The following is a 72,089-nucleotide window of genomic DNA, read 5'->3' on the forward strand; positions in this document are numbered from 1 at the left end:
ATCCATAAAAGATAAGATATAACAGGCATACATGAACCTAATCATGTATAAAAAAAATAATAAGTAATAGACATGCATGAACCTAATCATGTATAAAAAAAATAATAAGTAATAGACATGCATGTGTAAACAAAACAGAGAACTTAGTGTTTCATGATTGGAGAATAACAAATGACACGCAAAAATATGCAATAGGTTTTGAATTTTTGTCAACATGACAATACTTGAATTTTTAAATCTGAAAAATAAACAGTGTATCATTTTCTATGTTTTAATTTATCCATATCATAGCTTTTGTCAAGTAATCTGTAACATTCTTTTTTTGTTTTTTTGGTAAGTAAGCTTTTATTACCACCAAAACAGAAAAGACATAACAAAGCTTAGACTTAACCAAGAGGAAACATTCAATCACTTGCCCAAGTTTTTCAATCTCTAAACAAGAGGATACAATGCAAGGTGTTTCTAATGTAAACAAATTAGTTCTCATGACATTATATATTAAACTTGAAGCCATCAACCAGAATTAACCAGAAAGCTTTGGCTCTGTGCAATCAAGACTGACAACCATGAGTTTAAAAAACAGCCACTACATTATGTCATAGCTGTTACATAAAGGGATTTTGGAGCTCCATAACAAAAAAAGTCAAAGCTGCACGCAACTGCAGATTACAAGCCATTACATCACTGTTATGGTACGATATTCAATTTTACCTCTGTTAAGACATTAAAAATGTTTAAAAGTAAAACTCTAAACTGAAAATCTCTTATTCTTCCTTAAACATTAACACTCAAATTATTCTTTTATTTTAAATTATTTTCCTCTTTTTAAATTCTTCATTTTCATATTCTTTAATTGAAAATCCTATTTTCATTAATCTATATTACTAACTTATTGATTTAAAATAAAAACTATGAATTTTAAATGGTAATCTACTAATTCAAAAAATTAAGAGTCATATACGTCATTTGTTTTACGTGTAAACTCATGAATCAATGAGGTAATACATATAGCATACCTTATATTAGCCACTAGTGTTGTCATATTACTTGTATTACCATTGTAACAACAAATATTGACTTTCAATTACTATATTTTTATGAATTATCTAATCTATTCTACTAGCATTTCTAAATACTCTAGATAGTGCAATTCCCTACTAGACGAAATTCTCCACTTTTTAAGCCTTAAAACCAACCTAAAATTCAATAACATCTAGAAAACATGTTCTTAGGTGCACAACATTGATTAAAACCATTACAAACATTCAAATTTTGATAAATTGGATCATAACATACTTATCAATAAGTTTTTTGGTGTTAAAAATGCGCTTGAAAAAATCTCATGCGTTTAGTGTTCCTACATTAACAAGTAGTTCACATCTAACTTCAATTTTTCTTGGTAAATAATAATTGAAAATAAAAAACAAAATGAAAGTCCAAGCGTTGCAATAACTAATCACTAGTCTGCAGAGTGCACCTTTCAATTTCATCTGAGACACCAGCTCATAGAAAGATCATACATATATTCAAGACAGAAGTAAAACCCCAAAACCAGAAACAATTCCACTTAATTATTTAATTATTTCTGAATAAAGTGTAATGTCCACCACAGATTCACAATGGTCCATAGAATGACAGACGTAGACAATACCTAAAGAATGCAGCCACCGAAATATCCAAGCTTTTGACAACAACAGAAGCATTCATCTCGCCACATATTGAAATAACACAAGACGTAGTGTGAAACAAGCATTCAGGAGAATCATGGAAAAAAAGAATGGAGGGATAGTATCTATGCATTTCATATCAAGCCAATGCGCTCAAAGATTAAATAAAAACTTACTACCAAATCAAAAAGAGACCTATACCTAGAACAAAACTGAAGCAATCACAATCACATACTCAAACGACAGATTTCAGGTCAAAATTACAACATCCAAGTACAAATCAAATCAAAGTAACATAACAAATCATTACCGCTTTGCGGAGTTTCTTGATCAAGGCCATGGGCTTCCTCTTCAGACCTCTCTGAAACCTAAATTATCCAAACACAAAAAATAAAAAATAAAAAATGAATCAAAGCAACTACCAATGCAACAAAAAATATATATATATAACACAAAACATACATACATACAAATGTAAATCACCTTCTGCGAGCTCGAGCGGTAAAGAGCTTAACAAGCTCATCTGTGGACATATCGAGCAAAGCGTCCAAATCGACGCCCCTGAAACTGAACTTCTTGAATGTCCTCTTCTTCGGTTGTCCTGTTGCTATCTCCATTTCAACATCCGCCTAACAAACACATGCACCAATACAACATAGAGTTATACGTATACAGACACGTGATACTCTTAACACAGATTCAGATCACACAGAACACAGATTCAGATCACAGATTCAGACCAAAACAAACACACAGAACACAGATTCAGATCTGTTGGTCCAACAAACACACAGATTAAGATTCGATCAAGGCAAGAGAGAGAGACAGAGATTGAGAGAGATAGAAGCTTACCCGTGAGTAGATCGGTGCGATGAGAGAGTGAGACGATCGGTGTGATGCGATTCAGACCAAAACAAACACACAGAACACAGATTCAGATCTGTTGGTCCAACAAACACACAGAACACAGATTCAGATTCGATCGAGGCAAGAGAGAGAGACAGAGATTGAGAGATAGAAGCTTACCCGTGAGTAGATCGGTGCGACGAGAGAGTGAGAGAGACGGTGATGAGATGAGATGAGACTGAGAGAGAGTGAGGTATAGACAGCAATTAGGGTTTTTTCTTTTGTTTGTCATAGATGAGGTGAGTGAGATGGTGAGAGATGGACGGTTAGATTTAAAAGTGGGGGAACAAAAAAATAAAAAAAAAAAGTAGGAATAATATTAGATTTAAAATAATTTTTATAGTTGGTGAATTCTTTTTTTTTATTTGGTAAAGTTAAAATTTATTTGTTTTATATTTATTTTAATGAATAAAAAATTATTATTATTTTTTTATTTGGTAAAAGTAGGAATAATATTTTCCATTAAAATAAAATTAATTTTTTGTGGTCAATGAAAAAGAGAGAAGATAGATGAGAGAAGAGATAAATGAATGAGAGACACAGAGAGAGAGAGAGAGAGAGTCAAATAGACAGAGAGAGAGAGAAGAGTGATGAATAAGAGAGAGAAAGAAAAGAGAGAGAAGAATATGAAAAAATGGGTGAAAAGATATAGACAAAGAGAGAGACAGAGAGAGAGAAAAAAAAAGAGCGAAAATAGATAAATAAGAGAGAGAGAGAGACAGAAAGAGATGAGCGAGAGAGCGAGAGAGAAAAAAATAAGAGAGAGAGAAGAGAGACAGAGAGAGAAGATATATGAAAGAGATAGAGAGAAGAGAGATGGACGAGAGACATAGAGAAAAAGAGAGAGATAGACAGACATAGAGAAAAAGAGAGAGAGATAGACAGATAGAGAAGACGACTTTTCTAAATTTTTGCTGATATTTCTTCACCATACGCTCCATCCTCACCTACCTAAGAGACGACGGGTGTCGGAGGGAAAGTCGGAGGGAGGGAAGAGAGGGTAGTCGAAGTTGAGAGAAGAAAGAGAGAACCAGAGGTTTCGCCATTTGTGAGAGAGACAGGTGGTTCGAATGGCATCAAGAGTGGGGAGAAATGAGAGGATGAAAATGAGGATGAGGTCCGGGAAGTCATTTAGGTTAGGAACGGTGGTGGAGTCACCGGTTGTCTCCGCCGTCGCCGTCTATCTCAAGAGAGGGGGGTAAGAACAGAGAGAGACAAAGTGGTCGCTAAAAGTGCATTTTCTTGTAGTGGAGAGCTCAGTAAATAGAGAAGCGATGAGGGAGAGAGTGAGTAATGTGAACACAATGGGGGAGAGAGACAAACAGACAGACAGACACATAGAGAGAAAGAGAGAGAAACAAAAGAGTGAGAGACAAACAAACAGACACAGAGAGAGAAAGAAAGAGAGAAAAGTGATAAGTGAGAGAGAGATAGAGAGAGAAAGAGATATAGAGAGAAAGAGATATAGAGAGACAGAGAGACAAAGAGAGAAAGAGATAGAGAGAGACATATAGAAAAATAGAGAAAAACAAGAGATGGGAGAGACATATAGAAAGAAAGCGAAAAGAGATGAACGAGAGAGAGAATAGAAAAATAGAGAGATAGAGAGAAGAGAGATGAGCAAGAGAAACAGAGAGAGAAAAAAGAGATGAGCGAGAGAGACAGAGAGAGAAAAGAGATGAGAGAGATAGAGAGAAGAGAGATGAGCGAGAGAGACATAGAAAGAAGACAAATGAGAGAGATAGAAAGAAGAAAGACGAACGAAAGACACACAGACAGACAGACAAACAGACAGAGAAAGAAGAGTGATGAGTGAAAGAGAGAAAGAGAAGAGTGGTGGTAGTTAAATGGCATTTGCAGTAGTGGTAAATGTGGTAGAGAAGATGGGTGGTGAGAAAGAGAGATGAGTGAGAGACGAATAGAGAAAAGAGATAGAGAGACAGAGAAAGAGACAGAATGATGAGCAAGAAAGAGACAAAGTGGTCGCTAAAAATGCATTTTCTTGTAGTGGATCGATAAATCGAAAGGGAGCTCAATAAATAAAGAAGACAGATAATTCAAAACTCTTTTCAAAACTTAATTCAAATCAATTTTTTAAATATTTTAAAAATATTTTAATTTTGTGAGAGACAGATAAAGAAGAGAGATAGAGAGAGAGAGACAGAGATAGAGTGATGAGCGAGAGAGAGAGAGATAGACAAAGTGGTTGCTAAAAGTGTATTTTCTTATAGTGGATCGATAAATCGAGAAGGAGCTCGATAAATAGAGAAGATGGGAGTAAGAGAGTGAACAAGGCGAACATAGTGAGGGAAAAATAGACAAATAGACAAGTAGACAGAGAGAGAGTGAGAGAAGAGTGATGAGTGAGAGAGAGACAGGAAGAGAGAGATAGACAGAAAAAGAGATAGAGAGAGAGAGATGGAGAGATAGAAAAAGAGAGAGAAACAAGAGATAAGCGAGAGATAGACAAAAAGAAAGAAATAGAGCGAAAAGAGATGAGCGAGAGAGAGACACAGAAAATTAAACTTTCTTGTTTTCCGTGTTATATTGTTTTTACTGAATTTTTTAAATATTTTAAGTATTTTTTAAAATTTTTAGACACACCTAACATAGATACACCTAAAAATTAAAAAAATTGTAAAAAAAATCTTTTAAAAATTCACTAAATACTAAAAATACAATAATTCAATACATTTTTTTGTATTTTTATGTATTTATTAATTTTTAAAAATATTTTTTCATAATTTTTTTATTTTGTAGATACATCTAAGTAAGGTACATCTAAAAAAAATATTTAAAATTTTAAAAATATTCACTAAAAAAAAACACGAAAGTCACTTTTTGCGACGGCAGAAAATGCCATCTCAAAAAAGCAGAGTATTTGCGACGGCATCATTTGCCGTCTCAAAAAAGCAGAGCATTTGCGACGGCACTATTTGCCGTCTCAAAAAATGAGAGTATTTGCGACGGTATTTAGTGCCGTCGCAAATACTCTGCTTTTTTGAGACGGCATTTTCTGCCGTCGCAAAAAGTGACTTTTTGAGACGGCAAGTGTGCCGTCGCAAATAGTTCCGTCTCATATACCCAGTTTTCTTGTAGTGATGTGTCATGGAAATTGCTTGGAAAGAATGGATTGATGGAAAGTCAAAAATTAGAGAAAGAGAAAGTGAACCGTCCATTGTGACATGGCTTGATTGGAGTAGATTCAAATTGCGTCTTCGGATAGATTTTGACGATTTTTCGATTCCTCTTTCAACCTCATTTAATAACATGGGTTGGAGTAGATTCAAATTGCGTGGGATAGATTTTGATGATTTTTTTTTTTTTAATTCCCTTTTCAACCTCATTTAATTCCATCATCCTCATCATCATCTTAGTTTTTTGAGTTCTTATTTCGAATGAATTATAATGAAAGATTGATTTTTAATTATCGTTTATTTGATTGAAAATGTTTAGTTGATGTGCACTAGTGATTTGTTATGGTAAAATTTTAATTTAGAAAATATTTTTTACTTTTAAATCTAAAATACATATATATATATATATATATATCTATATTATTATAAAATCAACAATCATGATAGTGTAATCAAAATCGGGTCACGCTATAACTATTTGTAATAATTTTTGACGCTAGTCTAATTGTTTCGCTCACGCACAATGTGCCAACACTCTGAATATACATATATATATATATATCTCAAATAAATTTATTTTTTGTTGATTAATGAAAAAATATTTTTAATTTTTCGTTTTACATCTTACTAAACGTCAAAAAATACAAAAGCAAATACAACTTAAGCATGAATTTGATCTTCACTCTCCCATGGTAAGGCTAAATTCTTGAATAAATGTGAGTGAAAATGGAAGATGGCCCCTAATTTTTAGAGATCAAGGTTTGTTTGAGCATTTCATAATGCTCTCCATGTGTATGATTTAATTGCTCAAAGACAACAATTTGTTCATTCTGACTTTTCATTGTATTGTGTATTAAATCATATTTTTGAAGTATACATTAATTGCTACTACATTTTGAGAAAACCATTTTTTATATTATTATTATTTTTTTCTATATTGAGATTGATTGTTTTGAGCTTTATGCAAAGTAAGTTACTACTATTATCATTATGATTATTATTATGGGAAACTTCACTTTATCTCCTGTGGTTTGGGCCAGATACATTTGAAAATCATCACGTAATATTTTCGTCCAAGATAACAGAATGTGAGAGCCATGCGCCTCTATAGAGAGTAAGTCAATTTTTAAGACGAAAATACCCTTTTTACATATTCAAATTTACCAAAGATGCCATTATTTTTCCCCTCCCTTTATTTTTATTGTTTCTCTCTCTACTCTTGCAATTAAATAATAGCACTTATATATATACATAGAAATTAAATAATTTTCATTAAAATCTATCTTAATGTCGATAGCAGCGCATCTCTTCACATATATGCATATATATATACACACACATTTTTTTATGATTGAAGTATGGGATTTGTAACCAAAATGAGTGCAGCAAATGTGTGTATATATATACAAACAGTGAGTTGGGAATTGTATATCTATACTAAGGATTGTAACTTTTCAATTTTTTTTTTTTTTTTGGGGGGGTCTATTTAGATCTTTGGTTCTCATAAGAATTGGGGGTTTTTGGTCTGTTTAGATCTCATATAAACAGTGAATTAGGATTTTTTATCTGTTTAGATATTTAATTGGGTAAACTTCACTTTACCTCCTATGGTTTTGGTTATTTACGGATTATCCCCCTGACATTTGAATATCACCATATAACCCCGCTGTGGTTGAAGGACTAAAACGCACACTATCTTCTGTTAACAGAAGTTGTAAATTGACAATTATACCCTCATCTTCATTTTGTTCTTCTTTCTCTCTCAATTTCAGAGGAAACCCAGTTCTCTCTCTCTCTCCCCATCTTCATCTTCTTCTTTTCTCTCTCTCCATCTTCATCAGCAACTTGTGACTCTAATCTTCTATTTTTTTTTTGTCAATAATAATCATCTTTGAATCAACATAGAAAACATGAAAGAAATCAAAAGCCTAATTTTTTATCCAAAAATAGATTTGAATAAATCAAGAATAGATAGCTCTGAAGTGGCTGGGGTTATAGATGAAGTTCTCCACTTTGTTGGAGATCGACATGCCATACAGGAGGAATTTCAATTCTCTTCAATAAAAATAAAAATAAAAATAAAAATATATTTAAAATGAGTTTGGATTTGTATATGTATATATATGGGAGGAATTTCAGTTTTCTTCAATTAAAAAAAAATTAAAATTAAAATGGGTTTGGATTTGTATATGTATACAAATATATATATATATATATATATGGAAGGAATTTCAGTTCTCTTCAATAAAAAAAAAAATAAAATGGGTTTGGATTTGTTTGTTTGTTCAAAGATGTGTTTGTTCAATTGATCAGAGATATGTTTGTTCATCCTGTGAGAGAGGATGGATATGGGTGGTGGTTTGAAGAGAGGAGAGGAGAGAGAGAGAGAGAGAGAGAGAGAGAGAGAGAGAGAGAGAGAAGAGATGAAGAAAAAGAAGGTTAAAAATAGAATGGCATCTTTTGTAAATTTGATGAGGTAGAAAGGGTATTTTCGTCATAAAAACGGACTCACTCTCTATAGAGGCGCGTGACTTTTACATTCTGTTATCTTAGACAGAAAAGCTAACTGTGCGTTTTAGTTCATCAACCACAGGGGGGTTATGTGGTGATTTCCGAATGTCAGGAGATAAGCCGCACCCAGCCCAAACCACAATGGGTAAAGTGAAGTTTGCCCTATTTAATTTTATGATAGTCGGTTTGATTTCTTTGTTCAATTTTTGTTTATGGTTGGTGGGTTTGATTACCTTTCTTCTTACTCCTAATTGTTTGTCTCCTTCTCTCCTTCATTGGCCATTGTTGCAAGTTCTATTAAAAGAGAGGATAAAGCTGAAAAGAAGAAGAAAAAGAAAGGTGTGGAGAGAGAACCAATAGAAAAATGAAAGATTTTTTTTTAAGACATAACACAGATATATATATATATATGGCAATCTTCGATTATATATATATATATATATATGTGTGTGTGTGTGTGTGTGTGTGTATCTGTGTATACACACATATATATGTATATTTGTGTAAAATATAATTTTGGTGATGTTTGATGATGAAGAAAGGTGTGGGTTTTGCCAGAAATTGAGGCGAAGTGAGGGACTGCCTGAGGAGAAGAAGAAGGGTGTGGGTTTTGTCAGAAATGGAGACTGCCGGTGTTTCTCAGCTCAGATTGGGAAACATTATAATAAAAAAATAATTAAAAAAAATAGAAGAAGAAGTTGAGGATATAACTGTCAATTTACATCTTCTGTTAACAAAAGTTAGTGTGTATTTCAATCCACAAACTATATGGTTATGTGGTGATTTCTAAATGTTAGGAATAATCAACACCCGACCTAAACTACAAGGGGGTAAAGTGAAATTGTCCCTTATTATTACTAGCATAGCACATGTATAAATAAATAATCAAAAATTAATTTTTAAAATTAAATAATATTCTAAAAAATTTATCTACAATATTTAGCAAAAATGATTTAGAATTAATTAAGTTTTATTCATTTTTTTATCACAGTTACATATAAGAGATTTTTTTTATATTATTATTCTTGTGTCATTAATTATGTGCTCTAAGTTCTTAATGAAAAAATATATGTCATAATTTAACTAGTAAAAATTAAAAAATAAATCACAAAAATTATATTTATGATAAAATATAAATACTTTTCGTCTTATGAGTTTCGTAAATTTGATTTATCATATGATAGTGGTAAATTATATTTGTCAATATAGTAATTCTTTTATGTTTTGTGAAGTCTAAAAATTATAATTTGCTTTATGTTATAAGATTTACGTAAAAATAAATTAGGATTCACTTGTGATATTAAATTTGGGCTTAACATTAGATTTACATCAACTTGTCATTCACCTAATTATTAAAATTTATCTTGTTCTGTTCCCAACTAATATGAATCATTTGACTTATCTATTTATTAAATTAGTAAATAAATATTTGTAAATAATTTTTTTATAATAAAAATAAGAAATATGGACTTATTTTATGCATACTTATTATAAAGTTTGAACTGTAGTTTTTTTTTAATAAAAAAAATTATATATTTATGTTTAAAACAATTAAATGAATAGTTATATATATTTATGTATAAAAAAAATTATTTAAGATAAAGCCACCCAACATTGTAGGTCATATTCTAGTTCTAATAAGTTTAAATTTTATATTTAAATTATATCATAGTTTATCAGTTCGTGACTGATATGAGTTAATTTGCGAGTTCTAATATTAGATTAAACACTAAAAAGTAACCAAGAAAATTTAGTTCAAGTCTTTTTTTTTTTTGCCAATAATTCTTGATTTAAGCCTAGTCCTTAGAAAATCATCTAGTTCATGTCCAATCCATGAATTAGTAGACCTACCTATTTATTTAATTTTTTATTAATAAATATATATTTTTTAAAAATTTATAACAAAAATAGGAAATATGTACATATTTGTTTGGTATATTTATTAACAATTTCAAAATTAATTAAGAAATTATGTACTTATTCTTAAAATGATAAATTACATTGGTAATTCCTATATTTTAACTCTTGTGTTAATTTTGTCATTGCAATTTTAATTTGCTCAATTTTGACCATAAATTTATAATTTTGTCTCAATTTGGTCCAATTGTTATAATTGCTAGTTTTTTTTTTTATTATTTTAGTTAAAATACACACATGAATAGCATCTATTATACTTTTATAGATAAAATTACAAATTTGTTTAATTTTATAAGTTAATCTCAACTAGCTCAATAACTATTTTCTTTTAAAAATCTTAACTGACATTATTAATTGGACCAAATTAATACAAAATTTAAAATTAGGGGTAAGAGTCAAACTAATTGAAATTACAGATACCAAATTGACACAAGAGACAAAATGTGGGGACTATCGATATAATTTACCTTTCTTAAAATATATCTAATATTGATTGTATCAATATTATGACATATTTATATCTGAAAAACTATTTAAGATCAGATCAGGCTAGAAACTGAATACAAAATTAATGGCTTATTAAAAATATTTAATAATTATAAATTTAAATTTGATCAATTTTCCATTTCAATTTTTTCATAGAATTAAGTTGTTTGATAATTTTAATTTATAGTTCCAATTTTTCCTTGTATTTTTTAAAAATATTTTAAAATTATATATAATTATAATTTCTTTTGAAATTTTCTTTTCAATCTCAAATTACTTTTAACTAATATATCACTTGTGCTATGCATGAGATAAAATAATATATTATTTAATAAAAATATGATAATTATATTTAATTTTTTATATTTTATAAAATAAAAATTAAATAAAAACTAGCCAATCGGGATATGCATAATTATATATAATAACATATTTAATAAAATTATGCATAGTTATATTATTTCAATCTTGAATCACCCGTGCTATGCATAATTTAATAATATATTATTTTATCCCGTACTATGCACGAGATATGCATAGTTATATTATTTCAATCTCAAATTAGTTATAACGAGTGATATGCATAGCATGGGTGATACGTTAATAATTATAAATTAATTTTTTGAACATTGTAAAAGGTAAATAAAGAAATATACTATCAATAATAATAATAACAAATATATTTTTATTTATTATGTGGCATCTCACCACTGCATTGATAATAGACATTAATAATAAAATTCATTACGATAATACAACAATAATATATCAAATGATAGTAACATGTGATCACAATAATTTTTAATAATTATACAAAAATATCCAAAATTATATATAAAAAAACAATATATGATCCATATTCAATTTTTATATGGTAAAATCCACACTTAAATCAATTCATTACCCAAACTATCTACTATTCTTTTGGCATTCACATTTTCAAAATCCACCAAACAATGTTCTGGCCAAACTCATCATAACCCTTATTGTTGCCATGTTCACCATCTCTGCTAACCATTATGCAATTCCGGTCTAGTTTTTTATTTTTGTAAATAAAAAAAGACAATGTTGTGGAAATAAAAATATACCGTTAGAGTTTTAAAGAGTTAAAAATGAAAAATAAAAAAAATGCGTGATTTTAGGTTTTCTTGTTCCATGTATGGGTGTTAAATTATTATTATTTTTTTAAATATCCATAAATTATGGAATAGTGTTCATTATTTAAAATTTTATTTATTAATGGGCAAGTCAATTAAATTTTTTTTAATTTTTTACAAATAAAAAACTTGAAAATTTTGTTTAAGAAATTTTAAAAATGGCCAAATCATAAAGAACAATATAAGACGCCTTATTCTATGATTAAAAAAAAAAACTCATAACTATATTATCAATTCACATATATCAAAAGAAATAATAACAACAATATCAAAATACACAAACATTCACAAAAAAAAAAAAAAAAAAAAAACTACAAATCAACTCCCAAAACAAATATAGTTAATAGATATATATTTATTATCAATTTAGCTGAAAAAAATACATTAGAAAAAAAAGGTCATATAGAGAAAAAAAAAATCACATGAAAATATAAATTTACAAAAAAAAAAAAAAAAAATCACAAACAAACAAACTTGAAATAAGTTTGGACTATTGGCAGAGAAAGAGAATAACCATTGCATCATTACATTTGGGAGGAAGGTGAGAGTGGGATGAAGGTGACTTACCATATTATTTTAAATTTTGAAATTCAAAATCATAGATAATTAGTGTGTTTATTTTTTTTTATTTGAATTGTTTTGATCAATGCTGTTTTTGGAAAGAGTGAGGGTAACCTATCATATTGTTTTGAATTTTAAAATTCAAAATTGTAGATAATTAGAACTTTTTTTGTTTTTGAATTTTTGACTTAAGGAACTAACCAATAGATTTTTTTTTTAAATTAACAAATTAATAAAATTAATTTGGTAGTTTGGAACTTCCACAATCATTGTTCTTAAAAAAACCATTTTCCTTATATATATATATATGGGTTTGGTTATGGCGTGCAACTTACACCTTACACCTTATACCTTACACTTACACCTTACACTTACACCTTTTGTAAAAAATTAAACCTTACACTTACACATTTTTTGAGGTTGCACACCATATGCAACTCACTTACACCTTACACCTTACACTTACACCTTATACTTATACTTACACCTTACACTTACACTTTTTGTGTAAGTGGCACATGGTGTGCACTTGCACACTTAAGAAAACTCCTATATATATATATATAGATTGGATCTCCTATTCCTTAAGGCCCCGTTTGTTTTGGAGTGTAAATGATGGAATTAGGATAGAGGTGAAGCTAATTAGTGTTGTATTTGTTTGTAGAATTAGAAAAGGGATTAGGATGAAGGAGGGGATTAAGATGGAGGTTGGAAAGGAGATTGGGATGGAAGAGGTGGAGATAATATTAAAAAAATAGTGAGGGGATTAGAATTTTTATTTTATTTTTTACATATTGGAAATTTTTTTTTGAACATTAATGTTTAACTTTTTGTATTTTTTATTTGTTTTATTATTTTATATAAAAATAATTTAACAATTCTTACACTAACAACTATCATCAAAATAAATATAATTTTATTCAATCCCCTAACTAACAATCTCCCCACTATAAAACTCCCCAATTCTACCTCCGCAACTGAGGAGCATCTCCAATGCACTAGGCATATAATACTTGTTAGTTAAAATGCCTAGTGTGATTCACTTTTTTTAATTCCAATGCACTAGGCATATGATTAGGCATTTTGGCTCAACTCATATTCACTAGTTACATATAGCTAGCCTTTAACGGTAGGCAAAATGTATTCAATCATTAGGATCATTTCCCTCCATCTTTGTTGTTGACATGGCATTCTATAAAATTAATAGTATTTGGATAAATAGGTAAAATAAAGAGCATGGTTGGAGTAAAAACATAAAACAGTTGATAGGAAAAATAAAATATATACTTTATAGTAATATTTAGATAGGTAAAATGCCTATTACCATTGGAGATGTTACAATTCAACCTTGACTTTCACATTATATGATTTTGACGTAAGGCAATCATTTAAGTTTCCAATCAATTTTGGCAGTAAGAGAATGCTATAAATATCTTAAAAGTAAAAATATATATGAAGAAAAACAAAATTAAACCATATTAGGTGGGGTCAAAGTAAAAAACTTAAAAATCTTAATTAAGAAGAGAGAGAGCTCTTTACTTAGGCAATACGTTTAATGAAAAGTCGTATAAAATTTAGTTTGTAAAAAAAAAAAAAAAAAAAAAAAAAAAAAAAAAAAAAAAAAAAAAAGATTACAGAGTGATTTGAAGTGATATGTTTAGATATAATAAAAATCATATCAATAATTCAAAAAATGGTGCCAAACCTTGTAAACTGCTTTTTTTTTTTTTTTAAATTATTGTTGTTAGCCCATCAGCAAAAATCATAGAGGGACTCTATTTGCATTTTAAAAATTAAATGTCTTATTCAATACATTTAGTTTTTTAATACTCTCTATTAAATTATTTAATATTATAATTTGTTTTTAATACATCTTTTGTTTTTTCACAATTACCTTATAACTCCGTTTGGGAAGATAGTTTTGAGGCTTTTTTTTGGCTAAAATGACAATAAAAAACAAAATAAGCTTTTTAGCTTACTAAGACAAAATATCACATCAAACCCATAATTATTATATTCTTTCTCTCATAAAAAAGTCAAAAAAGCCTAAAACCGTTTCCAAATTAGGCTTTTTAATCCTAAGTTAAAATAGTCAAAAAAAATTAAAAAATTAAAAAATCAACTCACTTTCCAAACGACACCTACGTGATTTGATGTGATACAATCATTTAAGTGAGACCAATTAATTTTGATAGTAAGAGAATGTTATAAATATCTTTAAGGATTTATTACAATTTTTTATTCTTAAATTATTGATTAAATTTATTAAAATTTTACAGTATATAAATTAAAACTTATTTAATTTTTAAAATATGTAATTCAAATTTATTATAAAAATAAAATATAACCTCATGAGTATTATTAGTTACAAAATTCTACCTAGGTAAAATTTTATTTCAAAAAAATGCTAAATTTTTATTATATATTTGTAAAGTCGGCGTCAATTCTTCTAATGAATTTCTTTTATAAAGGTAAGGATAATTATTTATAGTATTTTTTTTATTTATCTTTTACAATGATTACTTGTTTGTCTTTATTTAGCCTCCGTTTGGGAAGTGGGTTGGCTTTTTGGCTTTTTGGCTATTTTAGCCTGGGGCTAAAAAGCCTGGTTTGGGAAGGGCTTTTTGGCTTTTTTGGCTTTTTGGCTTTTTGGTGAGGTGTCATCTTGTTAAATGACGAAATTGCCCTTCTCTATTTTTTTTTTAATTTTTTTATTTGGGTTTGGATTTGGCAGATTTTCGGGTTTTTTTTTTTTTTTTTTTTCCAATTTTGGCTTTTTGTTGGGAATAAAATTTTTTTGTTTTTTTTTTGTGCTTTTTTTTTTTCAATTTTTTATTTTTGTTTAAATTTATTTATTTATTTATTTATTTTTGGATTTGGCATATTTTGGTTTTTTTTTTTTCAAATTTTTTTATGTTATCTTTTGATTTCGCGTATTTTGGTATTTTTTTTTTATTTTTGGGGGTTTGGATTTGGCTTTTTTCTTGTGTTTATTTATTTATTTTTTTTTATATTGGGTGTCGATCTGCCGACTTTTTAAATATGTCTTTTTTTTTTTTTATTGGTATACAATTACTTTTTTTTAATATATTTATGTGTTTCATTTATTTCTAATTTACGTCGCACATGACAATTTGTGTATTAGTTTTCTTTTTCATTTGAATTTATTTGTTTCACCTTTTTTTGTTTTTCCGAAAGCAAAATTCGTATGGATTGTTGGTTTTTAAAGTTATGCACGTCAGCAACTGCAAGGGGTTACATTCCCGTGGCAACTCATACATATTATACATGATAATATATTTGAATACAGTCTGTTCCACGTGTGTCATTACGGGACAACCATACGAAAATTATTTCGACTACTATATATTTCCTAACATTCCGTTATTACGCATGTAACATAATTTGTCACGTATGTGAAGGCGGACCAATGCCATATGGGGGTCCTCATCTCCAACCATTAAACCATCCTCGTCATGTTCAACTTCTGGTATGGCAGTTACTATTGTCATAGCCTCTTCCTCGTCACAGATTGGCTGAACAGTTGTTGGGTTACCTGTGTTTCGCCGTATGTCATTATGTAATGCCATTGACGCACCTACTAACTGAACTTGCACATTTGCAAAGTCATACCGAGACATGTCTCGAATAAACCCCCATCGATTTTTCCAGGTACCGAAAGTGCGTTCCACCACACTGCGTAAGGACGAGTGCACTTTGTTAAATAATTCCCTTGACGTGTTTGCCATCGCGTTTCGTGCAATACGCCGGAATTCTTGTTGGTGGTAACGGTGGCCTTTGAATGGTGCTAAGTAACCAATCCGGTTTGCATAGCCAGAATCGACAAGATAATATTTGCCTGCAGATATGACGACAATGTATGCTACCAAAACGAACATTCTGCGTCATTTTCATATAACGATTTGTCAGGAAAAAAGGATTTGTTAACAAACCTAATAACATGACCATGTGTTACCTTCGTCAGGATGTGGGAAGGGGACATTGTCATTTGTTAGTATCTCGTTGAATATGCGACTATCATGCATACTTCCTTCCCATCCGCAAGAAATGAATATGAAACACATGTCGAAATCGACAGCGGCCATTATATTTTGCGTGTGACAGTATTTCCTCCCGAAATATGTTGCCGCATCTGGCCCCGTAACCCATGCACTGACATGTGTTCCGTCTATTGCGCCAATGCAGTCCTGCAACCATGGATAAATTGTTAATAACAAGTGTTTCCTTCTTGCCAAGCGTCAAGTGCAGTTAATAACACAAACAAAATATATTTTCTTGGTTTATATGTCAATCAGGTATTTCCGTCTAGAAGTACCTTGAACGGTAGGTATTTCCGTCTAGACCGCACGTATGGATGTATACGATGCTGACTATATGTGGGCCGGCAATGAACAACTGTGAACTCTTTCATGGAAGTTAATACGTTATGCACGTGCCTCGACATAGTCTCCTCGGAATGTTGGAACCATTCTTGGATTTCCCGATTTTGCTTCCCTTTCAACACATGAATAAACATCGCAACGCTTTCTTCAACAGCTAAGCCATGTGGACGTTGCGGGACTTGTAACCCAAAATCATTTACTAATGTCTCACACAATGCGGCAAAAACTTCCTTCGGCATGCAAACATTTTCCTCAAATCGACCCATATGCCCCGCATATAGTTCGCATATCCATGCATTCCCGGTTAGTATAGAAGTGCGACACGGCGTTTTATTCATGTGTTTCTCGTACCATTCTGTCGCCCACTGACATGCTTGTAGGAATGTGCAATTCTGTTCTTGTTGCACCTGGACCGCCATTTGATTAAGCATTTCCGTTATGTCATCATGGTTGCTTCCATCCCAGGGATTCATCGCGTCTTCGTGTCGAAGAAACCTACAAAAGTGGCAGCCTTTCATTCAGTTGGCACGTGAATCATTGACTTAAATTATTTTCAAGTTTGCAATTAAAAAATTCCGAGAATGTTTTTAATCAAAGCAATGCCGTCACAAATGTCATATGGAACGCATGCTCATATGAATTGCACAAAAAATGAAGATGTTCAACTTATGCTTTACAGGGGGGTCATGGTGGTGACAACCACAAACGTAGCCAGCAAACTACACTAAAGTTTGAACTTCAGACATATAGGCATTCACAAGCGTGCAAGTAAAACGTAATTCCCTGTCTCAAACGTCGGCACACAAAATATTAAAACACAAACATCCCATTCATTTCCCAAAAACGAAGCACAACCATGCTTCCGGTCCGTCAACCCATACACTTACCTAAAACCTGTTGCTGCCCGTAGCTAGCAAGAAAAAAACAAAAACGACATAATGAAAACATTCACACAGCACCATCCTGTTTTAGTACATTGCCAACAATACCATAAGTCTACATTTTAAAAAGGAAGACAAGGAGATGTTTCTTAAACACTCGTAACACCGCTACATCACATCCGGCGACCCCCAAACAGGTTTGCAAAAGGCGCCGACGCAGTACACTGGAGCTGTTTCTGTGTAAGCCATCCAATGATGTGGTCGTCATCAGGCTGGCACATCATGATCTCCCAGTTATCAGCGTTATCCATAAGTGTGGAGGCGAAGTGGAATAATGGCGTACCAATCATGGATGGAATACTGCTCAGCTTATGCATGCACTCGGAAATAGTGTACAGCGATTCGTTGCCTGTGAGGTGCCTCACCGTGACCTGCTGATTCTTCGAACGAACCACATCTGTCATTCTGTCCATGCTTTCCGCAATAGCGGACGCACCACTTGTTGCCTTCTTCGACTTTGAAACACTTGTTGACGGCGTCTTTCTCCTTTTTGGCTTCTCAATCGGAACATGCTCGAGTGAAGAATCGGAATCCACGTCGTGTACTCCTGCGGGTATCGGATCAGCAAATGGCTGCGCTCCCAAACTACGCACTGAATCAGATGAGGCCGCATCAGCTTCAGGGACGATCTCTCCCGGGGTCCAATGGTGCTTCCCAGTAGCTGATGCCCCCATGAAAACCGTCTCCATCAAGTCACGGTGTTCCAAAGTTTTTTTCCTAAACTTCGCACACACCTTGTTGATCTGCAGAAATGTAGATGTACAAAAGAGGCAGACGTTATATTTCATATAAATAAATTGCAGTTCATTTAAATGAAGAACTAAAAAATGTACTTGTAAATGACAGATATGAAACTTGTTTGTACATGTACTTACTGATTCCATCTTGTCCCACCACTCGTCAGGTGCCTGAAACAAACCGGTGTCATAGTCAAAGCCTATCCCCGACACTCCCTTACTTGAATCCATCAACTTTGTCCACGCCTGCCACTCTTTTTTCAAGCTCGTGTACTTATTCTTCAACTGTTTTAGTCCATGTTTTTTTCCAGTTTTTCTCTCAAATTTCCTTGACAACGACTTGTACCCTGCCTGACTGAGGACTAAGAATGGGCGATTTCCTTTACTAATCTCATTTGCGATCAACTGGAGGAAAACTCGGACTGAGTTACTGTCCCATGAGGCCTTGTGGCTGAACTGATTTTGTGTCTCTTCAAGGCTGCTTGACTTGTCACTGACAATGCCTTTGCTTTTCAAGTGGTTACGCGGCGAAGTACGTGTGGAAGCCATTACTAATGTACGGTTACAAACGATTACCATCACAAATTTGGTTGGTACATACACACGCATAAGCCAATGACACATTATTAACAACAAACACACATGAATGATGCTAAAGTTAAATTTGCATATACCCATTGGAAATTAGTAACGAACGTAAACAGGTTCCATGGAAGTTAGTAGTGGCCACAAAAAATTTGATAGTTAGTATTACGGCTCCCATATGCGAGAACATACTACCAACATACTACGAACGTACTAACTACATACTAACAACATACTAACAACATACTAACGTCTTCGTACATAGTAACAACATAATGACAACATACTAACGTCTTTGTACATACCCCCAAACATGGTACCGGTGCTTACATACGGCACACCAAAATGACAACCACAATGCAGAGCACATACACAATGGCCTTAAGGACACGCAAGGATTGTTGAATGTCTATGACATCAGCCCTCAAGTGCATGGCAATTTCATCTCCGGGAGACGCATAGCCTTGATTCTCTCGCCTTGGTTCTTCACACCAACCAATCCAACTGACACAGGGCTGATGAGTGGAAATTATGGAACTATTAGTTTCAACGGTTGGTCATGTTCATACAGTTATGATCGGTAAAGATTGGGTCACTCACCACAGGGCGGGGACAGACAAAGTAGGGACGCCCTGGATTTTTGGTGGACCTGGAAATCTTAACAATATAGGGGCCATGTCCACAGGCACACATTCGACGTGGCCATGTACTGGAAGTTGCACTAGAGGTAAATGAAGCCATGCTATGTTTGACAAACATTCGAATGTAACAATGAATCATAGCAGTAATTAGTTTATGATATCCATATTTCAGGTTCAACATGAACTGACTACGCTGATGCACAAGTTTCATAGGATGGGTTTACAAACTCATTAGTTTATTCATTTTATGTTAAAGAAAAACAGCATACCAGTTATGGTTTCACTGTCAACATGTTTGTAAAATGAAAATTTTAAACTAAAATAATGACAAATCCCCACATGATATAAGCTGGATATTTTACTTCCTCACATTATCACCTTCAATTAAAATTATGCCAAAGGTCAAGCACTGAAATGTTTGTTTTACATTTTTGATAAATATGTCAATGAAAACAAAAAACAATTACTTTATGCCATATGCAATCGAGTGCTCCAATGGCAAGTTTACATTCATGAATCCACAATATAATAATAGTGTAGTTGAAGTTCCATACATTTTCTAATAACCGTTTGAAATGTCCAGTGTAATGAGAAGTGAAGTTGAATAACCAAAAAAAAAAAAAAATCTCATATATATGAATGAAGCCACATATGAATACAGATTTTTTTAAGAGCCATGGAGACATTCTCAATCAAAGGAAGTGGTGTGGACATCTGGGTTTATGAGAGGTTTGTAGGGCTGGAAAATTGATTCTATACTTGCGTATGTGTCCAACAATTGTCGGTCGGTTACATGAAGCTTGTTTTACCATCCTACTCAATCAAAGCCTTACCGAGCCATAATCTTAGTTAAACCACAAGGTAATATGCCTTTGTTTATTATCTCAAACCAATTTAATTTGTTCTCCCTCATCTCCCAATGTTACCTTAAATGTACATAATGTCACTCTTTCTCATCTCCTAAGCAACATGATTCTTGTGTTTTCCCATTCATTGATTACATGGCAGCCTATGTTGAAATGCTATATGATTGTTCAGTTCAAAGCAAGATGAGGACATGATGATGTGGAGACATTCTCATATTTATGACGACAAAAGCATAGGGTTTTACTCAGATTTAAGATTATTATGAATACATAAAATTAGATTTTAGATTTCAGCAAAAAAATTGATTACAAATTCGAAATTTCATAAACAAAAATCAGAAAACATCAGAAATTCAGAATTCATAATTCAGGAAAATCAGATTGCATTCACCATTCACAAATCAATAAACACTTTGATATGAACTTTTTTTTTTTGCTGTAATGAGAATTATAAGAAATCAAATTAAGAATTTATGAACTCAAATTTGTTTGTAAATTCAGATTTCTTTAAGACAGACATTCTGAGATTTATGAAGATAAACATAGGGCAAATTCAGATTTCAGATTATTATGAATACATATATTTAGAAATTCCAGCAAAAAAAATGAATGGGACAAAATAAATACATTATCAATACATTATCAACACATAGAGTTCAGATATTTATGAAGACATTATTATCAATAATTCCAGATTTGAGTTCAATACATTATTATCAATACATGATCAACACATAGAGTTCAGATTTCAGCCAACAAAATGCGATTACAAATTCCAGATTTGAGGAAAAAATCAAAACAAATCAGAAATTCAGATTTCAGATTTCATATTTTGGAAAAATCAGATTTCATTTTCAGCATTCAAAAATCAATGAACACTTTGATATGAATTTTGTTATTTTTTAATGATAATTAAAAGAAATCAAATAAACAACTTATACAAAACTGATATTTGTTATGGAGACACATGGAGACATTTGCAAATTAATGAAGAGAAAAATTCAGAATTTGTGTAAATTCAGAATTGTTGAAGACACATGGACACATTTGGAAATTAATGAAGAGAAAAATTTTGATTTCATATTTCAGCAAAAATCAGAAATTCAGATTTCATATTTCACAAAAATCTGATATGAGCATTCAGATTTCAGCTTAGGCAGAACAATCAGATTTATGAAGATAGAAATTTAGATTTCAGAATCTCGAAAAAATCTGATTAGAAAGTCCAGATTTAAGGAAAAATTAGCAGAAACTAAGCAGAAAATCTGATTTCAGAACCGTTTTTTTTTCATAAATACAGATGTCATCTGTGAAGAACACCTCAAAAAATTGTCAAAGAAATATGTGTTTTCCACCACAAATCAGCCGTGATGACTAGTTTCCATGACTGAGCGTCCATCGGAGTGAGGTTTTGCAGTGAGTGCGAGAGATATGACACTGGGTTTCCCATTTTTGCAAACCGAAATGAACAAAATGTAACCCAAAGAATTAGAGGGAAATTTTGCAGCAGCAACAACAATGTTTCAAAGATAAACTTTCCAGATCGGCTTCGAGGATAAGCTATTATGCGAACAAACCCCCAAAAAAACCAAAAAAAAAAAGAAGGTAAAACCAACCATTACCTGAAAATCGATCGTGTTTGAGAGACTGAGGATGAGGGTCGCCGCTGATATGAACTCCGGTGGTGTTGGCCTGTCAGAGGTATGGCTGTGGTTCTTCCCCGAGCAACGCTGTTTAGGTCGCCTCCTTCGACGAGCGGCTGTGGATGACCTAACTACTGCGAAGTGTGTGTGGGGGGAGGGGTTACAGGCTGTGGATTTGTCAACACAGTGCCAAGGGTAGTTTAGTACTTTCAACTCGGCTTGTAGGTAAGTCATGCCCGTGAACTCATTTTGTCGTGTAATGGCTAATTTAGCCTATTTTGGACTGTTGTGGCTATTTTAGCCCAAGTTGAAGTTGCCAAACGGAGGCTTAATATTATATGCTGAATTTCATTTATAATTTTTAATTGATTGTTTTAAAGTTTCTTCATAAGTTATTCTTATAACTTAATTAATGTATTATTTTGGTCTATTATTATTTGTTGCAAATTGTTATTATTTAAATTATCTAATTCTATTTTTAGTGTATCTAATACTCTTATAATTTTATTAGTAAGACTAATTTAAATATATAGTGAAATAAAGCATTTTGTAAAAACAAAATAAATATTTATTTTGTAGAAAATCTTAACTAGGTATGGTCTTTTTCTAGTTTATAATACTTACAGATATATATTTTATTTTTATAATCATTTCAGAAACAAAATAGATTTGAATTACATAATTTAGAGACTTCAGGGTTGGTTTGGCAAGTGTAAAAAAAGTTAAAAAGTCAAAAAGTTACAAAAAAAATTAAAAAGTTATCACTATTCATAAAAAAAACTATAAAAAAGTTAATATACAAATATTAAATACAAATCAACTTTATGTTAAATTAATAAACTGAGCCAGCTTAAGTGAAAGGAAAGAAAAAAAAAAAATTGCATGTGTACATTCACTAAGTTGAATGGTAAAGTTGAACCCGTGGGGGTCGACCATGGGTCCCGTTTTGATAATTCGAACCGTTCAAGATATAGAACTCGTCTAGTACTATATGCTTATAAAACATCACGCCTATCGGATATCACTAACTATGTGATCAAATCAGTTTTGTATAAAAATTGGATGGTGTTATAGTTAACAGTTGACAAAAAAAATTAACACGATCAAATCGCTATTAATATCCAATCAACATGTTTTTTAATAAATATATAGTACTCGACGAGTTCTACACATTGAACTAGGGGTGAGCAGCGGATATACCGATCAGCCAAAACCGACCGACCCGAACCGATCTGCCGCATTTTGGACGGATGCGTGATGACGAGCGGACGGTTGCGGATTGATTTTCTCCAATCCGTCAATATGGCGGATGGATGGCGGATTTGAGGTTCCTTTGGTCGTAACCGAACTGCCACACCGCGAGCACCCTTAGTAATTTATAAGATTTTGTGTTTTCAATTTGTTTAAATATTTTGTTTGTGTTTTCAATTGAAAAAGAATTCAAATATTCTGTTGAAAAAAAGTTTTCAACTTGAACATATTTTTTGAATTGAAAAAAATAAACGTATTATTTATCTATATTTTTTAATTTTTAAATCTAACTTTAAAAGTAATAAATAGAAAATATAACATATGCTGGTTGGTTTTTGTTTTCAAAAACATATATAAATGTAACAATACAGAGACATACAATCTTTACTATTGTTCTGTTCATGGTTTTGGTGGTTTGAATTGTTTTTATATTTTAAGAACCACAGATTGTAATATTTTATGTGGATGATGCATGCTGTAATTGTAATATGTGGATGAGGCATGCAGTGATTGTGATATTCTAAAGTTTCAAACTTTCTTTCTTTGGATGATATATACAGTAATTGTAATACTTTTTTAAATCATTGACTGTAATACTTTCTCTTTTTTTTTTTTGTGGAAGTGCACAAATTGAACTATGTTGAAAATTTATAAAATTTCAAACCGCCAACCCGATTCGCATCCATTCGCCAAACCGCTAATCCGCTCAATCCGCATTCGCCGGATTGGCGGACGGATGCGGATTGATTTTCTCCAATCCGCCAATCTGGCAGATGGATGGCGGATTGGAGGTTTCGTGGCCGTAACCAACCCGCGCGCACCCCTACATTGAACAGTTCTGATTAGAAAAACGGGACCCGTGGTGGGCCCTTACAGGCCGAACAACACCGTCCAATCAAAGCCCAAAAAGGAGGCTATCTTTTCCCATGTATTCACTAAGCCGGCTGACTGCCAATCCGTACGGCGTACTACACTATCTTCTCCTACATACTTCTTTGTACAATTTTTTAATACACATTTTTTTATAAAAAGTCAAAAAGTTAACCCAAACATTCATATTTTTTTTCTCAACTTTTTAGCCAAAAAAAACAAAAAATGCACTTATTTAGGACATCCCAAACGACCCCTTAATAAATTTAATCGACAGTTTAGGAATTACATAGATTTGATTTATATACTTTAGGGATAAAGTAAACTTAATCGATAGTTCAAAAACTAAGTAGATAATTTGATGATAGTTTAAAGGTAGAAAGTGTAATAAACCCTATCTTAAAAGTAAAAATATAAATGAAAAAAAATTACATTTTTAATTTAGTCAATATTGGATGGAGGGTCAAAGTAGAAGAATTAGAAATCTTAACAATGAAGACAGAGAACTTTTTATACTATGTTTGGTTGGGAGATTTGAAAAAGGATTTAGAAAAGAAAATGAAAAAGCAATGTAAATTGTGAATAAAATATATGTATATTTCACATAGTTTTACACAACTTTTTTCTTTCTCTTTCTAAATTTCTTCCGAAATTTTCCAATTAAATACAATATTAGGCTATACGTTTTACGAAAACTCGTATAAAATTTAATAATTTATATGAAAGGATAAAGATTGAAGAGTGGTTTTTTTTTTTAATTTAAAAAAAAGTAATTTTAAACTGATTTGTTGTATGATTGACATTTTAATGTTTAGATATAATAAAAATAAAAATCATATCAAAAATTCAAATTAAGGCTATGTTTGGCATAAACTTTTTATGTTAAAATAGTTACAAAAAGATAAAATAGTTTAAAAAGTCAATAAAACAAATGACACATCCAAATCATAATCATTTTATTTTTTCCTCTTACAAAAGTGAAAAAAGTTAAAAAGTCAATCTGAAAAGAAATTTTTTAGCTCCAAGTTAAAATAGTTAAAAAATTAAAAATTCAATTCACATCCAAAACGAACGCTAAGAATCAATATCAAGTTGGACCGAGTTGCAAAATGATGCCCAAGCTTGTACACTCCCCCCCCCTCATATTATCAAAAACCTTGGGAGATTTTATTTGCACCTAAAAAATTATTAAGTACATCTAATTTTTCAATACACATAGATTTGATTTATATACTTTAGGGACAAAGTAAACTTAATTGATAGTTCAAAAACTAAGTAGATAATTTGATGATAGTTTAAAGGTAGAAAGTGTAATAAACCCTATCTTAAAATTAAAAATATAAATGAAAAAAAATTACATCTTTAATTTAGTCAATATTGGATGGAGGGTCAAAGTAGAAGAATTAGAAATCTTAACAATGAAGATAGAGAACTTTTTATACTATGTTTGGTTGAGAGATTTGAAAAATGATTTGGAAAAGAAAATGAAAAAAGAATGTGAAATGTGAATAAAATATATGTATATTTCACATAGTTTTACACAATTTTTTTCTTTCTCTTTCTAAATTTCTTCCTAAATTTCCAAACCAAATACAATATTAGGCTATACGTTTTATGAAAACTCGTATAAAATTTAATAATTTATATGAAAGGATAAAGATTGAAGAGTGGCTTTTTTTTTAAAAAAAAAAGTAATTTTAAATTGATTTGTTGTGTGATTGAGATTTAATGTTTAGATATAATAAAAATAAAAATCATATCAAAAATTCAAATTAAGGCTATGTTTGGCATAAATTTTTTATGTTAAAATAGATACAAAAAGATAAAATAGACTAAAAAGCCAAAAAAACAAATGACACATCCAAATCATAATCATTTTATTTTTTCCTCTTACAAAAGTGAAAAAAGTCAAAAAGTCAATCTCAAACGAAATTTTTTAGCTCCAAGTTAAAATAGTTAAAAAATTAAAAAGTCAATTCGCATCCAAAACGAACGTTAAGAATCAATATCAAGCTGGGCCGAGTTGCAAAATGATGCCCAAGCTTATTAAGTACATCTAATTTTTCAATACACTCTATTAAATTATTTAAGATTATAATTTAGTTTCAATACACCCTATATTTTTTTCTTAAATTATCCTTCAAGGTACATTCAAATAATAAACAAATCAAAAATATTAAATTACACTATAAAAAATCCTTCGACATTTGAATAAAACTTGGGAAGGATTTTCTGATGATGATTGTTATATGCTTTTGTTTCAACGATTCGACACACCTCATGTATTACAACTAGAAATTACATTGTTAGAGTCCTACAAATTTGTATAAGTTAGTGCAGGTGTTGATATTTATTTACGATCTTTTATAAGTTTCTCTTTTAGGTTTTCATCATGATTGCAACATATACTCATCTCACCTTACCATGGCATCCAAATAACTAATCAGAACCTTCATTAAAATCTTATTGATGTGCATGCTCATTGATGATGTTCTTGTGATGTGCTTGCTCATTGATGATGTTTTGAAGTAATCTCGGGATTAAGCAATTGATAAAGCGTATATCTAAATTTGTCATGTTTCTTGATATCAATTATATTCTTTGCGTGAATCTATTCTATGAGACTTATAATGACTTCTTCTTAATTACGTTCACAGTTTTGTTTCTTTTCTTGATGATTAGGGTAGTTTATAACTGAAAAATACATAAATTAATAATTATATTTTGATATTTATACTAATACTTACATCTTCTTTGATGGATTGCTTCAAAAAATACTTTTGATTATTATTCATATATATTGTTTGATTTTATTCAAACTTTCGTCTATTTACAAATAACAACATAATAAGAAATATATGATAATAGTGAATTTTGATAATAATTAAAACTTGAGAAAGAAGATGTAAATAGTTGAATATGAAGAATTATAAGTGATTTGGGTGTAACATGAGAATATATATATATATATATATTAAAATTTAATATATATTATCCTTATTAATAAATTTACATTAAAATATAATAAAAATTAAAATTTTAAAATTTTAATTGAACATACCAAATTATTATTTGGGTGCAAATAGATGCACTCAAAAACCTTAGCCAAGCTTTGCCTAACAAATTTGGCCCAAATATATTAATAGTGCTTAGCTCCACGGGGCATGGATTGAGGCTCAAAATTTTTCAAAAAAAAAAAAAAAATCATCTATTTATTTATTTGTTTATTTTTTGGCTGCTACCCTTGCAACTTGCAAGGGAGGCGAATGGATTGAGCCAGGCTTCAAATCCAAGTCTCATTCAGGTCGAGTTGTCTGCTTGAGGTGAGGCAGGGGCAGAAGTAATGGCCGGCTGACATAGGGGTTTTTGGAAACAAAATAAAAAGCTAACTTTTTAAAGGTTGGTTTGAGAAGTGGGTTGACTTTTTAATTTTTTGATTTTTTTAGTCTGGGATAAAAAGTTTAGTTTGGATTTTTTTTTTTTGATTTTTTGACTTTTTTTTATGAGAGAAGAGTGTAATGATTATAGATTGGATGTGATATTTTGTTTATTATGACTAAAATAGCCTATTTTATCTTTTATGACTAAAATAACAAAAAAAAACCCACAACATATCTTTCCAAACGGAGTTTTTATTCATTTTGAGTCACATTACTTTTCATATTTTTTATTCATAGAAACACAAAATTGATTAAAAAAATTAAAAACAATTAATTTTTTACCAACTTCTCAAAACACTCCATAGACAAGCTAGAAAAGCCACGAGGACTTTAATTCGAATTATGATAATTGATAGAGAAATACTATTTATTAACGCGGGCTTTATTTAATTCAGTCTATTTATATTTGTACAATAAATAGTAAAATTAGACATCTATAAACATTAACAAGTAAATATAGCAATAATAAAATTAAATATCAATAAATAAATTTACCTACAATCGTTTTACCTAGTATAGAAAGGAAAAGCACATAGCCAAATTCATGTGGATTGTTTTGCTATTGTGATATAAACTAACTAAATAAACCAACTAATGGCTTAAATTAATTCACAATACTTAAAAGATTATTATTTTACTAATATAAGTAAAAACATATTTTTTACAAACGTATCTGTATAGAGGCACCCGTATTCTGTATATGTATCTGCAGCCGTGTTTCCTAGTTCGCACCGGAAGACTTGACGGTAGAAGCTACATTCCCTAGTCCACAACCAGGGAACTTCTTCGGTCCAGCATTCTGGTTCCCCAAACATTGTAGATATGCAAATTCACAACAGCCGAAGCCTTGACCATTCATTGATGAATCTTCCCCACTTTTTCTTTCCGCCCCTGGTTGAAGGCAGTAGACCTGATTACATGGGCTTATCACAAAAGCACCGGGCATGTTTGGAGTAGCCAGGTTTTGATAAGGAAAAGATCCAATCTCCCCATCAATCCTCCCTCGGAAGTCCATAAGCAAACACTTGAGCCTTCCAATCTCAGCATCTCGATCTTGCAATGTCTTCACCAATTGCTGATTCTTAGCCCTCAATCCCACAACTTCATCCTCTAACGATGCAGTGCGAGCCTTCTTCTTCTCGCGGTACTTGCGAACTGCTTCACGATTACCCATTGGACATTTCTTTGATTTCTTTTCCGAGGACTCTACAATATCATCAGTGGAAACCAACTTATCTTGAGTTGCGGCAGGCAGAATTTTGGTGTGCACGTGATGACAAGTGTGTGTATGAGAGGAATCAGGGCCTGGTGGGTTGCAAGTGTGGGCATGAGTGCATGTTTCCTTCATAAATTCATCCAAATCACTAACTGTAAAGAAACAGCTTTGGAGTTCATCAATGTTTAGACTTGAAAACATCTCTTGGTTTGAATAATCAATCTCCCCATCGTCCATCGTGACGAAACAAAGAAACCAGAATCTAAAACAAGAGTGATAGGTTCAAAATTTTGACCTGTACCCAGATAACAATTTGCCTTGTTTTTCTTATGCTGTGTTTGGTTGAGGGATTTAGAGAGGGATTTGGAAAGAGAAATGGAAAAGGTAGGTGAAATGTGAATAAATCATGCCTATATTTCACATAGTTTCACATACCTTTTCCCTTTTCCTTTCCAAATCCCTTCCCAAATCCCCCAACCAAACACACCATTAGAGATTTCAAGTTGTTTTGTTTGATCGATCCAATCGCAGAGCAACAGGATAGAAAAAGAAGGAACTTGAATACTTACCACAGAGACCTTGTAACGAAGTAAGTTGCTCCAAGTTTCAAGTCAAATCGCCTGTGATTGAGTGCCTCCTAACAAAGAGATTGAGAGAGATTGCCATGGAGATAAGAAAACCCTAAACAGGGTGCATGAAAGAAGGCACCACTTCAACTTCAATGGAGGAACAGAAATGGACGAACCAGAGGAATCACATGATGAGAGATTCCACAGATACACTCAGCGACTCTGCTTTTTGAAGGTTAAAAAGAAACGAGACAAATGTATAGTATAGGGCCTCAATTTAAGTAATTCGGGGAAGGGATGCAAAGCTACATGAAAAGTATTGGGTAATTATTATCAGAAATGTTTGGACCATTTTTTTTTTTTTTGGCTCTTAATTTAATCTTAATCCTTAATATATATGTAAAATTCATTTATATATGTGTAGTTCTTATATTATGAATGATTTAAATAAGAGATTGTAAGAATCATGTATATGCGAGAATTTCTATCACAGTTCAATTATCATATGGCATTCACAGGTATTAGGGGCATTGTGGGTCCTCAACAAGATAAACATGGACTATCTTATCTTACAAATAACAAAACAAGATAAACACCAAAATAATAAGGTAAATTAAAAATTCATTCCATGGCACTTGTTTAAAAAATAAAGGTTGTATTTGACGTGGAGTTTTAATCATAACTCTATATTCATATTTGAGTGTGATATTTAGATATAATTTTTAAAATTTAATTTTATATTTATCCTTGAAAACTTATTTTAGGCGGGGTTTTAAATTTTAAAATTTGACCTACCCAATTGTTCTCCAGAAAGTCCGGCTAGTTGTCTGAAATAGTGCTTTTTTGGGGGGGGCAATTGGCACCTGTTATTTATTATATTTTAAATAAAAAATATTTTCAGAATCTTTTTAAATTTCTTATGAGTTTTGAATAGAATTTTGAGTTGTGTGTCTGGTTATAAGGTGTAAGTTTTTGAATTAAATATTATATGTCACATCAAAAATTTCAGACTCAATTCAAATTTTTTTTCAAAAGTTACAATCAAACAAATTTTTCACACTCAAATCATAATTTCAAAACTTACAAACTCAAAATACAACTCTATTCTCGGATCATAATTCTAAAACTCGTCTCATCTAATTTTAGAAACTATCACCCCTCTAAAAAAAATTAGAAATCATATTTTGCCTTTTACGTTTTTAATTGCATAAAAATGATTATTTTTATTAATAGATTATCAAATTAATTAACAATTTTTTATGATGTCAAAATTATATTTCAATTAAAAAAAATTATATTTCAAGTAAGAGAGTAGTTCTAAATTTTAGTTTTTTTAGCTAATCTTGTTAAATAAAAAATTCTAATAAAAAGATACTTGTAATTATCAAAATCACAAAAGACAAGCAATATTTTAAATAAATTTCAGTGATGTATTTATAATTTATTCAAATAATAATGCATTGATAAATTATTTTCGTGTTTGTGCCATATGGCCCAGTTTATGATCATTGTTATGATCTATTGTGATGTTAATTATGATTGAATTATACCCATTATGATATTAGTTATGTCTTATCGTGATGTTGATTATGATTCAAAAATTCTTTAGTTATACACATTTGGCGTTTGGTTATGATTCAAAAAAAATTAGTTATGACTAAAAATGATCATGTTATGACATTTGTAATAAGAGCTCGTTTGGAAAGAAAAAGCCTTAGGCTTTTTGGCTAAAATAATCACAAAAAAATAAAATAGACTAAAAAGTCAATAAGACAAAATATCACATCAAAATCATAATCATTTCACTTTTTCTCTCACAAAAATTAAAAAAAAAAAGTTAAAAAATCCATCCCAAATGAAATTTTTTAACCCTAAGTTAAAATAACCAAAATATCAATTCACATCACAAACGAATCCTAACACTATAAGGTGGTGTTTGGCAAGTTGGGTTGGGGCTAAAATAGCCACAAAAGACAAAACAGGCTATTTTAGCCACAACAAACAAAACATCACATCCAACCCATAATCATTACACTCTTCTCTTACAAAAAAAATCAAAAAAGCCAAAAAGCCAAAAAGTCCTTCCCAAACCAAACTTTTTAGTCCAGGCTAAAATAGCCAAAAAAGCCAAAAAGCCAAAAAGCCAACCCACTTCCCAAACGGAGGCTAAATGTCATAACTTGTATAAGGGTATGTACTATAGCATGATCCATATGTATTTTTGAATTTAATTTTTCATTTTTTTTTTGTTGCAATAAAATTCAAAATTTTGAATACAATAATATATTATTTGTAAATTCTTGGTTTTTTTTTTTTGGCCAAACAAACAATTTGACACAAAGAGAGTTTCAAATTTCAGTGACTATAAAATTTAAAAAAAATTTAAGTAACAACAAACATACTTAATTTTAATTAAATTTAAATATTTATGTATATGTGTCAACATATATGGCTATAACTTCACCATCTCTGCTATCACCATCTCCATTTGTACCACCGTCACTGTCACTGTCACTGTCACTGTCACTGTCACCACCACCACCACCACCACCTTACCACCACTATTGCTGCCACGATCACGATACCACTAAAACTACTACCATTGCCATCGTCATCACTGCCACCACCACCACAACAACCATCATGCCACCATTGCATCTATTGCTACCACCTCTTCTCACCACTATTATCACTACCACAATCTCTATTATCATTGCCATTATTGTATGAGCACTACTATCATTTTACTACTACCATAACACCATTACCACAATCGTCACTGTCATTACGGCTATCTCTCCACCACCATTACAACTAGGGGTGGATATCAGCCCGTTGGCTCACTCGACCTAGCCTTATTTTATAGATTTTTTTTTTTTTTTGAACTGTATTTTTATAGAACTTGAGAAGGTTGTTTTAACCCATAAGGTTAGGCTAGACCAATATTTCTAGCTCGAAATATTAATAGGTTGGACTTGATATTTATACTTTCAACCCAACTTGGCCCAAGTACAATCCTACCTACTATTAAATTAATTAATTATAATACATTAATATATATATATATATATATATTTGTTGAGATCTAGACTTTATTTTTGTTAATTTTAGTAAAATTCACATTTGGGGTGATGTGTGATTGAATTTATTTAAAAAATGTTTCAATTTGTACACTATTTTTTTCAATTTATAATGATATTAATATATTTATTTAAAAAATATAATGTGATTCAATTTAATTGTGGAATCTTTTAATCTTTTTTAACATATAACTTGATGGGTAAATTTGGAATTTATAATTATTTTTTAGATCTAACTTGGACAAATATAAAAGTCTAATGTCAGGACCGAATTGGTCTTAAACAGACAAAATTTCTTATTAAATAATACCAGCCCAACTCGACTTTCATCCACCCCTAATTACAACTATCATTCACCTCCTTACCCATGGCCACCGTTAACATAAACACCACCGTCATTCAATCGTAACAATCACAACGGTTATTACATCACTATCTCCATCCCATTTGGATCTCCAGTACATTATTCCTCGAGCATCATCACAACCACAATCTCTTTATTTCCACTACCTTTGCCGCACTATTATAATATAAAAATTGGAAGTTGCAAATTAAAATTAATATATCAAATAATCTATTTTAATTCAGCCCTTAATTTTTCTCAAATAATTTTTTAATTTAAAAAATTCACATTTACTACTTAATTTTCAACTTTCAATATTTAATTTTTAATTTTATCAAACATAAAACCTCTGGATAAACTAGGACTTTAATTCGAATCATGATAATTGTTAGAGAAATATTATTTATTATCACGTGCTTTACTTAATTCTTTTATTTATATTTATATAATAAATATTATATGTATATATATGATCTATCATATTAAAAAAAGGGCTTGGCTTCCCTTCAGTCCCAGATCGGATTGAAGGGTACTGTTGGGCCTGTGGGGACCCACCACGAGTCCTATTTCAATAATTCGAACCATTTAATATGTAGAACTCGATTGTTATGTGATCCAATCGGTTTTGTATAAAAAAAAATGGACGATGAAAATAAACGATTGAAATAAATCTGATCCGATGAAATAGTTATCGATACCCGATCAACGTGAATTTTTACAGTCATATAGTACTCGACGAGTTCTACACAGCAAACGGTTCAAATTATTAAAACGAGTCTTGTGGTGGACTCTCACGGATTCAACAGTTCTCTTAGGAAAATCAATCTCTAAAAAAAATATAATATGACATAATATCATATTAAAAAACAAACAAAAACAAATTAGCATGACAACATTCCAAACTTTTTGGATAAGGGAAAGAGAAAGTGAATCAGCACACCGTCGTTTGAGACATTGGCCTGATTGGAGTAGTTCAAATTGCGTGAGATGGATTTTCACGATTTTTTGCATTTCCTTTTCAACCTCATTTAGTTCCATTATCCTTATTAGTTCTTATTTGGAATGAATTATAATGAGAGACTAATTCTTAATTATCGTTTATTTGATTGAAAATGTTTAGTTAGGCCAAGTTTAGCATACACAAAATAATCAATCTTTTTATCTTTTTATCTTTTTTCCATCATATCATCTCTTTACTTTTCTGCACATCTTTTCGTAAAAAGACAAAAAGTGCACTTACTTAGGTCATCCCAAACAACCCCTGATTTGCGCCGATCAAATTTTAATTTAGAAAATATTCCTTACTTTTCTATACTAGCATAATGAACCGTGCGATCCACAGGTTAAATAAATAATTAAAATAATTTTAGAATTAAATAATAACATAAAATTTATTTAAAAAGTGTAGAAAAATAATTTAGAATGAATTAAATTTTAACCATTTTATTACAATATATGTATATATATGTTGTAGTTGTTATGTCATTAATTGTATATTTTAAGTTCACAATAAAAAAATAGATGTCATAAAATAAAAATAATTAGTAAAGATGAAAAAAACTAGAATAAATTACAAAAAAAAATTATATTCATGATAAAATAAAAATAAATTCCATTTTATAAATTTTTTAGTTTTAATTTATTCTATATTAAAGTTTGTCATAAAATTTAAACATACCTTTTAGAAATAAAATAATATACACACACACACACATATATATATATATATATATTAATAAAATCGTTAAAATTTGTCAAAAGACCAACTAATAATTGTTTTTTGGACTTGCTTTGGGCAAATATAGAGTTTAGATGTTAAAGCCGGGCTGAACTTAGACAAATACAAAGTCCCTTATTATGTAATATTGTCTCGGCCTAACTTTTGTCTACCCCTAATTACAGCTACCCTTCACCTCCTTATCCATTGCCATCTTTAACATAGACACCACCATTATTCAATCATAACAATCACCACCGTTATTACACCACCACTTCCATCCCATTTTATCTCCACTATATTATTCCTCTTCACAACTATAATCTCTTTATTTTTACTACCATTGCGACATTATTATAATATAAAAATTAGAAGTTGCAAATTAAAACTAATAAATTTTAAATTTAATCTTATATATATTAAATAATTTATTTTAATTCAGCACTTAATTTTCAACTTTCAATTTTTAATTTTTTTAATTTTATCAAACACAAAACCTCTGGATAAACTAGGACTTTAATTCCAATCATGATAATTGTTAGAGAAATATTATTTATTATCCCATGCTTTACTTAATTCTTTTGTTTATATTTATATAATAAATGTTATGGGTATATATATGATCTATCATATTAAAAATAAAAATAAAAATAAAAAGTTTGACGTAATACCATATTAAAAAACAAACAAAAAAAAATTAGCATGACAACATTCCAAACTTTTTGGATAAGAGAAAGGGAAAGTGAATCAGCACACTGTCGTTTGTGACATGGCTTGATTGGCGTAGTTCAAATTGCGTGAGAGAAAAAAATAATTTCTCTCTCTAGGATGAGAGCGTCTCTGTCCTAGGACATTCTCTCTGGGCTAATCCCAGGCTGCCAGCATCTTCATCCCTCTCCCCACCTTGCTGTTCCGTCATCCCCTGCTCTCATACAACCCCTTCATCCCTGTTTATCGAGCTCCATCTTTTATACCACTCGTTACCCACCTCAATTTTCCTTCCTCTCTATCTTAGTCCAACCCTACCCTTCCTCTACCCCTACTCCCTATTCATCCAATCTCTACCCACTCTCTCTCTATCCTTCTTCTCTCTTCCATCTATCACTCTACCACCCACCTTCCTATTTCAACCCAAATACTGTTTGCTCTCACCCTTTCACCATCACCCCTATCTTTGCCTTTCTATGGCGTCTACCACATTGGAGATCCTGGAGCTCGACGGTCTGGCCCTCGAAGGATCGGGCGAGAATGGGGATCTTTCCCACCTCTGTCTCATGGGAAAGGTGCTGACCCTAAAACCACTGAATCGGAATGCCATCACCACCATTATTCGTAATGCTTGGCGAATTCGGGGTGAGTTCTTGATTTCCCCATGGATGGAAAATGCCTCTCTCTTCCAATTTACTGATGAGGAAGATCGTAATAAAATCTTGAGGGACAGCCCCTAGTCTGTCATCGGCTTTCTGTTAGCTTTTCAACCACTAGTCGCAGGACAAACCATGGAAGAGACTGATTTCAAGTGGTGCCAGTTCTGGGTTCAAGCTCATGGGCTACCCTGTAACAAGCTCACTAAGAAAAATGGTGAGATCATTGGTAACCAAGTGAGGCGGTTGGTTTGGGTAGAAGCTCATACAGAGGGGTTGTTATTGTATCACAGTTTTCTGCGTATTTGAGTAGAGATTGACATTACCTCGAGGATTTTGGCTTAAACGACCATTAGAGGGAAATGATATCTAGATATCCTACAAGTTCGAAAAACTTTCAGACTTCTGTTATGCGTGTAGAAGGCTAGGCCATGATCGTAATGGGTGGGTGTAAGTTGGTGTCCAAAGAGGTAGGGGAGCAATCAAGGTATGGTCCAGACTTAAGAACAGGACTCGCTCGGCCTACAGGCCTTCCCGTTGAACACTACCGTCGGCAAGTTGATAAGGCGGAAAACAGATTTTAGGGTTTGCTTCATCGCTAGCTACCACCCTGTGAACCACATCCGATAGTACTACCGGCGCGTGATCCTCCTACAGCCGTGGTACTGAACCAATCAACCTCGGGATCGCACACTCCACCTGCTTGTTCATACAAGGATGCATCCCCACGTCCCTCTAAAACCTCGGTTGCCACTGGATCGGATGAACACTCAGGGGTTGTTTGGGGTGTCCTAAATAAGTGCACTTTTTGACTTTTTATGAAATATGGGTTGGGTTTGAAATGATGTGATAGAGAGGTGATGTGACTTAAATAAGATGGAGTGACCTAAATAGGATAGTAACTTTTTGACTTTTTGAATTTTTTTTGAGGATGCCAAACTTGGCCTCAATACTTGGAAACCCACTGCTGCATCCAGCTCCACACCTAGGGGTGGCCCAATACCCACTACAGCCCACCAATTACCCTGGACCTAATGCAGTTAACCTTTTGCTTAGTCGCTCGGCTGGCCCATTCTCTAACCAACCCTTCACCTCCACCATGGGCCCTGTGGTTACCCTTACCTGCATCAGCCCATTCCATAGCCATATCCACACTGAAATTGCCCCTGCCTTATCCTAGACTGGACCCACTTATTTTGCTACTGAGCTCCCGGATAACCCCAAAGGAGGCCTTCCACATGCAACTAATAAACTACCCAGTGGGCTGCCCCTGGCTGATACGCTGGGCCCATCTGCCACCCCTTACTTGCCTATCCCACCTAACTTATGGATGTCGATCTCTCCAAGGCCCTTCAACATCTGACTTTGAAAAGAAAATCTCTTAAGGATGACGACCTACCTACTCGCTATCCAAAGCTTCTGAAATTGGGGAAAGCTGCAGACCATGGCACTCAGATGATCACTAACAATCCTCCTCTCTCTTCAAAGGACCCAGGTAAGCGCAAATATATTCGGAAAAAAAGTAAGTTTTCAACCACTCAAACTCTCACAGACCCTCGAGAACCTCCTAGCACTAGCTCTAGTCTGGTTGATATCCCTATTCAGCAGTCTGTTGCCCATGAGATAGCTAGGAGTATATTTTCTGCATTTGTAAGCCCTCTGCCTAGTGCTGATGATGAGTTTGAGTCCCAAGTTCCCAGTACTTACCCCAAGGCGAATAATAGCCCTGTTATAAGGGCGTTTGTGGCTGGCCCTAAACAACCACACTTTCAATGTTGATCTTGAGCTGGAATTGTCAAGGGATGGGACGACCCCTGACAATCCAGATCCTCCGAGGGTTGTGTTATACCTATCGTCCTGCAATAATCTTCTTAATGGTGACTAAAACTAAACAGCCCATGCTAGAGAGAATCAGAAGACGCCTAGGTTTTCCCAATACTGGCTATGTGGATCCAGTGGATGTTTCTGGGGGCTTAGCACTGTGGTGGAGAAAGGAAGTGAATCTACAAGTCCGTTACAAATTCGCAAATCTCTTCAAGTGTTTTGTTACTTTGGGCACAGTTCTTGATGGGTGGATGGCGGCATTTGTCTACACCCCTCATAGATGGCCTGACTGAATTTTTTTTTGGTAAAACCTCAAATCTTTAGCTGCTGCAAACTGTTATTCTTGGGTCCGTTTAGGGGACTTTAATGAGGTTGGAAGCATGCAAGAGAAGCAAGGAGTCGTGGGCTACAACTTTTCTAGAATTTAGCAATTTCAGAATTTGCTTTCTGAGTGCGAGCTCATGGACCTAGAGTTAAAGGGTCATCCATATACATGAACAAGCAATCAAGCTGGCATTCACAATGTCCACGAAAGGCTTGATAAAGCCTTGGCTTTGGTAGAATGGAGGCAAAAATTTCCCTATGCACGAGTTCTTCATGAAGTTTTAATTGGCTCTGATCATTGTCCCTTACTTCTTCAATGTCATGTGCCTCCCAAGAAAACACCACGTTTGTTCAAGTTTGAGTCAATGTGGACCACCTATTTGAACTGTGCTGAAGTTATCAAGTCCAATTGGTTGCACTCTACAGTGGGCTCCTCTATGTACAACTTAGTTCACAAACTCAAATCGTGTCAATATGGTCTTTCTTCGTGGAGCAAAACTGAGTTTGGAGATAATCGCATCAAGCTTGCAATCCTTAAAGCAAAACTCTTAGACGTCCAAATGCTTCCTTTCTTCGATGACAATATAAGTCTTATCCAATCTCTGCCTTTTTCCATACTACGGTCACCCAACGCAGACAAAGGAATCAGTTGATCAAACTTCAAACAGTAAACGGGGAATGGCTAGAGTCAGATGAGGCTATAAATGGGCATTTAAGAGACTACTTCCAAACTCTCTATCAAGCCTTACCGAATAGGGACTTGAGTGAAGCCTTGGAGGTGGTCCACACTGCCGTCACTACGGATATGAATAGAGCTCTCACTCGCTCCGTGACTGATGATGAAATTAAGACAGCAACCTTTCAGCTAGGGGCCTTAAAAGCCCCTGGACCCAACGGTTTTCCTAGGATTTTCTATCATAAGCACTAAGAGGTGATAGGGAAGGATATGTGTATAACAGTTAAATTTTTTTTCCATAACGGCTTTATGCTTCGAGAATTAAATCATACCAATCTAGTGCTTATCCCCAAAACTGCTGCCCCAGTAAAACTCACACAGTACCAATCCATAAGTTTGTGTAATTTCTCCATGAAAATCATCACCAAAGTGCTGGCTAACCGTCTTAAACATGTTCTTCGCAGTCTTATCACCCCTAATCAATCGACCTTTGTGTTGGGACGGCTAATCCAGGATAATATTTTAGTGGCTCATGAAGCTTTCCACTTCCTCTGGCATAAGAGGAGAGGGAGAAGAGTGGATACTGCTTTGAAACTTGACTTTAACAAGGCATATGATCGAATCCAGTGGGATTTCCTGGACGCAATCCTTCATAAAATGGGGTTTGACTGGCGATGGATTCAATGGGTCATGCAATGTGTCACTACATTTCAATTCTCCATTTTTGCGAACAGGGCGAAGCATGCGTCAATCTCTTCTTCTTGTGGCCTCCGCCAAGACGACCCTCTCTCCCCATACCTCTTTCTTCTTGTGGCTAACTTTTAATCTAAATTATTACTTCAGAGCCTACATTAGAGAGATATCTTGGGCCTTCGGATGAGGGGAACTTTTCCCACCTTATTGCACATATTCTTTGCTGATGATGCCATTCTTTTTCTTCAGGGAGAGCAAAGGGAATGCCAAGCTTTACTGGCAATTTTGTGACTCTACTGTTGTAACAACTTAGATTTTTAATTATTCTGTAAAATTTATACTAATATTATTCAATCATAGTTAGGAAAATATGCGATTTATTTTATATTATTATGTGTAATTTTGTAAAATAATATAATTAGTAAAGAATTTAGGGGTCAAAGTATAAATAAATAAATAAATAAATAATAATAATAATAATAATAATAATAATAATAATAATAATAATAATAATAATAATAATAGGTATGGCAGTAAAATAAATAATTAATTTTCTGTGGATATACGATAAAGTATAATTTAATTAGGGATTAATTTATTTATATAATTATATTAAAAAAATTAGGCCAAAGTGTAATTATCTTAAATATCTATTAAAGATAAGAATGAATCTTTATAATTTATTATCGAATCTGTGAATGATTTGGACCTAGCCATGTGTTGGCCAGAGAATGGTTTCACCTCCCTATAAATAGGGATAAGGCGTTTCACCTGGGAAGAAAAAAAAAGAAGAAAAGAAAGGAAAGGAAAGGAAAGGAAAGAAAAAAGAAGAAAGGAGAGAAAGAAAGAAAAGGAAGGAATAAAAGGCAGAAAAAATAGTGGAAGGTGAAAGGGTCTTTGATAGTAAAAAGAAAGAGTGAGGTATTAAAGTTAAGGTGAGTTATATTATACTTTGAGTCACTATAATATATTTTATGTATGTTTTGACTTATCATAATTTAATTTATATAAGTTATGTTTTATAAATTATTATAAGTTATATTAATATTTCAGTAACGTGGATTATTTTCTGAACCTTATTTGCTAAAATGAAAGCCATGGATATGCTTGTTTATATTTTAAAGAATATTTGACTATGACCTTATAAACAATTATGTTTTATAAGTACCACCACGGGAGTCTCACGCCTTGGGGGACTGAAATAACCATTGGCCTCTGTTTGACCATTTTGTGATCCTCTGTTTGTCATGGATCCATTGACCTCTGTTCTGTGCAGAGCAAAGTGTTGTGCGGAGATAAGTGTTACACTATTATGGGAGCCACCTCTATAATCCGTACGAGCTACCTCTTGAATCCGGACTTCTGTTCTGTGCGGAGCAAAGTGCTGTGCGGAGATAAGTGCTACACTATTGTGGGAGCCACCTCTATAATCTGTACGAGCCACCTCTTGAATCCGTACCTCTGTTCTGACTGTCACTTTTGTGACCTCTGTTCAGTACCATGGTTATGGTTATTTATTTACATAATTTCTGTATTTCAGTTTTGCTACTTAAATGATTTCTTTACCAAATTGAGTTATGTAAATGTTTTGGCCTAACTAACTATCCATGGTTATTTCATATCCCTAATACTCTTGATATAATATTTCTCACTCTGCCATGTGCTTATAGTTGTTTACCAATTTTTAGGAAATAATGCAATTCAAAAATAGCTTTTGGAAAGTCTTAGATGCGGGGCTGCAGAATAGACACACACATCACTTTTATGATATTTTTATATGTAAATAACGGCCTTTTTGGTCAAATAATTTTGTAATAAAAGTAGAAGCTCCGATGATTATTTTGGTACCCTCATTTAAATATTACTTCCACTCGTGTTTATTTATTTGTTCAAGAATTGGCCGGAGGTAACTTCAGTTACTGACCATCACGATGCTTAACCCTTGGGTACAGGGAGCAGGTCGTGACAACAGTGAGGCATCGGGACAAGTCTTGAATTTTGATAAATCCGGTATCATCTTCTCGGCAAATGCTAGCATGACAGTGAGGGGGGCTATTTGTTCAACTTTGGGGACCTCTGAGGCGGACACGAATGCAAAATACCTAGGTCTGCCTTCTTTCTAGGGCAGATTCAAGGCTGTTGTGTTCGGGTTTTTGATTGAGAGGGTGCTATCCAAATCGCAAGGCTGGAAGAGCAAGCTTCTCTCCCATGCCGGGCATGAAACTTTGATTAAGGCAGTGGCACAGGCTATCCCTTCTTATGCCATGGCTTGTTTCTCTTTCCCTTAATGTTTCTGTAACAAGCTGAATGCTTACATTCAGAACTTTTTGTAAAAAAGAAACCTAGAGAGTAGAGGCATTCACTGGGCTCGTTGGGACTCCCTGACAACTTCCAAAGCTGCTGGGGATATGGGTTTTTGAGACTCTAAGGCTTTCAATCAAGCTATGTTGGCCCGCCAAGGATGGCAACTGCTTCAGAACCCTTCTTCCTATTGGGCCAGAATTTTCAAAGGCTTATATTTTCCTTAATCAAACTTCATGACAGCCACTAGAGGCACTCGGCCATCATGGGCATGGACAAGCTTGTTAAAAGGCAGAGACTTGCTTCAAAGGGGCACCAGATGAAAAATTCATAATGGGCAATCTGTCAATTTTTTGGAAGATAAGGGGATTCTGTCGGCCCTTTGCTTCTAGATATCAACTATCAAACCACTCCATACCCCTATCCATGTTGTGGCAGATGCTATTGATCCAATGTGCAAGTATTGGAAGATGGAGGTTCTATAACAGTTTGTTACCCCGGAAGAAATCCAGGCTATTAGTCTCATCCCTATCTCCACGGAAAATAAACAAGACGTGGTGGTATGGCACCCATCCAAATCTGGTATTTTTTCAGTCAAATCAAGGTATGTTCTGGCTCGTGCGTTACAGGACCAGCAACCACAGAACTATCCTTCAACTTCCTTCCAACTCCCACACAATTTCTAGAAATAGATTTGGCATCTTGATGCACCTCCCAAGTTTAAATATTTTTTGTGGAAAGCTTGCAACAATTTTTTAGCTACCAAGGCCAACCTTCTCAAGTGCAAATGCTTTGTCTCTGGGATGTGCCCAATCTGTCTTTTAGATTGAGAAACAGTGGAGCACTTGTTTTTTGACTGCCCTTGGACCCAAACGATGTGGTTCGGAAGCCAACTAAACTTGCGCATCGGAAGGGGTACGGTAAGCAATCTAACAGTTTGGCTAAGTCAACAGTTGGCTTTACTTGCTTCCTCACCCAGTCGACACCTTTTTTTAAGTCAGCTCATCATGACTGCTTGGCAAATCTGGAAAACCATAAATGCATTCATCTTTACTCATATTCTAGTTAATCTAGTGGAAACTGTAGCTCGTGCAGCCCATGCTTGGCAGGAACTTGTCCAGTTTCAGCAGAGACCAGTACCTGAGCAAAATGGCTCTCCTTCTCCACAGGTCAGGCTAAACAGTTGACAACCTCCTCCTCTTGGCTCTCTGAAAGCAAACTGTGATGCTGCTTTCTATAAACAATCCAACCAAGCCACCTTAGTCGTCGCCTTTCGTGACTCAACGGGGCAAATTATTGATGGACACACTCTCAATACCCATACTACCTCACTATGGACTCAACTTTCTTCACGCCCCCCCTCTTGAAGAGACTCAAATTGGTCTTACAGTTTAGACTCCTGTCACGGTTCTGAATCTAATCTTACAAAGTGCAATGTGAAACTGACAAACACCAAAAAGTCCAATCCAGCAAATTATTTTGGAAAATCAGATTTTGAATTAAATAATGCCAAAACTGGACTGCTTTGCCAGATTATAGAGTCGCCACCTAAATATTTTGTTTTTGGAAAAATTTAGGAAACCATGACTCCTGCCAAAGGCCACGTGTCCGTCATCACTAAAGTTGCCTCGGCTCGGGAACTTGGGTACGAGAGGGGAAGGTCCTGAAATGAGCACCCCCGCTTGCCCGATCAAAGATCGGCCTCTACTATCATGATATGTCGTTTTATAAACCTCATGTGTTCTTGTCTGGTTATTTAGTTAACTTTACTACGTGATGCACACATCCAAGCAAGTGTAGACTAAATCGTAAGAATTGGAACAAAACAACTCATGTTTGTTTTCAAAATTGGTTTGAAATTGCCACCCTCAAGTGGGCTAAAATGCGGATTTGCCATCAAACATGATGGGCTTGAAACATGATTTGCCACATCACAAAGTGGGCTTAAAACTCACATTCATCGAATTTGTTCCAATTCAAGCAATAAAGCCTTCATCCACATGCATTCATGCAGTTAATCAATTAAGAAAATAGCCTCATAGCAAGCATGCTAACATGACAACACTCACACTCATGCGATATGTTAAAGCTTAAGACTCACCGAGTACTCCAAGCTAGGAAAGAAAACAAAGTTAGAAAAGTGCATGATTCTAACTATACAAAATGCCTAATGTAACACATGCAATATGCTATTAAGATAGGCTCAGCCACCTAACATGTTTGTTTACAACAATTTGATAGCATGCTTTTAAACACGTATTCAAATAAGTATTGAAATACAATGCAGTTTGAATGATGCGCCGAGCCTCGGTGCGTGCAAGATAAATGAATTATGCAACATGCGAGCATAAGGTATGCTAATTGAAAATGACCCTAAACTAACCATCAAAAGCGTTAAAGTAAAAGGGAGAAAGACGTGGGGTTGGAAGACATGCACACACACACGCACAGTTATTACAACATTGCGCCCTCTCGAAGGAGGGTCCGAATAAATGAGCTAAGCTACACTAAGCTAAGCTAATTAATCTAATTAAGCTAATTAAACTAATTATCACAAACCAAAATAAAGAAATAGCTTAGCTTAGCTAAGCTAAGCTACTTAATTATTACAACACTTAATCAATTAGCAAACTAATTAATTAAATTACAAAACCATGCTAACTAACAAGTAAAGCATTAAACTACACTACTTCATGTAGACACCCCATTTTTGACCATTCTCAAGACTTGGATGTCATCGTTTGAACACTCGATGATCATCCATGTTCGTGTTCGTCTTGAGTTCTCGGAGGTTTCGGCTACGCGCCTTGCCTCAAGACCTCTCGACTTGTTTGTTTTGTGTTTGGTTTTATATCGAACACTTATTGTTTTGCTTCTGAGGGTGGGAAATAGCTTGTAGGCCATCCCCACACCTCACCGGCCATGGCTTGAGGCCACTGCCTTGTTTCCTTGCCACCGGCCACTGGTGATGGCCGGTCGGCACTGTTGATGGTCGGTCGGCACATTTTGTGGTCGATCGGCCAACTTTGTTGGCTGATTAGCCACTTTTTCTGGCCGAGACCTTTTCTTGAGGGGGGTTTGAACCTTTTGAATCCCTGGTTTTAGCTTCTTGAGGAAGCTTGAACCTTTTGAACCCTTTTTTAGCTTCTTTAAGAAGCTTGAACCTTTTGACCCTTTTTAGCTTCTTCAAGAAGCTTGACCCTTTTTTAGCTTCTCCAAGAAGCTTGATCTTTTTTTAGCTTCTTGAAGAAGCTTGAACCTTTTGACCCTTTTTAGCTTCTCCAAGAAGCTTGACCCTTTATTAGCTTCTCCAAGAAGCTTGATCCTTTTTTAACTTCTCCAAGAAGCTTGAACCTTTTGACCCTTTTTAGCTTCTCCAAGAAGCTTGACCCGTTTTTAGCTTCTTGAAGAAGCTTGAACCTCTTGACCCCTTTGCCTAGCTTCTCCAAGAAGCTTGACTCTTTTGCTCCAAGCTTCTAAGAGGAGCTTGGCCTCTTTGCTCAAGGCTTCTAAGAGAAGCTTTGCCCCCTTGGTTTCTCTATAAAAAGAGGGCCTCCCCTCCCCTTTAAAGGGTTAGAAAAATCTGATATATATCATATATATATCACTCCCTCTTTATATCTCTCTCTCTCTACATTTGTGTGGGTTAGAGGGTGCAAAAGGGTCTAGTTCTTGGCCATTTGAACTACACCTCCTAGCACAACACCTCCATCATCAATCTAAGGAGCTTGGAGGCCATTTTCAGAGGCTAAAGGACTATTTTTTTGGATCAAGAGGCTGCTGTCCCCTTTTGGCTACAAAGGTAACTCATTTTCCCTCTTTATTTTTCGTTTTTTCACACACTTTTAGCCTTACTTGAAAGCATATTTGGGCTTTGTCATAAACTGAAAAAAGTCTTATTTTGAGCTCCTTTTGAAGTTTGTTTAAGATCACTTTTATGTTTGGGGTCGTTTACCCCATCTTAGGCTTTGTTTGGCCCCATTTTGTGCTATTTTTGGTGAGCTTCGGGACCACCTTGTTTGGGCCTCCTCACCATTGAAATTCAAATCAAAATAGAACTGGAAACAGAACTGGAATGCACATATTACAATATGATCATTTAATTAAGACATTTAATTTAAAACATAACATTCAAAATAACTTACAATTACAATTGTAGCAACTGCAAGGATCTTAACTAGGTGCAAAGGGAGAATTCGAAGAGTACTTAGCACACTCTGGTTTTCTTAAAACAATGAAGGGGAAGAAAAATTGACTAATGCCTGAATGCTTACAATTGATTACAATATATAGAAATAAAAGCAAAGCAGAACAGTGAGCATGTGACTTCTGAAAGCAGCTGGCAGATCATGAAGTAAAGGAGATGCTGTCGGATGCTTTCGGTGGAGTGATTGCACAGCTGCACAGCCTTTAGCAAAAGTTGATTGGGTGAATAGTGACGGTGAACAGTAAAAGTCAACAGTAACTTTTACTATTCATTACTTTCGGTGAAATATGTAAATAAAGGAATCAATATAAATATAAATTAGAAGCTTTTCTCAAAAGAGTATTGATTGAAGCTAATTTGTATTTATAGGGAATCCTATGTTGATTAGGCAAACGGATCCTGAGCATCTTGAAACTCGGGTCCTGAGTATTGATTAGTTGATTCTTTAGAAGAGTGTGCACTGTCTGAACCTTCTTCTGAATGGGCTGAACTGGAAGCAGATTGGGCTTCAGCTTGATCTGTAATTTGGCGAGCTAACTGGAGCAGTTCGTCTTTGGATAACTTGGGTTTGACCTTTGATTTAGCTTTGGGCTGAGCAGGAGGAGGAATGGACTTAGTCTTAGCTTTGATTTGTGATTTGGGCCGTGAATGGTCTTTGGGCTGGGCCGGAGCTGCAGGAGCTTTGGACTTAGCCTTGGATTTTAATTGTGTCAACTGGGATGCTTTGGATTTGGGTTTGGAACCACTAGATGAGGGGCTTCCAAGATTGATTGGAGGAAGACTAGGCTGACTTCCTTGACTGATTGCAGCAGTTGGGATCTGCTGGGCTTTAACCATTGCAGGAGTTGGAGCACATTGATCAGATGGGAATTCTTCTTGAACAATTTCAAATATACGGGGCAAATTGAATTTAGCCCACCACTTGACTGAATGATGTCGGATGATTATGTTACCATCAATCCCATAATGCCATTTGAATATACAAGGGATTTTATACTTGGCTATAAAAATTAACAATAATGGGAATGATCTCTGATGAGTAGTAAATGGGTAGACAATAGCAAAATAGTTGATTAATTCAAGCAAATTATCAGGGAGGATCTCTGAAATGGCACCATAGTGAGTCCACCATCTCAGAAACCAGGAAGGTAATTCAGACTTGAATTTTTGATCAAATGAAATGAACCAAGAGTGACTAAAAGTCTCATTCTGGTACAAGAAAATCTTGAACCAAGCATCAATGTAATCATGGTAATTGTACTGGATAGAATGGCCAGGTAAATCACGAAACTGGTAGGGAGGACCCTATTCAGCTAAGGAAACAATGTTGTGAATGTAAATGGAATGGTACAGAATCTTGTAAGCATAGGTGCGATCTTGGATTGGCTTAATCAAAATTGATTGGTGATGGAGCAGAATATCTTTGTAGTAGGAAAGTGTTTTTTCTGGATGTGAAAGGGTGAAATGGCATCCAGGACCAAAATAGGATTTAGCAATGTCATTAAGGAGTTGGCTCTTTGGGTGACTGGGTTCTTTATAGAATAAGTTAGTAATATGTGATTTGGTGTATTCAGTTTTGGATGACCGGACTGGGTTAGCTGGGAATGGAGTGACTGAAACTGATTGACTAGGAGCAAAAGGATCAAAAGCCAATGCAGAAGAGTAATCAGGGCGATAAAGGTTACCAAGAGCTTGGTAACGGTTAACCATATCAAGTGAATAAGGTGGGGTATCGAACTCCAAAGGAGGAGGGACAATAAGTTGATTTGGTTTACTTGAAGATGGAACCAAAGCCTTGGAAGGAGGCCTTGGGCGAGATATCTGTGAAAACAAGAATTAATGATTAGCAGCCAGAAAGAAGATCTAAATAATCTTGATGGCGGTGTAAACAGTTGTAGTTGTGAGCAAGTAAATTGCGACGGGCTTGAAGTTGATGGTAATTGATATATTGGGCTCGTTTGGTAGTTGGTCGGGCTAATTTGAGGCGGTGAATACGATGGGTAAGCTGTTTAATCTGGGCTTTGAAATAGGTAATGCGGGATTTGTGGTAAGAAGTAAATGGTGCAGTCATCCCTTACCCCCCCTGTAAAAATTCCCGGGTAAGAAAATCAGGAAGGGAATTTTGACAACCAGGTATATAGATAATATCAAAATCAAAAATACTTAAAATAGCTTGCCATCGGGCAAAAATTTGTTTACTAGCAAGGTTTTGAACATCTTTTTCAATAACATATTTAGCAGATTTGCAATCAACACGAAGTAAAAATTTTTGATTTAAAATATCATCCTGAAATTTTTGAATATATAAAACAGTGGATAAAATTTCTTTTTTAATAGTACTGTAATTTAATTGTGCTTTATTCCAGACACCAGAATGATAGCGAACAATTTGTTCAGAGGACTGAGGGGTAACTTTCTGAAGAAGAATGCCACCATAACCAATATCGGAAGCATCAGTTTGAATAATTTTGAACGAATTTTCAGTAGGAATACCAAGACAAGGAAGAGACTTGACATATTGTTTGACTTGTTTAACGATAAATGTATGAACAGAAGACCAAGGAGGAGGATTATCCTTTAACCTATCAAATAGAGGTTAACAAGTTTTCCGAAGATCTTTGTAGAATTCAGCAATGTAATTGAGAGAACCTAAGAACCATTGTAATTGGGTTTTATCAAGAATTTCATCAGGAAATTTGGATGCAAATTCAATGGATCGACTAATGGGTAAAATAGTATTATGATGAATATCATAACCTAAAAATCTTACTTTGGTTTGAAATAATTTAATTTTAGGAGCAGAAATGACAAGACCATGACTCTTGATAGTATGAAAGAATGCAGTTAAATGTTTCCAGTGTTCACTAATTGATTTTGAAAAAATTAATATGTCGTCAATGTAAACAATTGAAAAATGACTAAATGGGTTGAAGATGTCATTCATTATATGTTGAAATTCACTAGGAGCATTTTTTAAACCAAATGGCATGACATTCCATTCATATTGGCCAAAGGGTGTATTAAATGCAGTTTTATATCTATCTTTCGGATGAATTTGAATTTTCCAAAAACCACTTTTTAAATCGAATTTACTGAAAATAACAGCTTGACTGAGTCGTTTAATTAAATCTTTTTTATTAGGAATAGGATACCTAATCCATTCGAGAACATCATTTAGAGGTTTATAATTGATAACCAAACGAGGGACACCACGTTCTAATTCAGCATTTTTATTAACATAAAAAGCAGAGCAAGACCATGGTGATTTACTTGGACGAATGATTCGGTTGTGTAATAAGTCATTAATTTCTTTTTTACATTGTTCAAGTAATTCATGATTCATTTGAATTGGTCGAGATTTAGTAGGAATATGTCGTTCATCAAAATTTTTAATATAAGGTAAAGTGACTATATGTTTTTTCCTATACCAAAATGCAGTAGGCAAAGTAGAACAAACAGTTGATTCAAGTTTTAATTTGAAATCAGTGATTTGAGAAATAAGAACGGGATTCGTCAATTGTTGGTCAATGCGTTTATGATTAATTTCTTCTTTAAGAAAATTTAAATGCCGAGTGAGACGATTAATTTGATGGGAAATAGAACAATCTTTTAATTGATTTAAGTGTAATAGTTCAGGAGGAGATAAAAATTGAAATGTAACGGGTTGGCCTAAAACATGTGTAGTGATACCTGTACTAGATGTAGTAAATGGATACAATAAATATATAAATGGGGAACCTAAAATAATTTTATCAGTCATATTGGAAACTAGAACAAAAGAGGTTTTAAAACATACATTATCTTGGCAGACATGAATTTTGGGTAATTTATATTTGATATGCATTCGAGTACCATTAGCAGAAGTTAATTTCTCTTGACATTTTTCATAATATTTAGTAGGGAGTAATCCTTCTTGTATACAATTTAAATTAGCACCAGTATCAATTAAAGCAATTAATTCTAATTCAAAATCATTTATAATTATTTTAATTTTTGAATACCATTTTTGAATGTAAAGCTTATTAATTAAACTTAACCGTTTTTCTTCAAGATTGTTGGATTGAGAGTGGTGTGATCGGTTGTCGAATAACAAATTATCAGGATTAGTAGGATCAGAATCATGTTCAGATTCACTTGGAGATTCATGATTATTTTGGAAATTATCTAGACTTTTATTAAGTTTTAAAGTAATAATTTCGTCTTCCAATTTTTTATCTTTATTTTGTAATTCTTTAATTGTTTGTTTGATGTGATTGATTTCTTGTTGTAAATCTTGTAAGGTAACTTCTTTTTGCTTATTTTTAAATGTATCTAAGGTTTTAGATAAACTAATTATGGGTTTATCAAACTTAGGTTTGTTATCGGAATGAATTAATAATGATTTTAATTTATCAATATATTTTTGTTTTAATTTGGGATCATCTAATTTACTAATTAATTCAATAAGAGCTGATTCTTCTTGAGTATTTTTTGTAAGAACAGTAATTTGTTTGACTGGTTTACAACAAACATCATTACATCCTATAGTAATATTGTTATCAGAATCATCACTAGGTGATTGGTAATCGGACGAAGTATGGAGATGGTCAGAAGAAGAGGAACTACTAATAAATTGATTTAATTGAAAGATTTCATATAATTGATTCTTGGAATTGTCATCAATTTGAAGTTGGTTAACTTTATCTTTTAATTTTTGTTTTTCTTTACATTTATTTGAGTAATGACCTTTTTGACTACAGTTATAACAAGTAATATCCTTGGTAGATTTAGATTTTGGATGTGATTTAGATTTATAATATGTCTTTTTAGGCTTGGTATAAAATTTATCATTGGATTTGGAAGGTGAATAATTCTTTTTATATTTATTAGAATATTTATATGATGATCTATGTTTATGTTTGGAGTATTTATGTGATTTCCTACGAGAGGGTGCAACAGGAGGTAAACCATATTGTTCACAGAAATTGCCTAATTCATATTTGGCTTTATGTTTGTCTTTATTAGCTTTTTGAGTAAGTTTGAGATCAATACACATTTTTAGTCATTCTTTTTGAATAGTGCTAATTATATCACCACATGTTAAATTATCATATTCAATAACACCAGTAGGTTGACTAAGAACATCTCTAATTTTGTGAGCAAATAAGCTAGGTAATCCATTAATAAATTTTTCTTTCCAGAATGATTTGGTACAGTCTTCTCGTAGCATAACACGAGAGGTAAATACATCTTTATACCATCTAAAATCACTTAGGGTTGGACAGTTAAGATTACTGAGTTGATCATGTATACGGGAGTATATATTTGTAGGAGTACCAATAAAATGGCGGACGATAGTATAGATTAATTGGTTAATTCCATCAAGATGACAACATCCTAGAGTTTCATCAAAAATAGGTAGACCATTTTCATCAGTTTGATTAGCATATAAAATGGAGTCACGTTGTTCTTCAGTGAGGTATTTTTCCCACCAAGATTTGAGCATACCAGTAAACCCGGAGGTAATTAAGGAAACAATTTCAGGTTGAGAATATTGGAGATAATTACTGAGATAACTATTGGCTACCATAGATAAGTGATTTAATTTTTGAAGGATTTGGTCCTCACTAAGACCATCAATATTCCATTCATATAATTTTTTAGCAGAAACAGAAAATTGATTATTAAAATTAGTTTCTTCAAACTGGAGATCAGGTGGAGTAGGTCGTGAATACCAGTTTTTGGTAGTCTGAGGATTAACTTTGGGATAATGAATTTTATTAAGATTAGAAGGTTGAAATTGTTGGGCTAATTGGTCAATTTTATTATCAGTGGTTTCGGTTTCAGTTTGATCAAAAACAATATTAGTAATAGGCTGTTGATTTAAAACAGTAATACCTTTATCTTTGGAGGTAGAAGTATCATTGGGAGTTAATTTAGTAAATAAGTGTTCAATGGCTTTGACGGTTGATTGATCATTAGTAACCAGGCTAGTTCGTTTGGAGCGATGACTAGGAAGATTTAGTAAAGGTTGATCTAAGGGTTTAATAAGTTTTGTAGATTGGCCATCTAAATTAGTTTCTAGTTTATCTAATTGTTTGCCAATTGTTTTTAAACATTGATTTGTATAATTGTTTTGTTTAATAACCTTTTTGATCTCAGGGTCAGTGCCAGGTAATTTAAAAGGAGAGGCTGGAATTTCAGAACCTTGGTGATCAATGATTATGTTTTCTAACGGAGGATGATTAGAACTAACAGAAGTGTTAGGAGAAGTTTTCCATTTATGTTTCGTGATGGTGTTAATCTTTTTGTAATATTGATCCATATAATCAAAGAAAGATAATTCAAAACCATATTGAACCATAAAATCATACCATTTTCTAGTTATGCGGGATTGTTGAGTAGAGTCATATTTAGCACGATAAGCATGTCTTTTAGTTCTATTTTCTTTAGATCTAAAGTCAATAAGTAATTTATCTAAATCAGGAGTAAAATCTTTTTTGATTGTCATGAGTTGAGGATTGACTGGTGGAATAAATTCTTCGAAGTCAGTTTGGGTTGGAGAAGTATTTGAAGCTATTTTTTCTTCTGGAAAATGTGTCGTCGTAGTATAAACAGGTTTACTTATTTGAGAAGTTGTAGAATTATCAATCCCTTTTAGTTTATTTTGGGAAGTTTGGTTGGTTGGACCAAGATGTATTTGACTATTTTTGCGAAATAAAGGAGTATTAAATATTTCATCATCAGTTGTAATTTCTGTAGGGACACTAGAGGTACTATGTCGAGAAGATTGACTTCGATTAAATTTAATTCCAACAGAACCATCATTAAATTGTTGAATATTTTGAATATCTTGGATAGAGGATTGTTGTTGAGTATGTTTGTAATTTTCATTGACAATAATCCATTGTTCAGGTAAATCTATATTTTGCCATTCAATCATTTGGGGAATATTAATATTGGATTCGCCACTACTACTACTTTGGATTAATAAAGTTTTATCTTTGGGGCTTTTGTGTAAAGCATGAACATTTAAATTGGTTTGCATGCATTTATAATGAACACGATAAATTAAAGCAATATTATGAGCTTTTTCTAACATTTCAGTGTACGAACCATGTAATTGAATATTTAATGTTAAAGCTTTGAGTATATGTGGATCACGTAAACTGAGTGTAAAATCAGGAAAACAGTTGAAATGTACTGGTCCTTTGTGAAGACCAGTTTCCATCATACCCATTAAACTATCATTGTAATTAAGAAAACGAGCATCGCGTAAACATAATAAAACAGAGGTATTTTTACCAACTATAGTTAATGGATTGACACCAACTTAAATTAAACGAATATGCATAAAATTATAACCATTATCTAAATGTCGTTTAATTAATTTTGAATCAAATAATTGATAGGTTTGTAGTGGTTTTTCTAAAGCATAGACTTGTTCAATAGTTTTAACATAGAGAGTGACTTTGAAAACATTTTGTAAAAAAGTTGTTTTATAAATTTCTTTAATTGGCAGTTTAGGTATATTCCATCCAGCATTAAATTTATCATTTTGTATTTCAACATCTTCTTCATTAATTACTAATCCTTGATTAGGTATAGAGGGCAAAGTTGTTGACCTAGAACTTACTGATGAGTTACTTCTAAATAATCGACTCATTGTTGTGTTTAATTAATCATTTTTACAGATATCTTAATACATACCCTATTCTTGTCAGTTTTACCTCATACCTAGTATACATACATACCCTATTCGGAAGACCCCTAAGTCCAACACGGCCTAATTCTAAGGACTTACTTAGGACAGGGTCGAAAGTGGGTGACTTAAACTAGGTGGATATAACAGACTGATCTTGTGGGTGATTAAGATGAACTGAAAACAAGATTAATCAAATAAACAAAAGAGAAGATTGATCAGAAGTAGCAAAGCAGTTAGAAACAGGATACAACATAACTTGGCTCTGATACCAAAAGGCGGAAGAAGACATAAAGAAGACATAACTTGGCTCTGAAATTCCTCAAAATTTCAGTGGTGAGGATGGTGTCTTAAGGTCCTAAGAAGGAGAGGGCCACCCCCTCTCTTTGTTGTCTTCAAAAAGTGCCATTTTAGCCTCATGTGTGAGCACCATTTTTAAGTTCATGTTGGCCATGTCTTAAGTGCTATTTGTGCTTATTTTTCCATGATATAGCACTTTTTTTACTTGGTTTAGACACACCATGCTTGCTTTGCATACCTGTCTTGTAATGCCATGAAATTGCCTTAACATGTATCTAGCATTTAGACCACTATGCTTACTTGTTTTGGCTTAGCTTTGTGAAGCTTTTATGCATGTTTTAGTGCGCTTAAGGTCTGTTTTTGGTCATTTGGGTCATCCATGCTTTGCTTTGTATAGCTACCATGCAATCTCCCTTGTAGGCCTTGAGTGTTGACCCACCTAGCATGCTTTACTTGCTTTGTTTCAGTGGTTTGGAACCACTTATCATGCCATTTCAGTCCTTATAGCATGCTTGTATGCTTGCATTTGATGCTCCTTTAATGCTTTAAGAGGTTGGTGTCTTATGCTCCATGTTTGGCCCTTTTTGTATGCTTCTATGTATAGGCCATTTAGATGCCATCTAGGTGTGTCTTTGACCTTGTTTTGGCATGATTTGGGGCTGTTTTGTTTCACTTTGGTCATTTGCTTCATGTGTCACATGACCATAGTTTAAGTCCTTGGGCTTGGTTCCATGCCTTGCATTAGGTTGTGTGCCTAGTACATATTGCATGTTTGCATACTTGCCTCTATGCTCATGTTGCATACTTAGCTCACATGCTTAGGTCGCATTTGGCATACATGCCTTGCCTCTTGAATCACCATGATAGAGGTCGGGCCTCTTGTTTGTTTGTATGCATTTCATCCCATTGAAATTGCACAACTTGGCTCTCGGGCCATCACGCATCGAAATGCGCGATTGGTGGTCCGACGGTCGAGGACCATCCTCCTTTGAGTCATGAACATGATAAGGAGGGTGGTGGTGCAAACATTGCTTTGAAAACGCATTGCTATGCCTTGTCTGCCGTCTGCTGCTGTCAAACAGGTTTCTGCAGGAAGTTTTGGCCAGCCGGCCATATATACTGCCGACCGACCAAATATATTTGGCTGAGAGCTCAATGGATGGTCGATGACCACTTCAAAATAGCCGGTGATGATCCCACTTGGTCGGTGATGCTCCCCAATATCCATAGAGCGCTCCTTGGGAGTTGTACAATTTTCAGAAGAGCAAAGCAGGGTAAACAGAGGCAGTTTGTGCATGGCGATGGATTTCCGAGCAAACCCGAGCACGCGTGCATTGGACCCTCTCCCGAGGCCTTTACTGCTTTCTTAGCTTAGTTAATTTCCTTAATTAATTAAGGGTTTGTAATATTTAATTAACTTGTAGGTTAATTGATTTGTATTATTCTTTTGGTCCCTTCGAGCGAGGGCGAATTTGTAATAAGTGTGGGTGCGTGTGTGCATGTTTTCCAACCCCCACTTCTTTCTCCCTTTTACTTACCTGCTTTCAATGGTTAGTATTAGGGCATATTTAAATTAGCATACCTTATGCTATGCATGCGTGCATTCATTCATTCGTTTTGCATGCATCAGGCTCGGCGCATCATTCTAACTGCATTTGTATTTCAATTCCAAATTGAATACGTGCTAGTTATAGCATTTCACCTGTCATTGTAGATTAGCCGAGCCTATCTTAGTTGTATTTTGCATGTGTTGCATCAGCCATCTTAACATGAACTAGGATCATGCATATGATTACTAGCTGGTTTCTGTTTTGGCTTGGAGTACTCGGTAAGTTCTTATGCTTTAGCATCCTTGCATGCGTGTGAGTGTTGCCATGACAGCATGCTTATCATGAGGCTATTTGCTTACGTGATATAACTGCTTGAATGCCTGTGGATGGAGGTTTAATTACCTAAATTGGAATAATGCATTAAAACTATGAGTTTTAAGCCCACTAGATAGTGGCAAAACCATCTTTTCTAAAACCCACTTGAGGGTGGCAAATCCTGCATTTTAGCCTACTTGCGAATAGCAAACCATTTTCAAAACAAACATGCAATGTTTTGTTCTAATTTAGGCGACTTGGTCTATACTTGTTTGTTGTGCGCACAACATAGTAATTCTAGGCTAATAACCGGAATAAGAACACATAATGCTTTCAAAACAAGATATCACGGTTAGTAAAGGCCGATCTTTGATCGGGCGAGAGGGGGTGCTCATAGTTGACCTTCTCCAATCGTACCCAAGTTCCCGAGCCGAAGCAACTTTGGTGATGACGGACACGTGGCCTTAGGCAAATGAGTCAGGGTTTCCTAAATTCCCCCATAAAAAATATTTAGGTGGCGACTCTGTATCTGGCAAAGCAGTCCATGTTTGGCACTTCTTTCTAAAAATCTGTTTTCTCAAAACGATTTGTCGGATTTGGACTCTTTGGTTCAGATTTAGAACCGTGACAATTTGAGAGTCCGAACTGTAGTGAGCCCAATATGAACAGAACGGGACTCATCCTCTCGGGACGTTCGGGGACGTCTATACTTCAGCTTTGCTTCAAAAAGTTGAACATGCATGCATTTGGTTTCTCGCCTCAAAAAGCCCACCGGTTTGCTCTTGAGAGGCTTTGTTTGCAGGGTTTCTCCAAGAACTTTCTGCTCCACCTTACCAATTCAATGCTGAGGAATGCACCAGTGGCCTGCCGGCCATGGATGCTTGCTGCCGACCATCTGCTGACCAAAGATGTGCAATGCCGGCCAAGAATGAAGCACTGCCGGCTACTGGTGTGCTAAACCACCATTTTGCAACAATGCACAAACAGAGGAAAATTAAGGGTTTTCCAAGGACATGTGTGTACTGTGCCTTTCCTTATCATCTCAAAACATCAAAGGAATGGCATTTCTTGGATCCAAAACCACCAATCACGCATTTTCAATGCATGATGGCCAAAGATCCAAGTTATACATTTTCAATAAATGCACAAAATAAGACTCTAGACCACTACCTTATCATGGATGATCAAAGGCAATGAAGACAAAGGAAATTGGCTCATTTCATCACTTTGAGTATGAAATGGACCAATCTACCTTATGTTCAATATAACGTTGGATTGAACACAATGCAATGCAAACACAACATGTTCATCTTGGTAATGTTTTACTTGTCCAATTCTTGTTTACACATTTTACATTACCGATTAGTCTTTTAACCGATTAAGTCCAATGTGAAAGTCCTATAATTGGAAAGATGGCCTAAGCCACAAGTGCCTTGAGCATGAAAGAGGTCTCATGCTGTTGGTTAAGAGGAACCCTCAAGAGAGGGTTAAAACCATTAGGCATGAGGGCCTCAATTTCATGCTCAAGCCAACAAGGGGCTCAAGATCACTTTCAAAAACAAATTAAAAAGTGAAGAATAGAGGAAGGTTGCAGACTTTCAATGCTGAAATGGCATGAAAAAGACACTAAATCATGCATGCAAGACATGTTCAAAAACCATAAGCACTAAACTAGTGAAGAACACTACACTAGAGGCATGCAATATCAAGCTCAAATGACCAAACCAGCTCTGAACAGAGTTAAAACATTCCAAAACAGTGGCTAAAACATGCTGAGATTAAGGCATAGAAGGCAAGAAAAACATACTCGCATGTTAGCCCGCAAACGGGACTCACAGCACAACTCTCAAAAGCAATGAAAGAGTGACATAAGTGAGAGTGTGACAGAGCTACATGCACTGAAATCACATGTAAAATGATGTTCTAACATGCAACCAACTCATGCAAAACATGTTAGAGGCCTTAAAGTATTAAGCTAGTGAAGGCACTTGCACTATAACTATGCAATACAAAGCTCACAAGCGTCAAGCACTTCAAAAAAGTCCTAAAACAACTCAAATGAAGTTCTAAAACATGCTCGAAGTAGGCTAAAAAGAGCTAGAACAAGAGGCTAACACATAGCATAAGCTAAACTAGCAAGCACAATTGCACTACAAGCATACAAAGCAAGCCCAGCCCCAAGTGACTTAAACAGCCCCAAGTGACTTAACCAGCCCCAAATAGAGGCAAAACAAGTCAAGAAAGTGGCAAAAACATACTGAGATCAAGTCATAAAATAGTAGCAAAACATGCTCACATGTTAGGCTATCTACACTTGCAAAGAAGACACAACGAGGGGAGGCCACCCCCTCCTATTTGGGACCTCAAAACTAAGTTTTTGCCACTGAAATTCCTCTGAAATTCAGTGGTTAAAAGGCCAAGAAAATTTGCTTTAAAATCTTTAAAAAGAAGGCACAACACTTAACCAAACAAGCTACAAAAGAGGGTGGACCACCCCTAACTCCAAAAAGGCCTTAAACCACCATTTTTAAATCTTAAAAACTGAGGTTTTTGTAGTTGAAAACTAGGCCAAAAACAACATGCAAAAGTGGCCAAACAAGTAACTAAAATAAAGCTTAAAAAAGGTAAGCCATATGCCTTTGAAACACAGCAACAAACAACCACTTTTCTGAGTTAAAACCAGCTTTGAGAGCTCAAACAAGGCCTCCAAGAACCTCAACTCCAAGGTGAAGGTGTTTGGTCAAGGGCCTTAGAACAAAATTGTAGAGAATTCCCACTTTCAAGCACAAAATAGGAAGAGAGAGAGAATTCTAGAGAGAGCAAGGAAATTTTGCTCACAAAATTTTTCTAACCCCCCGTATGCAAGAGGATGGCTTATATATATAGAAGATACAAAAGCCCCTCAAAGAAATCCAGCCATCCACGTGCAAGCAGATGGCTCAACCTGTGCAAACAGCTAGCAAAAGTATCACAAAATATCTGCTGATGCACTGGTGGTCGGCCGGCCATCAGTGATGGCCGGCAATGGCTCATTGATGGCCGGCAGGGCACATCAATGGCCGGCAAGCCAAAATGCATGGCCGACAGTGCCCACTCATGGCTGATAGTGCATCACAATCAACATGCTGAAAGGACCTAAACATGGTCCAAAAATGAGATAGAATGGATACAGGGTTTGGAAAGCTCAAACCTGTGGCGTTCCGCTGCAGATTTCGAACGCTAGATGAGCAATCAAACTTGTCACTGGATGTACCTGCAAGGACATCCAAGTCTTGAGGACGGTAAAAAATGGGGTGCCTACACTTACCTTTCCAAGCTGAGGCCCAAGCAATTTGGTTGGCTTGCCTCATGGCAAAACAACAACAATGGAGGAATGTGATTGTCGAGAGTAACAATTTGCTAGCTATCAAGCTCTATGTTTCCGAGCAGGTGTCCCCTTGGGACAGCATGACAGTCTTCTCTGACATTCGATGTATTTCCCAGGCTTGGTCCCTGTTTTTTTGTTGGACCGGACGCACCTTTAACAACGTGGCACACTGGGTTGCCCATGCATGTGCTATGTCACAGTTACCTATAAATTGGGTTGCTTTATAACCCCAGGCCTTGAGTTGTTTGGCTCACCTGGATGTTTCTTCTTTTACTAATTAATATATAGTCCTTTTTTGCTAAAAAAAAAAAAATGCGTGAGATGGATTTTGACGATTTTTTTGTATTTCCTTTCCAACCCCATTTAAGTTTTATTTGGCAACTTATCTTAACTTAAAAGTTAAAAATTCATTAAAAAAAATTAAAAAACTAACAAATTATATAAAAAAGTTAAAGATTTTTTTTTATTCTCTACCTTTTACACATTTTTTTGTAAAAAGTTAAAAATCATCTCAAACATATTAATTTTTTTACCTCATATTTTAATAAAAAAATTCAAAAAATTACTAAAATAGCATGTTCTCTATAATTGTTTTTACCTTATCATCATCATCATCATTATCTTAGTTTTTCAAGTTCTTATTTAGAATGAATTGTAATGAGAGACTAATTCTTAAATATCGTTTATTTGACTAAAAATGTTTAGTTAATGTGCACTAGTGATTTGTGGTAGTCAAATTTTAATTTAGAAAATATTTCTTACTTTTGACTATAAAATGTATATATATATATTATTAAAAAAGCAACAATCACAATAGTGTAATTAAAGTAGGCTCACGTTGTAACTATTTGGAGTAATTTCAGACATTTACTTGTCAGCCTAATTGTTTCACTTACGCACTATGTGCCAACTAATATATATATATATAGTAAAACAGAACTGTTTTTGAAAATGTATCAAAATGTATACATTTTGATTCAATGGTTGAGATGATTTTTATATACTATCTAACGATTGAGATCATTTTTATTCCAACCCAAACACTCTCTGCTCTCTCTCTCTCCCACGTCTGCCCAAACACCTTCTCTTCAACTCCCTCTCTACACGTTATCTCTCACGTTTTCTCTTCAACTCCCTCTATGATCTCTCTCTCACGTTCGAAATTCTTTCTTTTCTGAAACTGGCTAACAGAGATAGCAGATCAGGGAAAAATCTTCCAAAAATTTAGCAAAGATGGTGGTCTCAATAGGGCTCACCACCACCGCTGCTGCTCATCATCACCGTCGCCATTGATCGACACCCACTCTCTCTCGGCTCCCACCCTTCCAACATCAGAGGTATTTTACATTTCTTCAGTTCTTTGAGGCTTCGGTTTTAGGGCGAATTTTTGTATCAATCATCCTCCACAATTAACTGGTTTGTCTATATGGTTGTGAAGATCATTATTGAGTGTACAAACTGGTTTAATTTGATTTCTCTTTCTCTCATTTTCTCCCTTTCTCCCTTTGAGTAATTTAGTTCGCTGATTTTCTTTGTTCAATTTCATGATTTTGCTGTTTGATGTGTTGGTATAGGGTTCACTGACTTCTTTTTATTTTTTTCAAGTACATTAGTTAGATATGAGAAGCAGAGTGGCAACGGAGGTGAAGAAAAGTGCTGATATGTTGGCTTATACTGCCATGGTCACAACATGTTTGATAGTTTGCCTATGAGAGACCTTCCATAATGATTGAACACTGTTCTGCTCTAAGTTGCTGCTTCTCGATTGTCAAAATAGTACACACACTTGGTTGTTGATTTAGATTCCCCCCCCCCCCCTAATTCACAAAGGAATATTAATTTGAGTTGATAAAAAACTGTAATTAACTTTGTAATCCTGAGCAAACTATAATTAACTTTGTAATCTTAAACGCACCAGCAAAAAATAATGTTCAGAGTCATCACTTAAAAGCCCATCCAAAAAATTCAAAACAAACTGAAGAAAAGGGAAAAAGAAACAAACATAAACCGTTCACTTTTCGAGATTACCAGAAAAGGGTCCTACAAGAAGTGCCAATATACATCCAATATTCTTTATAGTATCCAACAACCTAAAAAAAGAAAAAACAAATAAAGAGAAGTGGAAGAGATATTAGCAGGTCCATACACTTTTTGAGAACATATTCCTAGATTCCAACTCTATTGTAGTCTTTGAGATGACCAATTCTTCAGCATAAACAGTGAATGCACCCATCAAATACTTAGTGTCATTTGATCCTCCAGTATTTCTTAACATTCAACAGGTTGGAAGCAAGGTAAAAGTTTTACCTTTGCTCAAATAAATGTAAGTAATTTGGTTTCGGTTTGGTTTATGTATTCCATTTTGGTTTGATTGGCCATAAATATTTATACATATTTGAAGTGTTGTTGGCATGGATAACAAATAGTTAATTATGATTTTAGATTTATTTTTTAGTTTTTATATTTTTTTCCAGGTGTGATTTTGTAATTTTATATTATGATTTGGTTTTTATATATTTTTTATTTTTGTAATTTTTTTTCAGGTGTGATTTTTTTCCAGGTGGTATGGGCATTAAAGTTTATTTTAATGAACTAATTATGGGCAGAGCTTTGTTGGGAAAAGAAATTATGTTTCTATGTTACTTTTGTTAGGTTGATTTTTCTTTCCCCCCTATCATTTTGTTTGCTCTTTCTCTCTCAATTTCACATAATGCAACTATTTGTTCTGGATATTTAGGTTCATTTGCAGGTAGGATAGAGTCATGAATGCTAATGTTAAAACCTGTTCTTGGTTCTCTTAGCATGCAAATTGATCATTGAGAAGCAGCATATTATTGTCCCAACTTCGAAGTCAAGTTTCTTTTTTTGCATCATGCAACTAAAGTGTTTACTTTCTGTTGCAAATTACAGGTGAGTCGAAAAGGGAAAAGACTATAGTAGCAAATGTTTGGTGATATGGACTATGTGATGTAGTCTTTTTTTGTCATTTATAAAAAAAATAAAAAAGAAAAAAAAGAAAAAGATATAGTCTTTGTTTGTCGATTGTTAATTTTCAACTATAATTTTGTTTCTACTGAATTTTGTTCTTCTTTACTTGCGCATTTATATGAGTAAAAAAAAGAAAAGAAATTGTGTCATCGCCATTTTCAAGTTTTCTTGATGAACTTGCAGCAACTTCGTAGTGTCCATCACATCACCTCTACCACTACTAATCATGGACACCACCATTTTTGTCTAAGTTGCCTTTGTTTATGCTCCCTTCTTTCTCTCTCTCTCTCTCTCTCTCTCTCTCTCTCTCTAAAAGGTGCTACATTTGCAGGGGGTGGTGGAGATGTTGGGCTTGATTGCTGCAAGTTTCTTAAATCCACAAGTTATTTCAAATGATTAAAGCATGTAGAATTTACATAAAGCATTTGGATTTGTTTCTTGATACTTCTATGGTTTGTTTTTAGTAATTTTCCATTTTAATTATGTTCACACTATTTTGGAGCTTAATAAGTTGTTTTCTTCAAATGCATTCTTGGATGTCTACACATGTACGCATACACATGTTGTCAAAGTTTATGCAATATTTGCTGTCTAAATATCTCAAAATAGAATGACTATGGAGGGTCAATAGATGTATTCCATTCCACTGCATGATTTTTTGTGAGCTGGAGAGGCATTTGAGTGCGGCAAGATGAAAAAAAAAAGAAGAGAAAATGTGATAGTGCTATTCTTATATACAAAATATATTACCTTTCTTAATTAAAAGTGTCATTGTCCACATGAAATCACTCTAATATTTTGGGCACCAAAAATTGCCATCGCACATGAGAAATGTGTTTGGGGCTTCAAGAATATATTTTTTGCATATGTGTGTAAAGTGGTTTCTTAGTTTGTCATGGTGGCCAACCACAATCACTCTTCAAAATAGGTAATGGCTTTTTTTTTTTAATTTTTTTTTATTAAACTAATTTGAAATTGGTTATTTTATTGTGTACAATTTTATTTATGCAATCGATCCCATTTGATGGGACTTAAGGCTTGGTTTGGTTTAGTTTGGTTTACTCATCTAAATTTGATTGTTTTATTTTTAGTTTAATAGTGATTACTAAAAATATATGTTTGTTTCATCTAAGATGGTCCTACAACAATTTGTGATTAATGTAGCTTTTGGTTTGAATTCTTTATTGTATTTTCACAGGTTATCTTAAACCAATCAAAAGTTTTATGTAGTGGTCTTTCTATGGTTTTTTGATATACTGTTTAGGGCTATATTTGTTTGGGTATGTTACATAATTTCTCTTATTAGTTTTACGAAAAATCATCTAGCCTTTGTTGGTTAATTGGTTAATCCGAAACATTTTTGGTTGTTTGATCACAACTTTGAGACACTTTTCATAAAACATTTTTATGGTCGTTAAGATTTTTGTAACACATAGATTGTAATATAAGAATTTTATTAGATAGTGTCTTCAGGCACAGGCAATCTCTGGTATATATATATTTCAAATGAGTTTATTTTTCATTTGATTAATGAAAAAATATTTTTGAATTTTCGATTTCCATCATACTAAATATCAAAAAATATAAAAATAAATGCAGCTTAAGCAAGAATTTATCATTTCTCTACCCCTGGTAATGCTAAGTTCTCGAGTAAATGTGAGTGAAAATGGTAGATGCTCCTAATATTTATAGATCAAGGTTTATTTTGGCATTTCATAATGCTCTCCATGTGTATGATTTAATTGTTTAAAGACAATAATTTGTTCATTCTGCATAGACTTTTCATTGCATTGTTTATTAAATGCAAATTGTTGTTGTTGCTGCTATTATTATAATTTATTTATTTGAATGCTTTGAGCGCATATTAAAGAATATAACAGATTGAGATAATTGTTATTCGGGATTTCAAGAACAGTAAATTGTTGGGTCAGTGGACACTGATAAGTACTGTTCACCCAAACATTGAGTTCAATGGGCGGTTTGGAGGGCCTCCCCTAAGGGGGAGGGGGTCCAGGGGGGGTTTATCCCCCGGCCAAAATTTTTTGGCTACTTTCGTAATTCTCATATTTCTTCCATGTAACCATAATTCTATACTTATAAATAGATGAGGGGGCGCCTCTTTTAGGTTAAGAGAGTTGTATTTTTTCTGTTTATAGTGAAAACCGTAGCAGCTGTGGACGTAGCCCTATTCTGGGATGAACCACGTAAGTCTTTCTGTTCTTGTATGTGTGATTTGTTTGATTCATTTTTTCTCCCTTGTTTGTTATTTCATGTCTCACTGATCTTGGTAAGGAAAGGTCAATTCCTAACAACTGATATCAGAGCATTGGTTCGAGTGGAAGCGATGGCTACAGACGAAAAGGTTAGAATCAATAAATTCAATGGCACAAATTTTGAATTTTGGAAGAAGCAGATTGAAGGTTGTAGAGGGTCAGAAATTAAGCTCCGAACTAAGTACGGACCCAAGCACTAAGATCGCCCTGAGAAGGCTACTAAGGATAAAAAAAAAAAAGGAGCATGGGCCAAAGCCCAAGGGAAGTGGGCCAACAAGTGGGCCGAGGCAGGTCCGACCCACCAGGGCTCCAGATGAACTTAGCGAGGAGAAATGCCAGAGTCAAGCTGCAGAGGCAACACCTACAACGGTGAAGTTACCAAGGGAACATGTGCAGCGGCAAAGTTGCTGGGGCACTTTGTCTTAGCGCCGCCATTCTTATTAACTTCGGTTCCGCCGCCATTTGAAGTTGTCGAGGAAACATGTGCAGTGGCAGAGTTGCTGAGGCACTTTGTCTCAGCGCCACCATTCCTATTAACTTCGACTCCGCCGCCGTTTTGAAGTTGTCGAGGGAACATGTACAGCGGCAGAGTTGCTGAGGCACTTTATCTCAGCGCTGCCATTCCAAGTAACTTTGGTGCCGCCGCCATCCCCAGTAATGTCGGTGTCACGATCATCCGGAGTTGCCGAGGGAAGGAGAAGACCGGGGCAACTGAGTTATAGAGGCAATACTCGCAGCGCCCAAGTTGCAGAGGCATTCGGTCGGCGCCGCCATCTCTAATATCCTCGGTCATGCCGTCTGAACTTGCTGCGGGAAATGACTACCGCAACAACTAAGTTACAGAGGAAATATCCTACCAAGGTGACAACAACCTTTGAGAGAGGCTTCCCCCTGCAAGTAGAGGCTAATGCCTGGTGCTGATAACAGGCCCCAAGGCATTACTGGCCTAGGGCTAATAGCAGGCCCTGTAGTTTATTTAACTTGGCGCTGATAGAAGGCCCCAAGACTTACTGGTTGGAGCTGATAGTAGGCTCAAAAATACCAATTTATCGCGGTAACCCCGCGAAGATGGGAGCAGGGCAGCCCAAGTATAATGGACTCCCTTTCCATTACCCGGGTCATGGGCCTGCCTTGGTTGCACAGGCAGGACTAAGGAAGCCCCCTTGGGCTTGGTACTAAGGCACAGCATGGCTGATAGCAGGCCTGGCTGTAGTCTTTGCCCTGGGAAGCTGGGGAGTTTGTGGTTAGGTGGCTCTGAGGTGGGCACAAACATAGTCGATAGCAGACTAATGAAGTCCTGAGAACGCATGTACTGGCCAAATAGAACTGAGAAGACAAGTGCAGCAGCGTGGTTCACCGCTGCAAGTACACTTGCTGAGGTTCAAACTGAGAAGGAAAGTGCAGAGGAAAACACTCCCGCTGCGACTGCACTTGCTGAGGCTCAAAAGAGAGTTACAACGCCAAACACTCCTGTCACAACTACACTTGCTGAGGTTAAAAAAAAGGGTAGTTACGGAGGCAAACAGATAGTACACAGTACATGTAGAGGGACACGTGGCACCTTCAGCCTGGTGGCTCAAGGCAGAATATTCTATATGATCCTCTAGGACACATGTTTTCCCTCTATTTGGCCACTTGGTGTCCTCTTGGCACCAAGGAAAAGCCTATAAATAGGACCCATTTCCCAAGGTTCAACAAGAGGAATTTTGGGGATTTAGGGGAGATGCTGCCCATTTTGGCACTGACATTGTCTTCTTCTTGAGCCACTTGTTTCACCCTCACCCAGCTACACACTCTCTAACTCCCAGATAGTTGTTGCTATTCATTCTCAAGCCACTTCCACTATTAGTGGACCATTAGTATAGTTTTGCCTCTCTAACCACCTCTCTAACCTTGAACCCCCCTACATTTCTGGCGATTCTACTAGAGAGGCTGCTTTTGTTAATGGTTCATACCCGCAGTGGCTTACACACTTCACTGGAAAAGATGGTAGAGGAAGAAGTTCAACAACCCCCACGACAACAAGGCTCTTCCAATGGCGGAGCAGCACATGCAGAGGACCGTGACCACAGTGTTGTGATTGAGGCAGTTCAGTCACTCTAGAATACACAGAGGGAGATCTTGGCAACTTGGCAAACTTTTACTGAGGCTATTATGGCCATGGCTTCTAAACCAGCTCTAATGTAAACACCTCCATCTATAGCAGTCCCAAACCCAGTGCCCAACTTGTTCCCTGAGGTTCGGGCTCCGATCCAGGTGCCTCTGGTGGTATCTCAAGCGATTGGTACAACCGCTGGTTCAGCTACCCAGGAGCAGACTGGACCTTTCCAGCCCACTCACTTTGTTACTCTAGCCGATGTACAAGCTATGCTTGAGCAAGAGCGCAGCAAGAAGCAACTGCCATCTCTCCCAAACCCTGATAGACAAGTGTAGCGGCATGGTTCACCGCTGCAAGTACATTTGCTGAGGTTCAAACTGAGAAGGCAAGTGCAGAGGAAAACACTCCCGCTGCCACTGCACTTGCTGAGGCTCAAAAGAGAGTTGCAGCGCCAAACACTCCTGTCGCAACTACACTTGCTGAGGTTAAAAAAAAGGGTAGTTACGGAGGCAAACAAATAGTACACAGTACATGTAGAGGGACACGTGGCACCTTCAGCCTGGTGGCTCAAGGCAGAATATTCTATGTGATCCTCTGGGACACATGTTTTCCCTCTATTTGGCTACTTGGTGTCCTCTTGGTACCAAGGAAAAGCCTATAAATAGGACCCATTTCCCAAGGTTCAACAAGAGGAATTTTGGGGATTTGGGGGAGATGCTGCCCATTTTGGCACTGACATTGTCTTCGTCTTGAGCCACTTGTTTCACCCTCACCCAACTGCACACTCTCTAACTCCCAGATAGTTGTTGTTATTCATTCTCAAGCCACTTCCACTATTAGTGGACCATTAGTATAGTTTTGCCTCTCTAACCACCTCTCTAACCTTGAACCCCCCTACATTTCTGGCGATTCTACTAGAGAGGCTGCTTTTGTTAATGATTCATACCCACAATGGCTTACACACTTCACTGGAAAAGATGGCAGAGGAAGAAGTTCAACAACCCCCACGACAGCAAGGCTCTTCCAATGGCGGAGCAGCACATGCAGAGGACCGTGACCACAGTGTTGTGATTGAGGCAGTTCAGTTACTCTAGAATACACAGAGGGAGATCTTGGCAACTTTGCAAACTCTTACTGAGGCTATTATGGCCATGGCTTCTAAACCAGCTCCAGTGCAAACACCTCCATCTATAGCAGTCCCAAACCCAGTGCCCAACTTGTTCCTTGAGGTTCGGGCTCCAATCCAGGTGCCTCTGGTGGTATCTCAAGCGATTGGTACAGCCACTGGTTCAGCTACCCAGGAGCAGACTGGACCTTTCCAGCCCACTCACTTTGTTACTCTGGCCGATGTACAAGCTATGCTCGAGCAAGAGCGCAGCAAGAAGCAACTGCCATCTCTCCCAGACCCTGATAGACAAGTGCAGCGGCATGGTTCACCGCTGCAAGTACACTTGCTGAGGTTCAAACTGAGAAGGCAAGTGCAGAGGAAAACACTCCCGCTGCGACTACACTTGCTGAGGCTCAAAAGAGAGTTGCAGCGCCAAACACTCTTGTCGCAACTACACTTGCTGAGGTTAAAAAAAAGGGTAGTTACGGAAGCAAACAGATAGTACACAGTACATGTAGAGGGACACGTGACACCTTCAGCCTGGTGGCTCAAGGCAGAATATTCTATGTGATCCTCTGGGACACATGTTTTCCCTCTATTTGGCCACTTGGTGTCCTCTTGGCACCAAGGAAAAGCCTATAAATAGGACCCATTTTCCAAGGTTCAACAAGAGGAATTTTGGAGATTTGGGGGAGATGCTGCCCATTTTGGCACTGACATTGTCTTTGTCTTGAGCCACTTGTTTCACCCTCACCCAGCTACACACTCTCTAACTCCCAGATAGTTGTTGCTATTCTTTCTCAAGCCACTTCCACTATTAGTGGACCATTAGTATAGTTTTTCCTCTCTAACCACCTCTCTAACCTTGAACCCCCCTACATTTCTGGCGATTCTACTAGAGAGGCTGTTTTTATTAATGATTTCATACCCGCAGTGGCTTACACACTTCACTGGAAAAGATGGCAGAGGAAGAAGTTCAACAACCCCTACGACAGCAAGGCTCTTCCAATGGCGGAGCAGCACATGCAGAGGATCGTGACCATAGTGTTGTGATTGAGGCAGTTCAGTCACTCTAGAATACACAGAAAGAGATCTTGGCAACTTTGCAAACTCTTACTGAGGCTATTATGGCCATGGCTTCTAAACCAGCTCTAGTGCAAACACCTCCATCTATAGCAGTCCCAAACCCAGTGCCCAACTTGTTCCCTGAGGTTCGGGCTCCGATCCAGGTGCCTCTGGTGGTATCTCAAGCGATTGGTACAACCGCTGGTTCAGCTACCCAGGAGCAGACTGGAACTTTCCAGCCCACTCACTTTGTTACTCTAGCCGATGTACAAGCTATTATTGAGCAAGAGCGCAGCAAGAAGCAACTGTCATCTCTCCTGGACCCTGATAGACAAGTGCAGCGGCATGGTTCACCGCTGCAAGTACACTTGCTGAGGTTCAAGCTGAGAAGGCAAGTGCAGAGGAAAACACTCCCGCTGCCACTGCACTTGCTGAGGCTCAAAAGAGAGTTGCAGCGCCAAACACTCCTGTCGCAACTACACTTGCTGAGGTTAAAAAAAAGGGTAGTTACGGAGGCAAACAGATAGTACACAGTACATGTAGAGGGACATGTGGCACCTTTAGCCTGGTGGCTCAAGGCAGAATATTCTATGTGATCCTCTGGGACACATGTTTTCCCTCTATTTGGCCACTTGGTGTCCTCTTGGCACCAAGGAAAATCCTATAAATAGGACCCATTTCCCAAGGTTCAACAAGAGGAATTTTGGAGATTTTGGGGAGATGCTGCCCATTTTGGCACTGACATTGTCTTCGTCTTGAGCCACTTTTTTCACCCTAACCCAGCTACACACTCTCTAACTCCCAGATAGTTGTTGTTATTCATTCTCAAGCCACTTCCACTATTAGTGGACCATTAGTATAGTTTTGCCTCTCTAACCACCTCTCTAACCTTGAACCCCCCTACATTTCTGGCGATTCTACTAGAGAGGCTGCTTTTGTTAATGGTTCATACCCGCAGTGGCTTACACACTTCACTGGAAAAGATAGCAGAGGAAGAAGTTCAACAACCCCCACGACAGCAAGGCTCTTCCAATGGCGGAGCAGCACATGCAAAGGACCGTGACCATAGTGTTGTGATTGAAGCAGTTCAGTCACTCTAGAATACACAGAGGGAGATCTTGGCAACTTTGCAAACTCTTACTGAGGCTATTATGGCCATGGCTTCTAAACCAGCTCTAGTGCAAACATCTCCATCTATAGCAGTCCCAAACCCAGTGCCCAACTTGTTCCCTGAGGTCCGGGCTCCGATCTAGGTGCCTTTGGTGGTATCTCAGGCGATTGGTACCGCCCCTGGTTTAGCTACCCTGGAGCAGACTGGACCTTTCCAGCCCACTCACTTTGTTACTCTAACCGATGTACAAGCTATGCTCGAGCAAGAGCGCAGCAAGAAGCAATTGCCATCTCTCCCAGACCCTGATGTGAAACCCCCATACTCTCAAGAGATATTGACCATGCCCTACTGAATTGGGTATACAGTGCCCAAGTTTATTATGTTTGATGGAAAACAAGGCAATGCCAGAGAACATGTGGTGAGGTTTATTAAGACTCTTGGTGTCCATGGCAGTGACCACTCTATGCGCCTTCAGGAGTTCTCCAAATCACTCACCGAAAGGGCTTATAGTTGGTATGTGAACTTGGCACCAAAGTCGATCAAGAGTTGGGAGGAGATGGTGAACAAGTTCTACACGAAGTTCTTCCAAGTCCAAGAGAAAGCTACAACTCTCACACTTAGGTGGGATGTCCAAAAAGAAGGCGAAGATATACTGGACTATGTTAAGCGGTTTCAAGACAAGGCTATTGACTGTCATGAACCAGTGGATGAAGCTCACTTAGTCAACATATGTGTATAATCTCCCTACCTTTTCAGCCTTGGTGAAGGCAGCTATAAACCTCAGTACCACTGGTCCTTTACACAGATCACGGGATAGCCACCGCTACTCCCGCAGTAACAGAATTGCTGCGGTAACCTCTATAGGAGGGAACCGCTCGCAAGCAAAGGCCTTATCCTCTCGAAAGAGGAAGAGTTATGAGGACAGGAATCCATACCCTTGCAGTCTTTAGAATGTTAAGGCCTTGGTTAAGGAATGGGTTGCCAATGGTGAGCTCACTTTGCCTCCAATTGATGTTACTCCAACCAAGAAGGACAAAGATAGCCCGGATTATTGTGTCTATCACAAAACCACCAGATACCCCACTAGAGACTACTAGATGTTGAAAAATGTCTTCAAGAAGAAAGTTGATGCGAACGAGCTAAAGTTCAAAGATGTCGGTAATCGTGATGTACGAAAGGACCCTTATCCTAACCACAAGGAGAAGGGGAAGAATGTACACATGATTGGCTATCTTGGGCCTGTGTGCGATCAAGTGCACATGGCGTCCTACTATGATGAGTTGGAAGAAATCGCAACTGGCCAGCTCCCTGAAACAGTATCTGCAGAGGCGAAATTTGCAGAGGATACTCATGCTCAAGCCTTACAAAATTCTGTTAAGTTTCGCACCTTCTTTGACCAATTGGGGCTGAGCTAAGCTGCCAAGATGGAAGCAACAAAGGCCCTCATCAACATCTCTGAAGTGCACCATGCTGAAGTTGCTGAGGCTAAGGAATATGTGCCTCGGTGCATCCAGGAAGATTATAGGGTCATTATTTTTTTAGAAGCAGACAGAGCATACCCATTTCCTCATAACTGTCCTCTTTTCGTCACAGCTTACATCAATAATTTGGAGTTCAAGCATGCTTTCCTCGATTGTAGGGCGTCCATAAACATCATCACGCTGACACCTTTGCAAAAGCTGGTATCTCAGAGTCCAGAATGGTTCGCCCACCCATTACTGTAACCGGTTTTGGTAGGGAGAAAAAGGTTACTAAGGGCAATGTTGTAGCGGATTTAGCAGTTGGCGAGATTCGTTCTGCGACTAAATTCCATGTGATTGAAACAAATACGAATTATAACATGATACTTGGCAGAGCTTGGATGTACCGATACGGGGCTATCCCGTCCAGCTACCACCAATGTGTGAAGGCAAAGTTGGGAAAACGCACAGTTACCATAAACGCGTCTGAAAAGCCATTCAAAGTGGAAGAGGCACACTATTCAGATGCAGTTTTCTTTACTGAGTTGTCAACGGATGAAACTTCAAGGACTGGTAAAATTGCAGGGGTAAAATTGCCGAAGTGGAAAGACATTCGAGATGCAGAGGTTGCTCCAGAAAGCAATGGACAAAAAAGGAGCAACAAATCCACAAGTCCTCCACGCAAGATTGTCAAGGTGCGCAAGGGCGGCAAGACAGTTTACTACCTATGACGGTCTTGG

The 72,089-nt window shown here is 35.3% G+C and overlaps 3 protein-coding genes across 10 annotated transcripts in view; all 3 read right to left on the minus strand.

Annotated features, from left to right (window-relative positions):
* Positions 1–2,735, minus strand: part of LOC145790428 (uncharacterized) — a 3,336-nt gene extending 601 nt beyond the window's left edge. For 3 of the 7 annotated variants that reach the window (XR_014329108.1, XR_014329109.1, XR_014329105.1), the window contains exons 1-4: positions 2,694–2,735; positions 2,520–2,607; positions 2,151–2,438; positions 1,978–2,035 (exon numbers count right to left, since the gene is read on the minus strand). Coding sequence is in view for 1 of the 7 variants with exons in the window: in XM_082868253.1 (XP_082724379.1) it covers positions 1,652–1,718; positions 1,978–2,035; positions 2,134–2,190 (182 nt within the window). In the remaining 6 variants the exon portion in view is untranslated. Of the gene's footprint in view, positions 38–82; positions 1,719–1,977; positions 2,036–2,133; positions 2,439–2,519; positions 2,608–2,693 lie in introns of those variants that run through there. The other 4 variants (XR_014329104.1, XR_014329107.1, XM_082868253.1 and 1 more) reach the window with 3 other exon arrangements.
* Positions 2,736–17,799: 15,064 nt separating this feature from the next.
* Positions 17,800–18,972, minus strand: LOC145791218 (L10-interacting MYB domain-containing protein-like). Its single transcript, XM_082871538.1, has 2 exons — positions 18,562–18,972; positions 17,800–18,429 (listed from the first exon to the last, which is right to left on the minus strand). Exons 1-2 carry the CDS (start codon positions 18,970–18,972, stop codon positions 17,800–17,802), a joined length of 1,041 nt encoding a protein of 346 aa, XP_082727664.1.
* Positions 18,973–28,176: 9,204 nt separating this feature from the next.
* On the minus strand, positions 28,177–29,887 carry LOC114270875 (basic leucine zipper 23). 2 transcript variants are annotated; one of them, XM_082868256.1, is made up of 2 exons: positions 29,505–29,887; positions 28,177–29,197 (listed from the first exon to the last, which is right to left on the minus strand). In XM_082868256.1, exon 2 carries the CDS (start codon positions 29,170–29,172, stop codon positions 28,441–28,443), a length of 732 nt encoding a protein of 243 aa, XP_082724382.1. In that variant the 5' UTR covers positions 29,173–29,197; positions 29,505–29,887; the 3' UTR covers positions 28,177–28,440. The 2 variants fall into 2 exon arrangements, with proteins under 2 accessions (XP_082724382.1, XP_082724381.1); XM_082868255.1 differs by having other exon boundaries at positions 28,177–29,230; positions 29,505–29,757.
* Between the last annotated feature and the right edge of the window lie 42,202 nt (positions 29,888–72,089).

Source organism: Camellia sinensis, chromosome 5 (genome assembly GCF_055761805.1).
Source record: "Camellia sinensis isolate YWXY chromosome 5, ASM5576180v1, whole genome shotgun sequence".
Classification (NCBI taxonomy): domain Eukaryota; kingdom Viridiplantae; phylum Streptophyta; class Magnoliopsida; order Ericales; family Theaceae; genus Camellia; species Camellia sinensis.

Coding starts and splice junctions, on each gene's coding strand:
- LOC145791218 (XM_082871538.1), bottom strand. CDS start 18,972: ATGGCTTCCACACGTACTTCGCCGCGTAACCACTTGAAAAGCAAAGGC. Junction 18,430..18,561: donor GGTGGGACAAGATGGAATCA/GTAAGTACATGT, acceptor ACATTTCTGCAG/ATCAACAAGGTGTGTGCGAA.
- LOC114270875 (XM_082868256.1), bottom strand. CDS start 29,172: ATGGACGATGGGGAGATTGATTATTCAAACCAAGAGATGTTTTCAAGT.